The sequence below is a fragment of the Zosterops lateralis genome (assembly GCF_965231275.1).
Source record: "Zosterops lateralis genome assembly, chromosome: 4".
Lineage (NCBI taxonomy): Eukaryota > Metazoa > Chordata > Aves > Passeriformes > Zosteropidae > Zosterops > Zosterops lateralis.
In genome coordinates, this window is record NC_139765.1 from 23,983,503 (window position 1) to 24,044,450 (window position 60,948).

Below are 60,948 nucleotides of genomic sequence, written 5' to 3' on the forward strand. Positions count from 1 at the left end.
TGTCTTCCCACCCGAGTTATTGATTTGTTACAATGTATGTCATTTACCTGCAGAGCCATAACCCCTTGGCCCCTGATTTGTCCCCAGTTAAACCTATCCCTGAGTTCCTCCCCCCAATAAAAGGTGGTGCATTGGGGGATTTCCTGCTTTTTTTCCCTCGCTTTTACCCCTCTGCTGCTTCTGCTGAGGGGTGTCTGCTGGGGCAGATCCCCTGATGAATAAAGCCAGCTGTTAACCCTGAACAGCCTCCCTCTTTCTTTCCTGTTGTTGTTGCTTCACTCCTTCGGGCAAACAAGAACTCACAGAGATCGGTGAGGTTCATCCTGCTACCAAGCTGTGCCCTTTTACTGTCGGGGTGTCAGGGCTGGCCCAGGCAGAAACAAGACACCTCTTCACATATTTGATTGTTGTCAGTGGAAGTCAGGCAGGAAACTACCTTGGTCCCTCATATTCAGTATTATGGTAGTCATTCATGAAGATGTGGTTAAGTTTTTGTTCTTACTGCATTTACACCAGTGGGAAAAGATGACAAATAAAATCACTACCTTCATTTCTGTTGTTTGGGTCCCACAATAAACATGAGACACATCCTTATTTGAAGTATTTAACTGCTAATTCCATCAGTTTGATATTTGTTAGTTAATTACTTGGAAGGTGGGGGAATAGAACAATGATTAAATGAATCTATTAGATATCCATCAGTTCTTCCCTTCTAAGTACATCAGTGTTACTTATAAAATAGGTCTCTGATGATTTCACATTTTCAGAGATCTTGTCTGGCCTGAGCTGGGTGCTTTTATACAGCTTTGCTGCTGGAGAAAGCGGATTTTGCTATGACAGGGATGTTGTCCTGGAAAATGTTCTGCTGAGAAATATTTTTTTAATTACTGGGGGAAGGGGTGATTTTTTTTACACAGATGTTAAATTTCCTGGAATTAATCGGGGAGAAAAATGCCTTTGAGGCATCATTCAGTCCATTAACTTCAATGCCAACAGCCAGTGGATGGAGTTGAATACTAACAGATTTTATAGCTCTTTGCAGTAAGAGACAAAGCCAGACAGATTCACAGCTCAGTTTGGCCCTCCTGTTCTTACCTGCTGCCTGTTTATATCCCCAGTGTCTGCAACCTGTTTCCTTTTTGAATAGGGAGACATTAATATAAGGAACTGTGTTTGTTTGCTCATTTGTGTAAAAATGATACACGCAGCAAACCAGGATCAGGCCCCCCTCCTCCACTTCTAGGTACTACTTTAACATTAATGCTATTGCAGCATTATGTCAGATACATGTGCTTCATAATACATGGAGCAAAACATAAGAGTAGGGAACAGCTGAAAAATTTAAGGATGAAATTTCCTGAGAGAAATCTTTGTTCATAAGACAAATGTGAAAAAAAAGGAGAAAAATTAAAAGATGTTGGTGTTGTTTAATGTATGCACATTGTTGGCTACATGAAAGCTTTTAATAGTTTTTTTCCATACAGAAAACAGACAGTGTTCTGAATCATAATGTCCTTCCTAGGGAAGGCAGGAAGTCCTTGTATATTTCTGCACTGCAGAACTGAGTTAAGCAGAGGTGTATAGCAGTGGGGATATAGGCTGACATTGGCTGTATGTGCACCTATTTTGGATTCTTATCACCATATTTCAGTTAGCCTATTAGGAGGATGCCTTCCTTGTTAGTTCTAAGCTAGGAGTCTCCAAGCTAAATTTTGCTGCAATGGGTTATGACAATTTAGTATGCAGACTACTTCTCTGAGCTTCTACTATACCAACATTCATAGAAGATGCTGATCTTGGAATCAACTATGGATGAGACATAAACCCCAAAATATGTAATAATTTGAGTGGCTAATAATCTCAAATTCAACTTGAAAGAATAGGTGATTAACCTTAGGACCCTGATAATATTACATTATACACAATTAAAAGTTCGTCCCTCAAGTTTCTACAGAATTTATGTTATTTCTTCTCCAAGACTTCCCATGGTGGGTGTTCAGATATGATAATGGACCAGATAGCTAACTATTTAATAGCTTGTTTATCTGTTTGCTATGTGGTATCCTGATACAGTTTAACACATGGCCAGAGTGTTATGAGCCATGTGTAAACGCATCAATCTCTGAAGGTGTCCTGCACTTCTCAGAATGGCTTAAAATAATTGCAAGACAGCTCTTCAGGGGTGTTTTATAAAGTAAAGATTTTAATAAAGACAAAATAACAAATTATACAGAAATAAAACAAAAGCCAAGCACAGGTATCAGAGAAACCTCTGACATCTTGCTAAGACACCCTAAAAAGCCCAGAGCACCTCTGTGCTCATTCTTAAGTACTGAATGACCCAGGAAGGTTCTTTTGGCAAACTGTCAATAGAAACAACTACAGGTTTTGAGAAACATCCCAAAGACCTAACCAGTTCCCCGGTGCTGGCACAGAGCCAATTACAATGAGAAGGCTATGGAAAATTCTACTTTAACTTCCCTACATGTTCAGAGGTAAACCAAAACTTTTTTCCTTATATAGAAGCACCTGCTCAGGTGTGGGGGTGCATTCCTACAGTATCCCTGCAGCAGTCTTATTTCCTTGTTTTAAGTCTTTTATACACATGCATTTTTTTGACACTTGGAAATGTGAGGAGAAAAAGCAGCAAATAAATATGTTTGGAAAGCATATGTTGCACTAAATTGGCAAATGATAAGGAGCTCCAAAAAGGAGAAGGGAAGAAAATAGGCTCCAGCTTAGGAAAGTAATGTAAGAGATGCTGAGTAAAAAAAGAACAGTCATCCAGCTGAGATTTATTAAATAAAAGGTTTTGGGGTTTTTTTTTAAACAAAAGCTGTGGATGACCAGAAATCAAAGATCAATGTATGACCAGCTTTTTTGAAGTTTCTCTTCACTAATATCAGAGTATCTCACAAAGACTAATCAAATGATCTTCAGAATATCCTTATGAGTTTGAGAGATTTAAGCCTTGTTTTATCATTGGAGGAATAAAGAGATTATTTATTTAAAACTACACAGGAAATAATACACATAATAAAGCGGGCCTGCATTCAGTGCAGTGACTTGACCATTAAACCAGCCAATCTTCTTCCAGGGTTACAAGGCACTAAGGGAGGGCTGTTGGTACAATTCATAGCCAAAGGAGAGAAGCTGATGAGAGACTCCTCCCAAATATAGATGGAGAGGGTTATATAATTCTGCTTGTCGGGGAAAATCTACCTTTCTTCTTGTGTTTTGATTAAAGGCAATGCCATAAACAGATTTTCAGCTAGCCCTTTCTGGGGATCTCTGACGGTAGCCAGTCTTAAAAAGCCAAGATCCTTTTAATCAAATCTGGGACTGTTTTGAGCTTTGTCTTCATGTGGTCATTTTATGAAAAGTTACAAAATTTATATGCAGTGAAGATGATAACACCCATGTTGTAGGAAGTTAAAGCCCTTTAGATTGATAAACTACAGATACAGCTAACAGACCAAAGGGGAAAAATATCCTATTTATTATTCCACTTGGAGTTTAAAGCAGAATTACTAATACTTGAAAATGGGACAAAAATCATGTTATTTAAATAAAAATTTCCCATTTTGTGTTTTCCTTCAGCTTTTAACCACACATTGCTAAGGTTGTATACAAGCATTATCTTTGTTAAAACTTTCAGTCATTGGGTTTTCTGGGTGAGCTGACCACGTTTTGTGCATTGCTCTGAAGGAGACAGTTGTCAGGAATTGTGATCTGAGTATATGTCATCATTTATGTTACCTACAGGGAGAATGACCTTGTAACCACATTAAATATGGTTAAGTTAGATTTTTGTGAAGGACTTGTACATCCATATTGAGACTGCTGCAGAACATTGAAGATTGATGCAACTTTTATTAGCACTATTAATTCACTCTAATAAGAGGTTCTCTGTCTTTCATCCATATTTTCAAGGTACATCTACCAATTACATCATCTGCTTCTTTGGGATCTTCTATGGCAAAAGATAGCAACTTAACTGTGCAATCATTAGGACTCCACTGATAAAAAAGTTTAAATTCACTACCTTCTAGGACTTCTAAGTCCTATAATAGAATTGTTATTATCCAGCACATTTTCCATAGAAACAGTTGCTCAGAGGAAGATCTGGATAACTGAAATCAACGGTTCATGTATGTGTTTTTAACACAAGTCTAGCAATGTAAAATATTCTTAGACTTAGACAATGTCATTTATAAACACTTTAAAGTGTCTTGTCAGTGCCAGAGCTGTACAAAAGAGTGCACTTAGCTCTGTAATGCATTTAGCACTACAGCTAAATGTACTCAATGTTATACAGTTGTTGAAGTGGACAATATCACAACTTCTCCTCTCCTCTTCCCCAGCATGGATTCCTGTGCAGCCTTTCACTAGAATTTCAACCATGAGATTGACACCATTGAAAAAAACCCAATTCATTCTTCTAAAGGTTTTTAGGTTCTCCACTGGCAATGCATCAATAGAACCTCCTGCATAGATGCATAGCTGAGGCTGTGCGGAAGGAATGGGATGATTCCCTTCAGAAATTTTAAAATATTTGGATTATTCCACATAGTCATAGTAATCATAATGGGGAAAAAAATAAACCTTTCTTTACTGTGTTGAGAAGAGCATAGATGTATCTTTCAGCATCAATTTGCTTTGGAAAGAAAAATGTCACAGGGGTATGAGTAAGATACACATATTCTTAAAGGCAATGTGGAGCACACACTGGAGGCTCTCTGATTCTTCAGTTTCTTATGGGTTTTTTCCACAGTTAACTGCAAGCAGAATTCAGTGTGAGCAAAAACCTGCTAATAATTTCTAAGATTATGGTGATTCCCAGGCAAGTCTATTTGAAGTTAACATTACAATATGTAACTATTGAAATGCAACAACAACAACAAAAAAGGACATAAGATGTTAGGAATTTCTTTTATATCAGGATGATTTAATCTCCCATGGAAAATACATTTCTGACTTTTCTTCTGTTAGGAGCTACACAGCGTTCCAAATGTTCGAGAAACAGATCAGCTGAAACTACTTGTGTGAAAATGTTTCTTTTCTGAAATAGGGAGAAGGTTACAGCTCATGTCTGGTGAGAAGAAAGCAACTTGGGGAGGCAGAATGCAGAAAACCTGGAGATTATACTGGTTTTCTCTGCCTTGGTTTAAAAAAAAAAAAAAAAAAAAAAAAAAAAAAAAAAAAAAAGAAAAAAAGATTAATAACAAATAGCATTTTTAGTGTTAGTTTCTCATCAGCCAGCAAATAAATTGTGCTGAAACATTTGACTCTACTCTCATGGTGATTATATATTACAGTACATATGGTATGAAAACATTAAGCTGTGTTTGAAGACCTCACAACGCCTAAACACAGCATGCCAGCCAACTGGTGACCATACGCTGCAGCTGACACAAACATGGAGCTGCCTCCTGCTTTCCTGCACCTGGATTTGCTACACAGATAAATCTTAGACGTTACTGCAGAGCAAGGCCCAGCAAGGATTTCATATACTTCTGTTAGCAATAGATGCAGCAAGTACACCATACATCCCCCACCAATAAAAACAGATATAATCTTCTGTTTGAAATGAGTTTGTCACATCACAAAAGATTTGTTTTCACCCTGTCCAAAAATTGCAGCACTTCTGTTTTTCTCTTGATGAAACTAGACAACATTATTATCTTTATGTTCTACTGACTGCATCTAAACTACAAAAATATTTAGGACTGATGGGTCAGGATCAAAAGTGCAGAAACAGACTAAATGCTGTACACAGTGACTTTGGTGGGTTTGGATGGTATGTCAACTTGAATAGTCATGTCCTTTAACTTTGTATTCAATACATGGCATTTCAGTCTTAGAAAATCAAGGCAAAAATTCTGAGCAATTTTTTTCTGATATTAAAGACTGGATTGTTTTGCGAAGTTTCCTAATGCAACTTCAGCTCAAGTGAAATTTGCAGCATCTGAGAAGATTATCCAAACAAAACTAATTCCTGCTAATACTAAGTATTCATAAGCTGCTCCTTCTATTTTATGGTTTAAATGTTATGTAGAATTATTTATTCATTAGTAAATAGCCTTGATGGCTTTTACTTCTTTTGTCCAATATATGCAAAAGCCACACAAAAATAACTGAAAATATACTGCAAGTGGGCAACTTCTCTTCATTTTGTGGTACAGAGCCATACTGATTTAGCTAACACTAGCATCCTATTAACACAGACATCCTATTCTCATGTTACTCCACAGTGAATATTATATGACTTTTTTTTTTTTTTAAAGTAACAACCTACCTGGAAAGTGGATGACTTTTTTGAATCCTGCCCAGAATCCAAAGAATTAATTTCTCCTTTTACCTATATATCCTGTACAGTTTGTGTGAACACCAGTAGTTTAAATTATGTCAGACATCTGTAGCTGGAATTCATAAAGCATAAAGAAAACTGTGTTATAAATCCGCTGCAACCATTCTATTGATCTTGTGATAAATGGGTATGATTTGTGCTGATGGAAATGAAACAGTAACCAATATTTTAAGATAGTAAAACAGTAGTTAAAATGTAACTTTTTTTAGGAAAAAGAGGGAGGAGGGGAAGTCTCCCCCCTTCTCCAGCAGATGTTCAGTAGAGAGGAAGAGACTGAGATAAGGAAGCTATATTTTTATATAAAGTATCTATATATCTCTCTCCATATATATGGAGATGGGAAAATTCTGGGGAAAATCCAGAAAAACTTTAATTAAAATAAATTTATTGCCCTAGTGTACCATGAAATTATTCGGATGTGCAAATATAGTATTTACTGACATAATATAAGCTTAATATGCATGTGTAACCCAAGGGGTCATTAAAAGAATGGTGAGGAAGACTCTGAGCCCTCTTCACAAACACCCCCGAAGGTGAGGAGACCCCTGGAAAGAGGATGGTGGAGCATGTGCAGTAGAGGTGGTGATGGGTGGAGATAAGGCCAGTGAAGTAAATTTTACAAATCGAAAATAGGTGGGAAGGGATGTTAACACACATGATAAGAGTCCAAATTGGTCATTTTGGCTTTGTACGGGGGACAGGAGATCAAGGTCCTGCTCCGTATCTCGTGGTAGGTACCCCGTGGTCCATTTGCTCTTGTATTATTCTTAAGAACCAATATATATTATTTACTATTTGCAAACTATTGTAACTTTTAAGCTGCTAAAATTAAAGTTGCTGCTATAATTTATTTTGTTTGGGTTTTTTTTTTTTTTTAATTGGATAATTAGGCAGCACATCCATTTATAACAATCTTTACCCACCTTTTCAGAGCATTTAATATGGTTTCTACAGTATTTGTGTTCTAGTACTTTTCAGTCCTGTAGATATTTTGGAATTAGATCTGAAATACCCATCCTGGCCCCACACCAAGGCTAACTGTGAAGTCTGTGGTGCAGCTAAAAATTAGATGTTAAGGTGTTAAAGGGGAGATAGTGGGTTTTCCAGGTGTTAATAGGTATAGTTATTAATGTGAACCCTTTAGCCACCTTAAGGAGTAAGTGAAACAATATCTATTTACATTCTTTCTGTGCTGTGTGCCAATGGAAATGTGTCTGCATTTGTCTAGAAGAGTATATAACCTGCAATTTTAGATTAAATAGATGGACTTTGTAGAATTAACCATAGTGGTCATATCTACGTCTGTCTCAGTCCAACCCTCTCTTACTATCGGTATCCCTGGCTTCACAGTCCCAGTGCTATTGCACAGTTCGAACAAGATTCTATGTGTTGGTTTGGCCAGGAAGTGATTTTTCAGCAAGTTATAACTTGACAAACCAATTTAAAAGGGATACGTCTCTGTGAACCTACAGGGTTAAATATCGGAAGATCCTGGGAAACAGCCCTTTCCCTTCCAGCCGGGGAAGCGAGTGACAAGTGGCCCATCGGGTCCGTGGAGCTGCTCAGGCCGCCCAAGCTCCACCGCCCTTCGCCGCTGGGGGAACCGGCCTGGCCTGGCCGTGCCCCGCCCCATCGGCTCCCGGCGGGGGCGGCTGCAGCTCAACATCAGCTAATGTTAAAGCACACCCCGAGCCGGCCAAGCTGGGAGAAATGTCCAGGCCCCTGCTAACACCTACAGGGCTGGTTGGGCCGGGCCTGCCCCAGTTGTCACCGAGGGGTGGAGGGGGAGGCATCCATCAGCCGACTCAACTGTTGGGGTCTCAGAGCCTCCCCATCGGCATGGCGTTGAAATCCCAGCGACTGCAGAGATCACAAGGCCAACACAGGCCCGGGCAAAAGAAAATTAACTCCTTCTTAGCACAAAATGAAACTTCCGGAGCTCTAACCCATCCCTGAGAGAGAGGAAAAGGACAAAGTGATTGAACTATAAGGAGATACAGCATGGAAAGTCCGTGAAGGGAGAGTGAAAAGACTTTTGGGAGAAGAGATTGAGGAGTTTGCCATTTTAGGCTGGACTTCTCTTTTTGAGCCATGGTAATGAAGTCTATATGTAGATTATCCCTTTAAATCATGGGGAAAATATGCATTTGAGAGAGAGTTGTTTAGATTTGTGGATTTTTAATAAAGGTATCTGTGATGGACTGAGTGAAATAGTTGTGATTCTTGTGATCCCATGAAATGCTTGAACAGAGAAATATGAGAAGCCCTTCTGCACCAGTGAAAAAGTGAGAAGATCTCTGTTCCCTGAGATGAAGAATCCTTTGCCTTTGGAGTCGTTCATCTTTAAAAAGTGACATCCCAGTATGCATGAGTCACATAACCCATATGCTTTCCCCAGTTGGGAAAGCTGCTAATGGGAGGGATTTCACAGAAGCAGGTTTTTCCCTGGGCGACTGTTTTTGTGATAATTAAAACCCCCAAGAGAACTGTTCTAGGTTGTCAGTGGGGGAAATTCCATGGTAAACTAAGAGAGACTCCTCTCCCTAAAGAACTGATGAAAGATTATTTTTAAATAGTGAAACTGATTGAAAATCACAGGTTTTGCGTCTTTATGTTGTTTGTGGGAAAGTAAACACTTTGTGGGGGGGAGGAAGAGTGTTTTGAAAGTTTCATTTTAATTTTAATTTTCTTCTTTTAGTGTGTGTTGATAAATTTAACTTTGTACCTTTAAGGTGGGCCTGCTTGCTTTTCTCCTAATCCTATCTCACAGCAGAAAAGACACTTAAACCACTACACTAAATTTGGCAACAGAGACAAGCGAATGTGAAACCACTAACTCCATTACACTGATTACTTGTTATTCCCTACTGATGCTTTCTTCCTAGTTCTGCACAGGCACCTTGGTCTTGACCCAAAGTGAGAGTTTGTCTTCCTAGTGGGATCCCAGAGGACTTTCTGTTAAGCTATTTAAAGACTGACCATCAGTAGGCCTTGCTATCCCAATTTTTAATTAAATCTTTTGGTTAAACCAAGCTTTATCATGTAGGGACTAATACAACAGAAAAACAGTTTGAGAAATATTTGCTAGATTTAAACACCCATAATACAACCCCATCTGTGACAAAAGAGTACTATAACAGACCCATTACTTTATTCCTAAAAACTTCAATTTTCCCCTTTTTTTCTGAAGCCATTGATCTATCATTTTACTTTTTGCATTATGTGGATTTTTAACATTTATTTTAACAAATACCACTTTTCTTAGCATGGAAAGTTTTTCATTTTAAAACAACTAAAAATTTTAGCAAGTATAGTTTTAAAATATAAGCTTTAGTTCTATAGGCTGAAGTTTGTGGAAAGAAAGGCTGGCAGTAGGAAAAAGAAATTCAATGTTGGTGAGCAGCCTTTGATAACAGATCTCCTTGGGGACAGCATAATATTAGAGATCCAATATCTAATTATGTTTCAGTTATCTTCATGCCTATTTGTCATATTACTACTTCTGATACTGTCAAAAACCACTGGAAAAGGAAGATAAGGCAGATTTTTCCTGAGTTTGGCATGCTGAGCAAAGATATTAGCATAAGCAATAAAATGCCTCAAGAGACAGGTTGCAGACACCGAGAGACCTCTGGTTCCCTCCTCTCTTGGAACCGTAAACCTGGCATTCAGTACTAAGATCTCCTTCTCTGTGTAACTTTTCCTTTTCCTCTTTTACTTTCCCTCTCTCATTCCTGGTTTCTGTTGTTAAGTTTCACAAGCCCTGAATCTGACAACACCACACTAATTAAGTCTGGGATGAGCTAAATGCAGTGACACAATGGACAGTTTGTAGATGGTAATTCAGGTTATTACTTCTGTCACTGATGAGTACAGGGGTTTCAAACTCCTTTTCAGAGGGATTTTGAAGTTGGGATATTTTAGTTCACAAATAGAATGGAGTAGGACTGCAAGTATTGTCGGTTAACAAAACTCAGGTGAAGGGCAATAGGAATTTCAGACAGTGACAGCATCTTAGAACTGAGTGACCAAATGTTAGTTGTTCTTTTCTGACTTGTTCTGAAACCATATTAAACCACATACTACTTTCAAGTTAATCAGTGGAGGTGGAAGCACGAACCTTCTTTTGCTGAGAGAGGGGAAAAAAGCCATTGAAATGTGATATATTTAACCCTCTGCCCGCCTCCCGGGGGGCTTTGGCTGGCTCAGTCCTTGGGAGGCTTTGGAGGGAAAATATACCAGAGACAAGACAAAAGATATCAAAAGAGGCTCTCCTCCTGGGACCTTTGTCCAAGGCATTTATTCTTCAAGGAATCCAGGGGAAAAGAGACAGAACAAAGAAGAGCAGGGCATTATGTAGCCTCCTGCTCAGGAAGGAGATAGCTGGACCTCAGCCAATTAGGGAGAGAAAGGAAGGAAGGCAGGAAGGCAGGCAGGAAGGAAGGGTTAAACTATATGGTAAGAGGTTTCAGGGGGTCGGGAGGGGAAAAACCATTCCCCAGAGAAATACAACAGAAATGCAAATTCTTGTGGTACAGTTAGAGTTTTCCTTAACCTCATAACCCCTAGTCTTTTAATATAGTCACTAAACAGTCTTGAATTTATCTCATCAGTATAAAACCAAGAAAATCATTATGTGCAGCTGTACTGTTGAAGCATCACAATGCAATTATTTCATTGCACAGAGCAGATGCATGCTGCTGGCATGTTAGAGCCAATAGGAGCTGCATGGAATTGGTATCAGCGGGAATTCACTTTCACATACATCACTTGAGGACAGGAATGTCAAATGTGACAAGACCATCAGCACTCATAATTCATCTAATTTACTATGGCAAGGAGAATACTTGATTGTGTCTGAAAGTCAACAGGTCAGGGGCTACATGTGGCAGCTCATGCTGTTCCCAGCAGTGCAGTGCTCTTACTAAGAATTTAATCTTGTATTCTACGTTCAGTTCCTATGGTTTATCTCCTTCTTCTCATTTTCTTTCACTTTCATTTAAAAATATAATGCTCCATTTCAGCAAAATTAACTGCAATTTCATGGATCACTACAGCATGAATAAGTTGTATACATAATCCATCTATTTGTTCCCCAGAATGCAAATTGACTTGATAAGCAATTCCATGTCCTACGTAAATAACCCTACTTCTAATTGGGAGTGCTGTATTTTCAGCACGGATGGGGAAGGGAAAAGACGAGGGGCTTTGACTTTATGATAGTTGTTTCAGTGTATTTTGTTTATATTTTTAAAAATCTCTCATATAAAAAATATAGCCAACAGCTGCCTTGATTTCTTTTTTAACAAAAGCTCTGGTGATCTACTGATGCTTCATTCTCCCCTTTCCTTAAAGAAAAGTTTTCTTTAGAAAAAGTTTTCAAAATCTGGTTCTGATATAATATGCCAGATGGCAATATCTAAAATGCACAATTCCTCTAGCTGGTAGATACCAATTACCATAGGATTTTTGTATACAAAAATAGAAATAGAATAGAGGACAGAACATGACTTTTCTTCTTCCAGCAGTGTGTCAGTAATGGGTAAGAAGAAACACTCTACACTAGGATAAACAATAGGAAGTTTACTTTCCATAGCCCCTTTTAGGTTCAGATTCTCTGTGGGGTTTTCCAGCAGCTGGAATAATTTGTATGAACTGGATACCTAATTTTGTAGTGTGAATAGTTTTCTACTATTAATTGATTGGTATTTCCATTTCTTTTCTCTATAAAGATATTAGTAATTATCAAAAACTTCTTTCAGGTTCTGAGTTAAAATCAATCTCTCGATATTATATTGAAAATAAAAACAACAGCTTTTATATGTTCTTACAGATTTCCTCAGCTACCAAGTTTCTCAATCAATTTTTTTCATTATCAAGCAGAAGTTACTTAAATATCAATGGTAAAGATATTTGGGTGGTAAACACTAAGTATTGTCTTTAACTGTAAACTTCATTGGACTACCAACTTGAAGTCCATTAAGTTAGCATAACCTAACTCTTCCCGGAGAAACATACTTATCAAAATTACCAGTCAGAGTTTTTAAACAAAAAGAAGGAAGTGTTCTTACATACCATGCATTAAGTAAATTGCCACATTTATTGCCATGGAATGTAATGAAGGACAAAAACATAGACAAACTTACAGAAAATAAATGGCTTTTTAAAATAATTGTTCAGATACAATCTCTGGCTCAACAAGTTAAGTCAGACTTGTTGCAGTGAAGAATTCCTGGAAGGAATATCAAGAAGGCTTGCTATGTTTCCTTTCTTCCTGCCCATTTTCTGTAAATAGATCATATTGGCAGTTCCAGCTAGAAGACACTGTGCCAAGTGGGCCTTTTGCCTGACTCTGTACACTAATGTAGTGCTCTTTTGTGCATTATGGCATCTTCAGTATGATTCCTTTGCAAAATCACATGTGCTTCAAAACAGCCTTGTTTCTACCTGTGGCATCTGTCAGAACTGCAGAATGAGCAAGCTTGCTGGTTGAAGTGCTTCAGCACTTGCTTCCCAGCTGACAGACACCAGGGGTGCCGATTAGTAAATTAACTGGGCTCTCATTGCATGAGCAGTACTCATATAACTAGGAATTTCTGTACAAAAATTCCTTCTAACTGCCTTTGGTCCAACTCCCTTCATTAATCTAGGAAAATACAGCTATGGGAGAGTAATATAAAGACCAATCTATTTTAATATGTGCTCTACAGTCAGAAAATATTTGTTTGTCTTGCTTATTTTGAAGTCACTAATTTTCAGAAATGCCAAATGGATGCTAATTTCTTTTCAATTTTCAGCTTTTCATCTCATCTGCTTTTATATTCCAAAGTACTTCCATCTATATGTAAACCTAAAACCGACAGTGGTGCCATTTTTCCTAAGTTCTTACTTGTAAAGGTGTTGGTATTTTTAGGTATTTTTTTCTGAGAATAACATGGAAAAGTTGTTTATTCTTACAGTTTTTCTGATATTCAGCTGTGATTACTTGCTAATTTTTCCCTGAGCAATTAGTTTAAATAATCAACTCCAAACTTAATAATTTTAATTGACAAGCCTTCTCAAGTCATCCTTGATTCCTTTCATTGTTATCCATACATTGAAAATTTTGCGGTGTCTCAGTGTTGAAGAAGTCCTGTTTATATTGGTGTCTGACTTTTTCTGATGTGTTATTTATAAAATAGTTCAACCATATAAGGCACTTGAACACAAACCTCCAGGTCTTTCTGCAGCCATTTGTCCAGTGGCATAACTGTGTCCATAAATCCAGAAGGAGAAACTGCACTATCTGTTAGTTCAGTGATCTCCCACATTAATGAACTTAGGAGGCCCCAAGAATTGTTAGTGGCTGCTTTTCTCTTTATTATTATTATTATTATTATTATTATAAAGGTTTTTGCACTTTTTCTAGTTATTTTCTAGTTATATCTAGTTTTAGTCAATAAGCGGTGCCAGACACTTCTCATGGTGCTTATTTTATTTTCCAAATCACAGAACTCAACGCATATCTGCAAATGTAACAACTCAAATTAGGAACTAGGGCTTCTCTCCCAAAAAAGGTGGCAGGATGAATAGTCCAGCCAAAGTGCATCTACACCAATGCACACAACATGGGGAATAAACAGCAGGAGCTGAAAGTCATTGAGTAAGTGGAAGACTGTGACATAGTTGCCATCACAGAAACACGGCGGGATGACTTGCACAACTGGAATGCTGCAAGAGTCTGTAAACTTCAGGAGGGACAGGTGAGGAAGGAGAGGCAGTGGGGGAACCCTGTGTTTTGACTGTCTACAGTTTAACAGTGATGATGATAGGGTTGAGTGGTTATGGGTAGGAACTGGGGAAAGGCCAACAAGATGGGAGTCCATTACAGACCACCCAACCAGGGTGAAGAGGCAGACAAAATATTCCATAGGCAGATGGGATAAATCTTGTAATTGTTCACCCTTTTTCTTGTGGGAGACTTCGATTTACCAAGTGTCTGCTGTAAATACAACATAGCAGAGAGGAAACAGTCCAGGAGGTTCCTGGAGTGTGTGGAAGATAACTCCTGAGACAGCTGGTGAGGGAGACAGCTAGGGAAGGCATCCACTGGATCTGGTGTTTGTGAACAGAGGACAGGTGGCTAATGTGATGGTTAGAAGCCATCTTGGACACAGCAATCATGAAATTATATGAGTTTTCAGAGTCCCTTGGGAGGCCGGTCTGAAGGAAAGAGTCCAGGAAGGCTGGACATTCTTCAGGAAAGAAACCTTGAAGGTGCAGGAGCAAGCTGTCTCCATATGCTGAAAGATGAGCCAAATCTTTCAAGGAGGAAAGATTGGTCAGGCTGAACAGAGAGCTTTGACTGGAATTCAAGAAAAAAAGGAGAGTTTATGATCCATAGAAGAAGGGGCAGTAAACTCAGGAGGATTTCAAGGATGTTGTGAGATTATGCACAAAGAAAATTAGAAGGACCAAAGACCAACTAGAACTTTGTGGAGTCCTCCCGTTTTGAGGAGGCTGAAATCTGATCTTACTCTCCTTGTGTTATCTCTTCCCTCGACCCAAACCCCAAGACTCCTGCCCTGCAATACCTGATAAAACCCCATAACCCTGCCCCTGCAGGCTCTCTTTGTCTTATCCCCGCTCCCCGGCTCAGGGGGAGATAAAAATCCCAGGGGATTCTCACACTTAACAAAACAGAGACTTGCTCTCATCCTTTAATAACAAGACCAGCTCTTTGGGGAGTACTCATACCCCTGAGCTGGAAGACAGGACAGAGAGCAGAATGAAGATCCTGCTTTATCATTTAAGTAAATGATAAAGATATCGTTTACTTAAAATTCTGAGAAAGAAGTAGAGGCAGAAATAATTTCATCCTCCATTTCTCATCTGGAAGGAAGCCAAAATCAGGATTCCATGGTAGCAAAATTAATGAACAGGAGAAGTGGATATTTTTTTCTGCAATAACCTTTTGGTCCCATTCAATTGTCTTTAACCAAAAATGAAGCAACCATAACACACTCAAGGAGAACGCATAGAGACTATGTCTAGCCTCTCCTTTTGGCAAGACTATGTTTTGATACCAAAGTAGAAGGAATGTGACTTGGTTCTACTCTATAATGCATGCCATAATAATTAAGTGCTTTGGTATTTACAGGTTAAAAACACAATGTTCAGGTCTTTCACTATGAGAAGTCAATTAAAAGCATGGAGAGCACCAGCAAGTGAAAGAAGAAACAGATAATTTTAGTGCGCAGTAAGTTTGTTTAAACACAGCCTAACACCTTTAACTGTTTAACCACTGCTTCAGTTGGCTTATGGTGCTAATGTAGTTAGCATTTTGATCACACCTATAACAAGATCCAAATGTCAGAGTCAATGAAAGTTACATTACAGCAAAAGAACAATTTCTGCAACTAGTGAGAAGGGAAGGAAATGTCTCATGTCAGTCTAGTGCAAACCTTCTATTTATGGAATTATTGAAGGGCTCTAAAAAAGAGCACAGAGGTGAAGGAATTAAAACAAGAGCTTCCATTTGTCATTGAATTGCTCTGCTAAATGGTAACACCAGTTATTCCAGACCAATTGGCTTGGATCCATCAGCTTTCCCAGCTCATATACTCAATAGGAGACGCATTTTAGTCAATACAGCAGTAGCATAAAAAGAGAATGCAGCCTCCAAATTATTTAAATTATGCTTGTGAATTGTTATTTCACACCTTTATGAGATGTTCCTGTTCCCATCCTTTCCTTCTATTGGTTAGCATAAGGCTGGGTAGATTTCTGTGCAATTCCCAGCTGAGTCACCAGAGAGGGTCCATTTTCATCAGGTATCAATTTGATTTCAAGCCCTGACAAACACTCAGCCTCAAGAAGGAAGAAAATATGTGATATACTTTATAAATACAAAAAGTAAAAATATTAAAACTCCTAATAAATTTTGTTTTCCATGTGAGTCCCCTTCCCACAGTCCTCCTTATGAACATGTTTCTCCTGTGTGCTACCTACCACAGTCCAGATTGAAGGATATTTTAAATGCAAGGATTGGAATGAATTTCAAGCAAAAGATCAAAATGGTGTCTTTTCAGTTTTCTAAAGAATAGATGTAATTAAATTTTTTATCAAACTACACACATTTTCAAATTACTTAAATGGGAAATATGCTGATTTAAGTAAGTTTTCGCAGGGAGAGAAAGTTGCAAACACTTGGAACAGAGAGAAAGTGGGATGTTTATGAGGAAGGTGCTGTATGCTTTACAACTCCCTGTGTTTTTTCTTGTTTGCACTTCAAATGTCCATTTTTTATCTGTCAATCTCCTGCTGAGAGAATCTGATTTTATCATATGCTTCAATGAAGCTATTAAAAAACTTCAATCATTAAATTCCTCTTTCCCTTTGTACGTTTCTCTCCCCCTCTCTCTCTCTGTCAGAGTGGCACTGTGACATTGGTTATATGGCAGGATACATTGATTTGATTTGCTTTACAAGTTGATTAGCTAATCCTCTTGCAGTCAAGTCTTGCTTTACAAAAACCTTGGTCCCCATGTTTTCCTTAGCTGGCTCCACAGATGGTTTGATTCTTGTAGGTCTAGGATTTTGCTGTGTATGCCACACTTCCTTCTGTTTCTTTGTTTTTAGTAAATGGTGAAAACTTCAAGAGTGACAGTTTGAAAGTTTATACACATACAAAAGGAATAACATGAACAATGCCAGCATACTCTTCTTCCTCACTTCAAGATCTCAGGAATATTTCAGAGGTGTAAAAAGAATGTACTAGCTGATATAACATTACAATATCAGTGTTTTGGTGGCAATATATCAAAATAGTTGAATCATAATTAAAAGAAGTTATTAGCCTAAAGGATCTTCTTCTGAAAATTAAAAAAAAAACCAACAACCAAAACCAAACACAAGCCAACAAACAAACAAAAAAAACCCTACCCTGAAATATAAAATTCAGTAGATGTCTGCATTTAAGTAATATTCAAATTAAGCCATTGAGACTATAAAAGACTGAAGCCTGAATATAGTAATGCATTAACTTCCAGTGTTTTGCTTTTGTTTGTCAGTTAATGTAAGACACACCATGCCATGTAAATGAAGCTGAACACTGTATAGGTCTTACTGCTAGTAGAAGTGCATTTGATTGTTGCATTCTGTGCCTCTGTTCTTGAGCTAGCTCCATGGAACTAATGCTACAATGGTGCATATGTAACTGATTTTTACTTTGGTAAGATTGACATCTCTAATACAAAACGAAAAATTTTTTTGGCTGAACAGCTAAGAGTATTTTATCTTAAGCCAAATAGAAAGCTGTGCTTTGCCCAAAAGCATTTTTTATTGTTTTATGTGTTTTTACCTTTTTATTCAAATCAAAGTAAATTGTGAGTTAGAGAGCTGGTTTCAACAGGAAAAACAGAACATAGCTTATCCAAAGTACTTAAACTATTAAAAATGGCAAGAGTAATTTAACAGCAATTACAAAACACCTTAATTGATCTCTGTAACTTTTTGAAAATTTTGAAGATATAATTAAGAATACTTTTTACAATACTAAATAGTTCAATACAATCAATAAAAATTTGCCCATCTCAGTTCTTAACATCTATGCTCTTTTGAAGAACACAAATGGAACCTCAGCAACCTGACTTCTACAAAGTCAACAGTAATTAGGAGTTAAAGTTTTTGGGTTTTTTTGTACTGCTTTTGAGCAATAGCCTGGAAAAAGCACAGACCATTTGGCCAGGCTCTGAACCATATCCAAGGAAATGGTACAAAGAAAAGTGGCTTCAGCAACTTAAAGCCACGTATCAATTTGAGGCATGTGGATCTCACTGGCTCAGGAACTTGTTAATTTATGAATCTATTTCAGCTGCAGCAAATGGCCCTTTCACAGCTAATAGCTACCCAGCAGAATTTAGATGATGTTTTTACAATTTTAAGAGGTCCTAGACTGGTGGCTGCAGCGGGAAATTTCACTTGATGTCAACTCCTTTTTGTTTTCTCTGAAATGCCTCATATTAATCACTGCAGGCACCACACCAGGCAGGGCCAGGGCAGGGGCTGGCATTGCCTAAGGCAGATTTCTGCTCTCCAGTAGCAATCATTTTTCCAGCCACTGATAGTCCTTCTCCCTCTGGGGCCCCACTGACCCCTGGCAACCCTCAGGCTGCTTTCAAGAGGAGGGACTGGAGCTCAGACAGCAAAGAAGAAAAGATGGGAGGGAAACAGCCATTCAGAGGCCACCCCAATACACTCCTGGTAGCAACCAAACTGATGCAACAACAAAATAAGAAAATATGCCTTTTCTGTGTTCTTGTAAAAATCACATGTTTATAGCTCTTTTTCTCACAGTTTGAAGACAGCCCCCTGGTTCACACTTATTGCAGAATCTGGTAAATCCTGGTTTCTCTCTCATACCAACTTCTCTCGGCCTGTGCCTACACAGGCACAAGATGATCCTTGCACTCACCTGCATTTGCTTATGGGCATCCAAGCTTATGGGTGCACTGTGCATATACACTCATGGACTCTATCACATCACAGAGGATGTGTGGCAGGAGAGGTGTTCCATGAATTCATGTGCTGATGGTTTATGGCCACTACTGTTCCTCCATAACAGAGAAGAGGGTACATTTTAGGACACCTCTGATGGCTTGCTCTTGGGCATCACTACTAATATCTGAAGGGGCCAGTGCTTTCCAGACAGATATATTAAATAACTGAACATTAAGTAAGTTGTGAGGTGCCCCAACACAGCTGTAATGTTCAGAGAAACTGCTCTCAAGCAGTTTCCCTCACAGTAAGAGAGTAAAACCACACTAAGCTGAGCCCCATACCCAGCTCAATAAGCTGCTGTGACTGTGAGTTCCTGCACGGTTTGTGGTTTGCACTCTACCAGCTTGATTGGCTGCACTTCATGAGGAGAGGCTGAGACGCTGGGCTGAAAATTTGTGTGTCCCACGTGGCTCTGCAGACTTTGGTCCTTGCTAAGCATTTGTGCTGCAGACAGTTTTTATGAGATTCATGCCATTCCCCCACCGTTTTGTCCCATCACAGATCCCGAAAGACCAGAGTGTGACTACCTGCCACAAAGGTACAGATCTGCTGGGTGCTTGCTTCTGTTGCTGTGAAGTTTTACGAGTAGATGCACTGGCTAAATTAGCATTGCATTTTCTACAGAGTTAAACAAGTAAGGGCTTATCTGCAAGGCTTGAGATTCAGTGTGTTTTCTTTTCCACTGCAGGTGCATCAGGTTTTCCTCCTTGTCAGTGGGGGATAAAGACTGTGCTCAGGAGGAGTATATTTATAGAAACAGAGCAAAGAAAATAATGAAAGGGGATTTTGTTTTTTATTAGTTACATGCACAAAGCAAAGAAATAACCAGTTTTCCCTGAAAATTTAAGGTTTCTCTAGCAGAGATCAGACTATTGTGTCTCTGAGATACCCACTGTGATCATACTGAAAGGGGCAAGATGCCTAGAAAGAAAAATGCTTCTGGCAACTGAAAATTTGACATGGTTTGCCCTCCTTGTGCTCAAAACTTGGGCTCAGCTGCTCAAGTAAGCTGTTTTTCCTGATCTCTTATATCTTCTGGGAAATGTGGTGGTTTCTCAAGGGATCAGACATGAGTGTAATTTTTCCTCAATTGCTTTTTAATGTAGTTGTAAAGCTTTTTTGATGCATTGTAAGCGTAACTGGCAATATTGTTGAGACAGATCTTTAGATTGGAGTGCTATAGAGCTGTCTGGCAAGGTCTTGCATGTGTTTCATGTGTGTTTGTGTGCATAAAGCTCATAATACTTGTCTTGTCAGAGCAAAAGAACATCAGTCTCCAAGACATGATTTAGTAGCATCCTATCAGTCCAACATTTTTTTAGAAAAAACAATAACCTAAACTCTCTTCAGAAGCAGCAGGAGAGCCAGTCACATTTATAATTGTCCAGTGAAGAAAGGTTTAATAATAATTGAGCTTTCAGTAAATGGTCATGGCAGGAGAAACTGGGCTTTAAGATGAGAAAGAGTTGCCTACCAGTTACGTTTTGGCATGGAGGACCGTAGGTGATGCAGCCAGCAGTGTCAGTCATCCACTTGAAAGTGGAAAAGAAATTCATGTTTTAGCCTCTGCTCACAGGTTTCTGAATAGGACAAAACCTCTGGCTATCATGAGATGGCAAAATGAGTTGTGGAACAGATAGGGAGGAAACCTGTTTCCTTAGCAGTGGCTCAGTGAACAAATGCATTGCTCTTGCAGTGAAGCAATTCCCTTTACTTTCATATTTAGTGACATTTATTTCTATTTTATTCTTGCATTCAAACTTGACAATCCCACAGATAAGAGATTAGGCACAAACAAGCACTGTCATTCCCATTTTTATCAGGAAAGCAAAACAACCTGAAGATGGATGAATATGCACTGTGAAATGCACACAGCTAAATTTAGCTTAGTTTTGTTGTCAAGAGTTTGGATTTACTTTCATCTCTATCACACCCTTCTGCACATATCTCCTAAAATTGTTAAGACTGACAGATCTGCCTGGGCAAAACAGGTAACTTTGAGAAAAGCAGGGCTCTGCTGCTCAAGCAGATCTCTTACGGCTTCTTACTTTAGTTTGCATAAGGAATAGCGGGTCTGCAAGCTTGTCTGATTTCTCTAAGTTATAGCCATTACTCTAGTAAGAGACATCACTTTCCTCTTCAAACTTCATCTTCCTTTACCTGGTTACATGGAATTTTTTTTCCCTGATGATTACACTTACTCTTGCAACTATACAGCAATGCCCTCCATTTTTTTCTGATTCAAGGCCCATCAGTGCAGTTGTAATGTCCTCTGTGTGATGTTACACTTTGCTTTCTCCATCAACGTGCAGTTGACAGCAGCTCTCTTTAGCCACAAGCAATATCTGACAGTTTAGCAGGCAAGAGGTTGCTATTAAGCCACAGAGCTGGAACCACTGCCATAGGCAGTCTCTTTCAGTTTATTTTTATTATCTGATACAATGAAAATTATCTCCGATCTCTTCCCTATGTTTCTTCCCTTAACAATATTTTCACTTGAAATGCTCCTTATTGGAACTGTAAGATATGGATGTGCATGTGTGTGTATGTATTTATTTATTTTATATATATATACACATACTATAAAATACACTCACTGGTAAGTTCATTCTCTGGTATTAGTTAGAAGAACCTACCCGCTGTGGCTGACAAAATGCCACAGGTTCGACAAATAAGGAAGCATTGCTACCAACAGTTGATACGCCTGAGTTTTTGGGGCTCATTTTAGTTTGCTTAGATTTTTATAATATAATAAGGCCCTGATTTTTTCTGCCTTTCTTTCTCATCTCCAAAGGCTGGTTTTGGTCTAATAGGAATATACCAGTTCACTCTTTTTTCAGTTCCTCAAATTGCTATATAGAATCATTAAGGTTGGAGAAGCCTCCTGAATTGAGTCTGACTGTTAACCCGGCACTGCCATGTTCACTGCTAAGCCATGTCCCAAAGTGCCACATGTATATTCAATATAATGATGGCAACACACTTGATCTAAAGCTCAGGGTTGACTACCAGCACAAATGTTATGCCTAAGTCCCTTAATATCTTTCAAAACTCTTTATTTTGTAGTTCCCTTGGAGTTCTTGGCATCTTTTTTACCTTAGCTTTCCACCAGTCTTTGTATATTTGGCCAGCAGGAAAGGACATATATTACCATCAGTAACTTTGTCTTTCCTGCACAAGGCTTTCTTCATGTCTGCACACATTTTTTGCCTATTGATGGGTGTAGCAATGTATCTGTATAACAGGCCATTCTGATGTACCAGCCAAATTGGTTGTGAGTATTATCAAACTACCTGCAGTTTTGTTGTTAGAGCTCTCAGGAATTCATCAAGGTTGCTGAGAAAACAACAAGGTAAAAAATAAGAAGAGAGCCTGAGAAAATGTCCTCAAAAAACGTAAACCCTAGATAGGGGAAGCACAGCGTGAGGAGGGACACTTGACCAATTGGATGTCCTGAAGGATGCGTGCCTGCCTCATGAAGAAGCAGCTTAGCCAACCAAGAGATGTGTGCCCACGTGGACCTAGAATCTATACCTGCCATGTAATGAAAATAAACAGCTTCTGTTGGAATCATATTGGTTCTGTTATTCAGTAGCCCATTTTCCCCCTGCAGATGGGCATTTTGTCCAGCCTTTAAGGCAGGTGAGTGTGAATGTTCTCACTTTACAATCAATACATGAGTGTGATGACATTGAGATGACAGAAGCACTAAAACTGTACCAGCCTAACTTGACAATCTGCAAAAATAAACTGCTGCCTTGAGAAGGCAACATTATGGGCTTTGGCACCCCATTCCATTGAAATATCTCCATGTATGGCTGCGCTGCACTGTTTAGATGTGTCCTACAGTACAGAGAGATGAAGTGACTTGCCCAGGAATGCACAGCAATTCTTTAATTGAGCTAGATTTGGAAAATGGATTCCTATGCTTCTTTTCTCACCACTAAACAAAGCTGACTTGTTTCTGCATTTTATAGTGATAATTTTATTTTAAATATAATTTCAAATAAGTGCTTTTTTAAAGGGGACAGGGAAGAGATGCACAAACATGAGTAGAATTGGTAGAGACATCAGCTAGGCTACCAAATGTGTGTACTATAATTTTCATGGTTCAAGACAGAAACTAATTCTCATGGTACAGCAGTGATATTGTACACAAATGCTTCTGATGTTTGATCACTACTGTCCCAGGGATGCTGAACTTACCATACTGGGAAATTGGGGGGAGAGGAAGGGTGTCTTTCTTTTCTTTTGACTTTTGCCCAAAATGCTCTCTCTGAAGCATAGTTGTTGTCTACTCTTTCTAGAAGGATTTCAGATAGATGAGAATGAAAAAAAATGTTTTGGAAGGGTCTAAATTCTTCCTGTAGCCTTTTTTTTTTTTTTTTTTTAATTGTTCTTCTAATTGGAGAACCATGCTAAAATACCTTTTAAATAATATCTAAGCAGGAGGGACTAATATTTGAGGAATAAGCTTGCTAAGAATGGACACATTATCCTGGCACCAATATCAGAGGTCAGTAATAAAATTAGTTGAATGCCTAAATGAACATCATGTGCTAGAACATGATGAAATTCTTTTTTACCTCTCTTGGAACTCTAAGATCCATCCTTCCTCTCTCTCCCCAACCCAGTCTTTTTTTATAAATGGCTTTATCTTTTTGGAGCAGTGTACAGTACTAATAACATGCCATTTCCCCCTCGAGGCACTGTATACCTTACATTCTCTAGTCTTTCGTTTCCAGTTCCCCGTTTTTTTATTCTTATTATCTCATCATGAAAAATCCACCTGTAACTCATAGAGTATAAACTTAAACCCTTGGGACTCTGGCATTCCTTTTTTATTTTTAAATTCTAGCTACATAAATAACATCGTGTTTCCAGGTCAGAGGCACTACGAGATACAACCAAGTTCTGGCACAGGAGAAACTCTCCAAAACCTTGCAATCTAAACAGGGAATATCTTATGATATAGACCACCTTCTGAAATTGTCTCTGTGCATAATTGGAATCTGGTAATTGTTTTTCATGCAAAGTGTAGAGTGTCTAAAGCCAGGACACTGGAGGCTTCTCTCTCAGTGTTTGTACATGGCACTTGCTGTACCACATCAGGCTGTTTGTCTGTCACATCAGTACACTTCTCTAGAAGTGGTCAAAAACATTGATTCTGAGAAAGGTGGCTGAACCCTCTATGAAATCAGGTGTGCAGAGCTCTACAAGGGGACAGAAGAAATGCTTTCTAATTCTGTCAGGGATATTAGATTACAGTTTCAAGTGGTATTATCAAGTTTCAAGCTGTATTGGACTACACTTTCTTGGTAATTCTAATAGTGTAACAGATCTCTGAGATTAAACCCATCAAAAAAAAAAAAAAAAAAAAAAAAAAAAAAAAAAACCCTCACAATTTCCTCAGCTCTCAAAGAGAACTGAGTCTAGTCTGTAAATACTTTCCGATCTTAGACAGAAGATGAATCTTACTTAATTGAAGCCATCAAGTACTGCTACATTCTTAGCAGAAGAGGATGAACAACAGGCAATATTACATTACAAAAAATTACATCAGCAGTGCCATTATCACGTTATTACCTTCAGCAGGGGCCATGTGCAGCACTTCCATCCTTTGCCAACTGGTTTGACATAGCATATATTGCTGTGTCCTGTAACCCAAGTAATGACACCTGTACTATGTGCCTAAAAGGTTTAATGCTCTCTTCTCCATTTGCTGTAACATGCCCATTCAATAATGAAAATCTCTGAATGTTTGTGTTGTCAAATTAGCTTTAAATGATCTTCAAGAAAATATTTTTCCTTTCCCACAACATCACAGCATGTGGGGCTGAGGCTTCTGCTCACAGAGTTTCTTTATTCCAAGCAGCATCTGCTTCACTCTTTTTCCAGCAGAAATGAAGCCAACTGCTTCTGCTGAAAGATGGTGGAGGTTTTGCTGTCTACTGAGTAACCCAGTGTGAAGTGATGAACATTTTGAAAGGACCATTCTAACTGTGGGCAGTTCAAGTGTCTTGAAAGCTCCGTTTGTAGCATCATCTAATGGAATAAATTGAACTCTGAGGTTTTTTTGAAGGAAAAATTTTTAATTAAAAGTATTGAAAAGGTAAAAAAAACTTGGAAAAATCTTCATGTATTGTCTATATAAGATTTCTGTGACCTTTAAGTAGAATAAAAATCTGGATTATTATTCCATTATTGTGGCTATAAAAACAAATGAAAGATCAAACTCAAAGTGTCAAGTTTCTTAAATAACCCATATTTAAGAATAATTTTACTTAGTAAATTCATAAAAATATTTACGTTTAACATCTTGGGAAATTCATTATGTGCCCATACAGTTAATGCTGTAATTCTTAATGTACGCTCTGCTTCTCATACATAGCAAAACCACTAAATCTGTATTTTAAGTTCAAAACTCAAGTCAGCCGAAGGTACACAGACATGGCAAGTACCTCCATAGTACATATTAATAAATTTTGGGTTTTATTTTCTAACTACTTTTCAACTTCGTTCTGACTGTTCCCTTTGACTGTTGAAGTCACTAGAGCAAACAAGGTTGAAGCAAGCACAAGATGATGTCGATAGAAATTAATCATTCATTAATAACTAATTGTAGAATGGGTTTAGAAATACTTTCTTAAATCTCCAGAGCTTTTGAGAGTCAATTCTTTAAGCATCCTGACTTTATTATTAATTAGTTCTTTTACAGAAAAGCTTCAACTGACTTTCAGACACTCTTGACATTGGAGGTCTATACTCCAAAGATATATAGAGGTTGTATCTTCATTGCCAAAAACAAGCAGTATTTAATAGTCAAGTGATTTACTCTAGGTGTATTGTTATGTATGGAATCTTAGGGAAGAAAAAGCACAGGTGATTTCATGGCATTGTAGCTAGTTGTGGCCAATGCAATATGCCACCTTAGAGGTCTACCTCTAACAGCTAGGTAATAATTCCTTTGGGAATTAAATAAGCAATAGTTGTCTTGATGTAAAAAAGAAAACAGAAAACCAACTAAACACATCAGTTCTTGAGATGCAGATAGAGTCATAGCAGAAGAAAACCCAGGCCTCAGCAAGCCCTTTCTAAAGAGAGGGGTAAAGGAAGAGTGTGAAGTAGAAGGGAAGAAAGATGAAGGGCTTGTTTGGATGAGGAGCTCTCCTAGTGTTATCCCAGGGCAGTTATTTCAGTACTCCAGAAAAAAAATCCTTTTTATGGCTTGATTTCTGTCTCTTTGGTACTGCCTTAAAGCTCCCCACACCGGCTTTTATTTTAAGTGTCTCACTGTAGTGTGTCATCAGGGCACCACCCTCAACTGAAGGATCCTTTCCTCTCCACAACCAGCTAAACAGATTTTACCATTTCTTGCATACCACAGCTTACAGAGACACTGGGAATGGTAGCACACTTATAGCCACTGCTTTGATACTTCTAAGTACTTTTTGATTTCAGCTGGTAATTTCAGGGACATTTCTAAGGAAAACTTCAGTGCTTTAGGAGGTGGTTTTAGTGACTCAGAGTCAAGTCTTTTTCCCTGAGTCAATACTGAATGATGTGCCCAAGTACAGTTTTTGCACTTGAGACCCACATCTGTAGGTTGATTGCCTGTTGTCATCAATTATCCTTCAGTTAATTGCATAAGCGTAAAGGCATCTTGCCCTGATAATCCAGGCAGGTCAGTTTGATAACAGTTTGCCTTTTGCATATCTGACATTTCAATTTTAATTGGGCAATTGTTGCTCCTGCTTGTAACCTGCTGTGCACTGCTGAAAAGCACTGGAGGATGGATTTCATTGTTAGGTGAAGGGATAGAGTCAGGGAAAGCAGCAAGCAAACTAGAGGTGCCCTCCAGGGTAAAGCTGGAGTCAAAGGACACTGTCATCATATTTTAACATTCAAACATACCAGTTCAGCTAACCCATATCAGTCATGTCCAGAGAAGTGTTATTTTCAATGAGGCTGCAGGAAAAAAACACCAGACCTCATAACAAGGCTTTTTAATTAAAGTACTGGGCAGTTTTAGAAAGCGAAGGCAAAGGAACAGCTGTAATTGTTTAAAACACCAGGGAGAAGCTATACAGCAGAGTGTGGTCTTTGTCTAGTATTGCTGCATCCCCACCCCAATGGAGTCTATCAGGATACTAAACATACAAAGTAAATCTGAATATAATTCATTATTTGTGAAATGCATTGGGAGTCTCTTGGAATGAGCAGTGGTTATTTTCATAATGAATTACTGCTGTTTTGAACAGTTTTGTTTGTTTGTTTGTTTAACTTTTTTGCTTGAAATAGTTTTTAACTTTTGAGCAGAGTGTTCTTTTGAAATGTTATTCTTCTTTTCAATCTAAATAATGGCATAATATTTTTAAGAAGTGCTTTTGAATGCATCATCTTCTGCTCTGCAATCTTGGATGTTTCATTGACTTAAGCTTCGGAAGGGCTGAGCATCTACCGCTTTCCTTTCTAAGTTGTAGAGAGGAGCAAAGTCCAACCACCATCAGACAGACCAATAAAACAGTATTCCAAAATTCAGTTAAGGCTTTGTGGATATTTGTGTATTAGCTTCTTTTACAAAGATGATCACTTTATTAAGTATAATAATTTTTGTAAAGCTAAACTAAAAAACAAGGCTCATCTGTCAAGACAAAAGAGACAGCCTACTGTAATCGAATATAGCAAGATATGCAGTAGTAATGAATCTGAACACTGTAGTCCTTAAATGTGAATGCAAGTAATGTAGATACAAGTACAAGAAACTGATAGAGACCAAAGTAGAAGATGGAAGTGCGGGGAACATAATAGAGTTTTGATTTTTTTTCATATGGAAACAGAATTGCAGTGTTGATAAAGTTTTTTGATTAATTCAATTTGGAAAAAAAATCATCTCATTCATCATGGAAGTAATCATATTAATCCCTGTTTTGCTTGGTTAAATCTCCTTGCAGTGGTGCACGGGCCTTGTTTAAGTCTTGCAACGAGTAATTCCTGCCACTGGCAGTTTTCTCACTGCAGAGCCTGTGAGAAAAGCCTTACCATGTTCAAAATGCATCTTGAAAGACCAGAGCTGCACAATTTCTACAGTTTTTGGCTCTCAAAACCTTCTTCTGCAGACTTTCTAGGTATTTAGAAGAGGAACACCTTCTTGAAGGCTGCATGAGGTACATGACATGTAGTGGTTTCCACTGCGCCTAGTAAAGTAACCGTTTTTTCCAGTTTGGAATTTTCCTCTTCTATCCTCTTTGGCATTGTTTCCTGAATTCCATCTACAAACAATCAGATTTTTGAAACCATGTAATGAGAATCTTAAGCACACAGAATTCAGGAAGTAATGATTGTAATGATAGCATCATTTTAGTGTGTGTTTTGATAATATGTGCTTTACATTTGGAGTCTAACACTGCAGTCAGTACCATCTTATGAATGAATATTGAAAGAGAATTTCAAATAATTTAATGCAGGCCTTCTACCTAAGTGATTTCCAGATGTCTTTAATCTAGGCATGTGTATGATTTATATCATTGCCTGGATGAGACTTGTGTTTCAATAGAGTAGTCACTGTAGAAAGATAAGATTACATTCTCATTTTGTGTGATTTCAAAATTAACCCTGCTGTGGGCAGGATCTTGAACTGCGGGATTGCCATAAATCCCTTTTAATCTACTTTTTGTAGGATTCTATAGACAGCTCTGACCCACAGTTTTTTGTTACAGGGCACTGTATGAAAAAATGCCATCTGCTTCAAGTGATTTGCCTTACAGGTAGGAAAGACAGTGAAAGGCTAAGGAGAAAAATGTAACACAATAAGTAGTCTAACAGACTATGTAGGAGAGTTCAGCAGATATCAATTCCCTCCTGGTTTTTGTTTGTTTGTTTGGTTGGTTGGTTGGTTGGTTGGTTTTTTTTGTTTTGTTTTGGTTTGGTTTTTTTCGCCTCATGAGATAATCTGTAGATGACAACACTGATATCAGCAGAGTATTCTGGAGCATGTCTTGTAGGAACTGTGCATAATGCTTTGTTGTGTTGTGGAAAAAATAGCTTATTTTCCTCCCCTCCTAGACCATAATGTGATCTTGACTTAACATCTGGCTTCTTAAAATATGTACACATCCATTTCTCAGTCTTAAAAGAAAACCAAAGTAAAACAATCTTACTCTTATGTTCAAGTGAGCTGGTAGGACCAAAGCCAATTCTCAGGGGATCTGTGAACTGGTTTGTAGCTCTTGTCGATCATGTTGTGCCTCTGCCTGGATTACCTAACCTATGATACCCTCAGCACATCTGGAGTTCCCACTGCTGCTCAAGACCCTCATGGATTTTACAAATGCCTTTGGTGTGGAGTCTCCCCTAATTACATCACAAGTTCCAGTGCTTGCTAGACCTTTTCCTCAAGAAGTGTGCCTTGAAGTGGACTTACTAATAAAAATTGGATTTTCACCTCATTCCATTTTATCTTCTGTACAAAGCCAATACATGCACCTTGGTAAATTGGAATTGCGATATTATGCCTGCAATTGCCAGCCAAACAATCTAAGAGTACATTTTCTCTAAACTATTTGAACTAGAATTGCACTCGCTACTTAATGGGATATAATCTTCAATGACTTGGTCCAACATTTAGGCTTTTAGGTAATGAAGCTTACAAGGCTTAATACAAATACAAGTGTCATGGATGTGCACTTTTGTTTTCATTAAAGCACTTTTACTTGGAGATTTAACTACTGCTCCATAGTGGTTTCTATGCAAAGTGTGTCACTGAGCAAAAATGACTGAAACTGAGAGAGATAATGTCCATTCCATATTCTCTCCCCAAGGTTAATTGAGTGTGCTATCAATAACTTTCAGAATAGTGGGAGGGCATCTACACTGTAATACTTTGAGAGGTTGCCATGTATTCTTTCCATGGAAATCTTTAAGTAGGTTGTTCACCGCTAATGATGTTTGACAAATGTATAAATTCCAGCTTCAGCTAACACCTGCTCATGCTCCTGGGTGCTCCTTGTCACCCACATGCACACAGAACACATACCAATCCTTCAAGTGTACACAGACCAGCTTGTTCAGATTTGTATTTGCCAAAGAAAACGCAACACACATCACCTGAAGTATGCTCATGGGACCTCTATTCCTCTCTTCAGACATACTGCCAATGAACATATTTCCTTTATATTCAGATCCCTAGAGATAACACAGGTTCAAACATAACTTTTGCTGAGATGTGTTCAGGCTTGCATGTAGAATGCCTGCTGCTGTATGATGGTAGAAGAGGCACTTCACACAATGCTGTGTTCACCCACTCATGCATGTAATCTCTTATTCTCACACATGCAGTGTGATGTATTCCATGCATGTGTTGTGGCAAATAATTTAATCTCTTTCTTCCCATCCTGCTTAATATGCAAATGTGGATAGCACATCAAGATTAGAAATAAATGTAGCAGAATGACTTCAGTCAACCTGAAATGTCGAATGACTCATTCACACCCTTTGCACAGTGTTCCCTTTTTGTCACATGCAATCTATTGAGTAGTCTGACGGCTGCGTGGCTCCCTGCTGCAGAGCAGCAATTGATTACTTGCTCACTGAAGGACTGGGACCATGACCATTTTTGCAGGATCTACAAGGATTATGCAGAGAGATTCCAATGAACCTCCTTGCCATGACAGTGCCCATGCTGTGGGAAGGGGAAATGTAGGATGCCAGACATGATCTGCCTCTAAGGAATTTTTGTGCTTAATTAGGTTTCAATCTAAATGTCAGTTCAGTAACCAATATTCTTACATTATGGTATGACCCATTTTTATTCCAGATAATAAGCCATTTCAATTTGATATAATTCGATTTTGGATTATGATAAACAAAAATGAGTTGCACCTAATTCAGAGCAAAAATGTGTACAGGTTAAATCATTCAGGAACTGCTGTGCACTTCAAATTCAGAGGTATCATAATCCAAGTGAACTAAAAAATGCATTGACAAACATGAAATATGTTCCACATTTTTACTAAAAATGGTACTGTGCAGAGAAAACCCCCGGAATAGTAACAAGCTGGCATTCACACATCTTATAATGAGAAGAAAAGTTGGATTGACTGTTGCAGTTGCATCTTTATATGTATGAATTATTGTAATTGATTTCTTTTAAAACTCTTTCAGAATCATTGCCAAATGCAGATGCAATTGGGCTGACTTTATCGAAAAGAGGTTTTGTAGCACTTAGACCTTGTAAAAGAGTTTCTGTGTTTAAATGGAAGTTGAGCTGTGAAGACCCATTAAGCAGAAAAAATTTAGTTTTTCTAAAACTGCTAATGTGGGGTCATTATGCAATGAAGGTATCACAACTGTTCTCATTGCATCACAACACAGATTCCACTAGCAGCATTTCAATTTTTCTGTCCTTATCTAAATGTGAAGCTTTGGATGTGTATCAGTTTGTCAGCTCTTCTCAGAACAAAGGTGGCTGAGCTGCAATTACGTGTAACGTATCCAAGACAAGAGGACGATGAAAACCAGTAATTAGATTCTCTATGTATGTGTTTACAATATCATAGCTAAATGTATGTTGAACTAGACTTTTGTATTTCATTCTTTCATAAAAGCACACAAGGTGAGGAAAGCTATACAAAGGAAAGAGAAAAATTTTGCAGTCAGATTAAGTTTTGTACAACAATGAATTTATGTTTAAAAGGACAAAGGAACTTTACTTTTTCTTACTGAGCTAACTGTAGTTTAACCTTTGTACAAAATAATATCTGCTGGCACACAATCACACAATTTAATTTTTGTACTAGAGTTCCAGATTTTGCACAGTAATCTGTGATGGCAAGACTAATCTTACACACCTTACACACACACACACATTAAAAAGGAAAAAAAAAAAAAAAAGAGAAAAAAAAAAAGAAAAAAAAAAAAAAAAAAGAAAATAGCAGTTTAATCACTGATCTTGCTCTTCTTCCAATTTTACACAATTTTTTATCAGCTGGCCTTATCAAAGAAACATGCAGTAGTTCTTTGAAAACACAGTATTTTGTACCCAGCTATACATACTAGCAGATTTTCATAGCATTTTCTTCCCACATCCCACTCAAATGTATTGCTCCAATACAGAGTCCAATATAAGTTTAAAAACTATTTTTACTAGATTGGATTAATACCTTAATGTATGAATTCTCTAGGCTGTGCTACACCCAGAAATAAAGACACTATAGCCTTCTGTTGCATCTTCCATTCTTTTACATAGAAAAGAGGAGTTTCGTAAATGCTGTGGAAATGAACCAATGACATAAGGTGAACTTACTCCTATTTTAGCACAAATATTTACAGGTTTTTCCCTAGATTTTAATTTCATGTTGCAAAGTGCCTGCTTGCTTATAGACGAAGAGAATTTAACATCTACATGCACATCCAGTGTGTATTCATATGCAGACCTACCTGAACACCAGAATTCTTCAGCTCTTAGTTACAGTGCAAGAGCTCAGATTTACAGAACAGCATGCTGAAAACTATGCTTTTTGGCATTGTCTCTGACAGTCAATGTTGGAAATAATTAATCTTGAGTATTCTTTCCCATATTTTGAAACCCAAATACAAGGAAAGCACCTTGGAATATCTGTGTCTAGTTGTAGGTAGGTGTTATTGCCTATGGTTGGTTGCTTTTAATCCAATCTGATAGTACCAGATTCTTGTTTTCTGTTTTTACTCTTTTGCTTTTGAAGCAATTTTTAAGAAGTCCTCCCTGATAGGATAAATGTGTGAAATATATCATCACTCTTCATCCCGGTCTCTTCTATGATCGATTTGAGAAGTATAATTCTCCATCTGACTTGCAGCTAGCATAATTCCCCGGAGCTGGTCACAGCTGGTGTGATTCAGAGAAGTTTTGAAGGTACTTGAAATTATACCAAAGACAAGTTTTAGGATAAGTAGTCACTGGATTTAACAGAGCTCAGACGTGCCCTGATGCCCACTTGACCCTTCTTGACTGCAGTCTTTTACTGGAAGTAGATCACAGAGGATAAAGATTGTAAAGGGCTGCACCCACATAAAAGCAGATGTATGTACATGTTCATAGATACCTGAACAAATTCAGAGATGTACATTTGGCTCTTTTTCTGCCATGTATCCATTTATTCTTCAATGAACCTTCAATATTAGTGCAAATATGTTGTACAAAGGCAGTTCACTGGTGTATTGATATGGTGTATTGATCATAATGTGTTGCAGTGTGGATTTTGAGATTTCTAAAAGTTCTGTATGTTTTTGTTATTAAGTTTCTGTAATGGTTCATCCCTACCACCTCCCTTTCTCAAATCCGTGTATTTTCCCCTTACAATAGCCTCTCCCAGTTCATTGTAATTCTTCACTGGTAAGACCTATTGCCACACCCTTAGGCTTGAGTGCTCTGGCAAAAGCTGGTGACTCAGCCAGGCTTCAGATATCCGCACTCCCCTTTTGCCCCAAAACAGCCATGCCAATGCCCCCTGTTCCCAAGTCACTCCCCTTCATTCCCAAAGGTAACACTCCCTGTACTTAAGGGCAGGTAAGCCCCAGAATCGACACTTGCACCTGGGCTTTGGGCCTGAATAAAACCTCCTGTGCTCCTCAAATGTGAGTCCACTCCTTCTTCCAGCCGGGAACACGTCTCTGTCTGGGGTTTGGACCCACAGATTATAACTCGTTTATATGGCTATATGAAGAGCAGGGCTGGCCGGGGAACAGCTCGGAAGAAACCATAATAATCGTCTGTTGCAGCCCTAAATTTTATGAATTCATGAAGTACAAGCTCCACCTGTACACAGAAGCAGATCCCTTGCTTGCATGCACACAGGCACAATGGGAACAGGGTTCGTTTTCTGATAAACACACTTGCAGTACACCATATATCAGTCAGTGCTGAAGTTTACCAAGAAAAGATGAGAAAAATGGAGAGGCAGTTAGCAAGATAAGGTATGAGGAGATTTAAAAGAAAGTAGCATAGAAGGAAGTGGCTACATTTTTCATACTTCAGTTGTTTGTCTGGAGGGCTTGAGAAGGAGCTGCTCAACAGCTGTGCTAAAAGAAACGATTCAAAGCAACTTCCCATCAGGCAGCATTCCTCAAGTGTCTGCTCTTTAGGAGCAGTCGGGGAAAATTCATTCTGTAGGAAGCAGTTAATGGGGCTGCATTACCGGCCGCTTATTGCTCTGTCTGATAGAGAGACAGCAGGTACCTTTTGGCAGCTCCAGAGCCCTGATCAGTTCAGATTAGGAACCCATCATCTGTCTGGCTTAATCAGGCATGTTTAGATATATTAATCATGATTAGAGGGGTGTAGTGCAAGGAGGGGGAAGAAATAAAGAGTGAGATTACTTTCTTTAGCTTCAAATGGAAGCTTTGCAAATCCCACTGAATCAAAAGGTTCTCACCAAAGGAAAATTTAAATCCTGGAAAGGAGGGTTTTTTGAACACTCCAGCATTGGATTCAAACCACTGAAATAAAGTGTCTTTTTCTTTCTCTCCCTTCTTTTCTCTGTCTGCTGTCTTTACATGCAGCAAAGAAGAAAATCAGCAGCTCACGCAACCCATATTGATTTGGCTTGATATCACCTGCTTAGCTTATCTGTAGCTCAAATTTTAAGTAGTATTTCAAAATTAGCCATCATCATAATAGCCTAGACCTCTGACTCCTGTGTTCTTCTCGTGTTTATCTTTCAGGCATGCACAGGGTACCATTGAAACAGTTTCTAGGACTTACTTAGGTACTTGTTAGTGCTCAGAAGGGGTGGTAATAAATTGCAAAGACTGGGAAGATGTTCTTTTTTTTGATCAGTAGTAGTTATTCTGTGTTTTAAGGTTTAGAATAGGAAAGTAGAGGGTCATAGCCACAAACTTCCAAAGTTCCTCAGCTGAAATGGTAGGGGGTATCTTTGGAGATCAATTTGCAGAATGATGAGAAGTATTGTATGAATTAAATAGCAAATTAACACTGTTGTTCAGGCTTAGAGCCACATCTCCTTGCAGTAGAAGGTGCTCCATGGATAGAACCAGGCAGTTAACTCATACACTCTCCTGGTGGATCCACAACCATAGAATTAGAGCAATACTCTTATAGGTAAAGCTTATTTGTGTAAGAGAACTGGCTTCACACCTTTAATTGAAATAATTGTACCACTTGTGAAAGCACAGTAGGCTGTAGTCACATCAGCTAAACTGAATATGGTTTGTGAGGGTGATGGTGACGGTGACAAGATCAGCGCTAGAACGGCAATAGCTTTGTAACTGATGCTGATGACTGAGCTTTTTGAAAATCCTGGGACGTGATCAAAGAGGACTGTTGCAGGTGAGCAACAGGACACAGAGCTTTCAAGACGATTTTTGCTAACAGGAAGCACAGCAAATTTGGAAAGAGCTCTTCCCAGATTAGTTCATGGAGCTCTGCAGGGAAGCTTTTACAGCACTGCCACTTCTGTGCATTCAGTCCTGAAAAAACCACTGCCCACTAATGACCTGTCACTGTAGACAGCCTGAGCAGCTGTTTGCAGACAGCAAAGCTGTGAGAGGAATGAATTGCTCTGTGTGCAGTGTATCTGAATGTGGGAACAGGAATAGATGGGAGATTGGGAAAGACTAGACAGCTTCCATTCATAACATTCAGCTTTATGTGGATTTAGAGTCCTGATGCTCTGAATTCCACAGTTGCTGAGTTATCACTTACAATTACTTACAACAATTGAAATCTCCCTTCTTTCCACACTTTGACTTCTGTTTCCCTTGTTGATGGTGTTACTTTCTGGAGGTGAACTAAGAACATGGGGAGGCAGTTTATCTTGAGGTAACAAAACCTGGTCACTTAATTCTTCATATATTATCAACTCAGTTCAGAGTAGACAAAACATTTGATGTATATGTTTTGTTGGAATTTACCTTTTTTCCTTTTTCTTTGCTTTTTTCTTTTCCCTTTGTTTTTCTTTCTGGCTACTCACATGCTTCCCAGATAGAAACTAAAGTGAATAAAATGTCTTAGGAAAAGATTCTTCTCTAGAAAATTTCAGGCCAGCAAGAAATTACTAAGATTTTTGTGAGACAGCATGTTCTTAGGCAGTTTTCAGACATGTGTGCAGATGCATCTATTTTGGGTCACTCACGTAAGTGCAAAAGCAGGTGTAAGTTTATCTGCATCACGCTCTTTAAATCCAGGTCTTCTCAGACTGTATAATAGCCATAGTCTGGCCATCCTGTCTGGATTGTGTAGTAAGTAATGACAAAGAAGTTTGTAGCAGGAAGTTGTGGAATAACCTGTCTGGCTGGGCTGGGTTTTACCCAGTTGTCTAATAGAGATTGGCTAAAACACGGATGCATGGAGTTGGATGTTCTTCCCATTAAGCTTGTTCCCATTACTTAAGGCTAAAGTATCTGGATGTTTCTTCATATTTTTCAGCATAGCTGTGATGGATGTATTCCGCAAGGTGAAGAGGTTAATGTGTTACCGTAACTGTGACAGAGGAGAAATATATAGAAATGGAGAAGAAAGAAAAAATAGTTATTTCCTATTCTATCCTATTTCCTATCCTTTCTCAGTGTTGGATGCTTGCCAGTATTGAGTATTTTGTTTATAGTATAGAAAGCCACATCTCTTATGGCTTGACATTTAATACATTTAATATTATAATGCAATATTTCTGGATACATAACAGGAATCCATGCAGTGTTTTGTGACATTGTTAGGCAGCAAGCATGAGTGACAAGTCACCAGCAACATGCTTGCCAGGGGGCCCATTAGGTCACATCATGGTAGAAAACAGAGAAATTAGATCATTCCAGTATGTAACATAATGCAATCTGTCATGCCATTCACAGACCTCGAAAAGGCACAGAGCTTCAGCCCAGGAAGACTGTGAAGATTGGTCCCACCTTCCTGTACAGAAATTTATGTTTCTCATTTATTGATTGCCACATGTAAAACTTTTCACAAGATGGCAAGAGTTATTTGCTGTACTCTTCCTTTAGCCTCCTGCCTTTTAAACCTGTATATTTTTTCAGCAAATATATTCATGATTATCCCATTCAGAGTTTCCATTTTATCTACCCCAACTGGTCTGAGTGCTTCCTAATTTTCACACTACCCTGTTTTAACTTACAGATATTCCAGTGAGATTACTGCCTCCCCAAAAGGCAGTGTGTGTAGGTAGGAACTACCACCTACCAGCCTGCTGCTGGATCCGTCCTCTTGAACTAGTACATTGTGGTGTTTTTTGGTGAAGTACCACAGTTCCTAAGGATTAGTTGGGTCAGGTTAAAGTTACTCACGGTCCATGATGCTGTACCCAGCATGAGGTATTTGGGGAAGGAGAATGCGAACAGTACAACACAGCTTCTTTCCCTATGGCCTCCCAGATTCTGTCACTCTTGGAATGAACTCCTAGTGCTTATGTTATGAGAAACGATGAATAAAATTTTTCTGTTTACCTTTTCCATGATTTTCGTAATTGCCAACATTATTTGCATTTAGCCCTCTGACAACTTTTTTTACGGGTGAAGGATACCAGTCTTTGATTTGGTCCTTCCTTGTCCAAAAACTTCCCATTCCTTTGGTCATCTTTAGTTGCTTTCTAGCTGCTATTTCTAGTGCTTCTGTCTCTGTGTTTGAGATTAAACGATGAGAACTGGCTGCTGTATCCAAGTGACAAATATTCGAGCAGGCGCCCCAGGGACTTGTACAGTGACATCATGTTGCCTTCTGTTTTTTCTATCACTTTCCAGACACTTCCCAACCTGCCTTTTTGACTTCCATTCAGCTGACACTTTGGTAGGACTCAAACACTATCTCAAAGGTGTCTTTCCTGAGTGGTAATTGCTAATTTAAATTCATTGCTGTGGTCACATAGTTAATGTTTGTTTTGTCCCATGTCCATTGCTTTTGCAGCCATCAGCACTGAGATTCCTCTTGGACTTCAACAGTATTTTTTAAACCATCTGCAAAGCTTTGTGATCAGATATAATTTGTATTACCCTGGATTTTTTTCTCATCAGTAAGTTTTGTCACTGTGTTTTCTAGATCATTTATGAATATTTTGAGCAGCACATTCAAATTGTTTCCTAACTTTTAATCAGTTGTTAATCCTCTATAGGACCTTCTCCCCTATTCTTTGAAAACTTAGGAGGCTTTTTAAAGAGTCTTTGGTGGGAGACTTCATCAAATTATGTAGAAATGTAAGTTTTATATCAAGTGATCACCTATGTCCACACGTTCATCAGCTCCTTAGAAGAACTCAGATTTGTGCCATATTACTTCCTTCTACAAAAGCTATGTGAGGAGCTATATGTATGTTATTTCTCTCTTAAGGCCAGTAATTCTTTTTGTCTTTAATCTGTTTACCCATTTCAAGCACACAGAAGTCAGACCCGCACCTTGCATCCCCTCAAAACACATGTCAAACATTGGTATTGTGGTTTGCTGCTTTTTTCCAAGTTCCAAGGCTTCGTTTAGTCTAGTATTGTATGCCACAGTTTAATTGCTCAGCCTTTATTATTTCATGTTCAGTTTGGATTTTATTCAGGATTTCTAAAATATCAAATCCTTGAATTTACTCTTGTTCATTTAATGTTTTTCCCTAAAATCTTCGATTCCAGTTCTTCATCTTGAAATAGTTCTCCTGGCTTTCCTCTGCAAAGAAAACTCCATTGTGGAGACCTCCTTATATCCCTATGGAAGATGAATGGATGCAGAGAATTAATTTAGCTTTTGTGCTTCTTCCTTATCTTCTTTGAGCATTCTTTTTACACTTCAATCATCTGTCAGCCCTACAGACAGGGCTCTCTACTACTACTCTACTACTCTGGCAGGCTTCCTGCTTCTGTTGTCTTTGAAAATTATTTTATTACATGTTTTCAAGTCTTTAGTTTCTTGTTCCTCAAGATATGCTTTTCAGTGGAGTGATGGCTTCTTAGTTAACTTAGCAGGCCTGTGCTCATTTCTGTTTTCCTTAGTTGCGCATTTTTTGAGGGACCCTTCTTTATCCATCTGTTAAACCACCCCGGGGTGAAGCAGCAGCCAGAGGCAGCTCCTTTTGAACCGGCACCACCATTTTAAATATGCAGAGTACCAAATATCGCTGACATTAGAGACTGGAAACTGTCCACGCCCCGCTCTGTCCTGTGACAGACACAGTTCCGTTCCCCTGCCTCCCATGCCCACTCTTGACACCCCTGTCCACACACGGGGGCCCGGCACCGATGTGTTACACTGGCGCTGCAGGGAGTTCAGGGAGGGGCCTGAGCTCTCCGTCTCTTCCGTGCCTTAGGTGGTAACGCACCTCCTGCTTTTGAGCAAAGTGCTAGCAGAGAGGAGAGCTGCTGCAAGGTATGGGCTGAGCATAGCTGGAGTAAGGGGAGCCGGGTGGGACAAGGTACAGGGGAGGAAGCGGGGGGTTTTGGAAGGAAAGGTGAACTACTGCGCAGTAGGGGCAGAGCATGAGATCCCAAAACCATCTTGTTTATAAGCTTTCACAACAGGGCAGAGCTTTTGCAGGACAAATCCCTCTGCCTCTGCGAACTCTGACCAGCTGGAATCTGAGGGAGGAAGTAGGCAAACAGAAGGAGGTGTTTCCCCGTCACCCCAGTCCCCCACCACCAACCCTCCCAGCACAGCAAAGATTTGGAGTTTTTATATTGTCACAGTATCATGCAGTACTGGATCATGTGCTCCTCTCTTTGGGCCTACTGTTGCACCAGCTTCCCATGTTGATGCACAATTCTACTCTGTCGTGATGGGAAGTAGCACAGAAGACTTGCATTCCCTAGGGAGATTAAATATCCTACTGTGGGGGATTTCTTACCAACTGCTATTGGTTATAGAGTCCTGAAAGTTTGCTTGTTCTATGAATCCTGTTCCTAGGAGGCTTATTTTGTTTGCACACAGGCTCAGCCAAAATGCTATGCATTGCTCTGAGTGGCAGAATAGCCAAGTCTTAAATGCATCATTTCTGAGTGTTTTAGTGACTTGTTCTCCCTTATAAATTTTACCCTCTTATCACGGATAGTCAGTGAAGCTCACTGTTAACTCCGTAGCCAGAGGTTTGTGGTTTTGGAGCTAAATATCCCCATGCCACTAGTATGTGACTTAGCTGGTGAAAACAAAGCTGTTATTTGGCACAGCTCTTCTAGATTGCAGGTCCCTTTTCCATTGTTTCGAGCTTCTGTACAGATGTTCAGGGTTGAATTCTGTCCGCAGTTGCTCATCAGTCCAATAGGTTGTTCTTGCAGAGCCAAACAAAGACAGTAGCTCATATTGTATATCTTGATGTAAAACCTCACTGGATGAAGCTTCAGACTGGTGATGTATGCAATTTTCTAGGCTACAGGCATACAAATATAAACTCTTTCCATATGCTTCTATTAAGCAAGTGCATTGTTTTAATTTTGCTCCACTTCTGATGTAAGTAGGTGAGACTGGGGAAGGCTGAGGAGGGGCAGTCCCCAAGTGATAAACTTTTCATAGGTGGTGACTTTCCCTGGCATTGTTACTGCTGAATTTGGAACCAACAGGGTGTAGAGTAATGGTGTTAAACTCTTGGGGACTGTGCTGTATTGCTTTTGACATTTTCCATCAACAGAGATGCTGATGTTCTTGCTCAGGGAATGGCATTCCACCCAACCAGAATGCCTGCCTTGTGTTCTGAAAGCCACGCTGCTTTTCACCTTTCATTTTGTGAATCTTCTGTTGCACCTCTCCCACATAGCTGCTGTAGCCTTATGCCTCGTGGATCCACTCTGTTACAAAAGTGAACCACAGAGAAAATTCACCTGCGTGCAAAAAGCCAGGACGAAATGAAGGGTCCTGGTCAACTCATACTCGGAACTGAAAAATTTCTCTTTAAGCATTGCATATGTTTCATGCTAAACTTTCTACAAAGGTGATTTTCACAGAGAACATTATGCACAGTCTAAAATTGTCCTTGGCTTTCAAAAGCTGAAAGGAGTTGCACCATGGAGTTAAAAGCAGAATTTGGGATAAAAGGTGCTTGAGAAATGTAAGTTATGATAATAGTGAAAAATTTCCTGTATGTCTGTGTTGTAGGATGGTGCTCAGAGTCACTTGCATGCAGAGAGGGAAGAATGGGTTCCTGGCAGAGGAGTTTTCATGAGGGCTCAGCACTGACATGTGGAGTGGGGATTCTCAAGTAACAGATGGAGGGAAGAATAGGATCAGAAAAACAGAACTGGTTTGAAGTTCAGATGCTGAAAAGTGATAGGCTGGAGTTCAAAGGCAAGATTATTGGCTAGTGTTCCTTTAGTAGTTGGTCGCTACTAAAGGAAGAGCTTAAGACCAGAGCATTACTGCATTGTGGATTTATCAACACAGCCAACACTGTCAATGGTGTTTGAGCCACTTCTAAATCCAGCTGCTGACAATGAAAGGCACAGTTAATCCATGGGTAAGATTGTTTGAAGAGGTATCTGTCTCCTGGTCTCTCCCTGAGGCTGGGATTGCTGAAATTGAAAAGTAAGTAAGAGGGAAGATTTTAACTGTTTCACAAACTCTTCTTCTTTGAAGGGGGCCACATTACAATAGCACCTTTAACATTTGGGTTATTGAAAAATTAAAGGTTTTCTACTCTTGCCCCCTGTAGAGACAATCCCCATTGCTTCTGTGGAGGCCCTTGAGCCTGTCAGGGAAACTTCTAGGCCAATGCCTTGGAAGAATCTACCATAGGCTTCGGGAAAGCCTCATAGCTTAGGGTGAGGAAAAAGGCTTCCCCCATGTGTTCTACAATGTTATGTTAATCTACCTCAGTTTTGCTCTTCCCATTGGTCCATGGGCCTTGCCCACCTCTTTTATTCATATATGTCCCTGGTTCTCAAGATTTCTCCTTTCCCTGTTTCCCCATTGGTTGTGGCATCACTGATGCTCCATAGTTATGTCCCTTATATGTCACTGCCCTTTGCCCTGCCCTCATACCGCCCCTTGCCCTCAGACCATTGGCTCCTGACCCAATACTTAACCCTGGACACTCCTTTGATCTTGGTCTTTCTGTCCCTAAAACCCTTCAGCATGTGTCTCCAAAATAAACTGCACTGGAACTTTATACAGGAGACCTTTCCTGCCTTTCTTTGCTGAGCTAGCCATGGTGTGTGTGGTGTGTGGACTTGAGTGCCTTGCCTGTGTGCTCACCTGAGCAGCTTCTCCAGAAGAGATGCTTTTTGGAGGAAGGTAGCAGATATCACCACCCATCTCCATGCTGCTACATACTTCTTCTATATCTAAGGGGCAGAATCAAAGACAGGATTTGTATTTAAATAGTTTATTGTTTTTAAGTGTGTTCTTTTCCTTAAGCTGGGATTAATGGTCTGCGCTTAGGAGTTCCAGGATCAATGTGCACTGTTGGCTCTGATCTCTCTGCAGCAGGCCACCACTGCAAGATAAGACACTGAAAAACAGCCCTTATTAAAGTAATTCTCCTTTAGTCTTTTACTTCAACTGTCTAATTGTTTAACCAGTCCCCTTAAGGGTTAATTCCCCTCCAATTTAATACCCCTATGCTCTGTTAGCACAAAACAGGGCTGACGCTGCCTGTGCAGGGTTACAGACCAAAGGTCCAAAAATGTCTATGCAAGAATTAAGGACAGTTCTCAAATCAGGCCCAAGCTGCACCTGCAGGATAACACCAATGTCTTGGAATAAGAGTAAGACAGAGGATGACTCTAATCTGTAAAAGATATCAAAAGTAAGAACTCTGTGGACTGCCAAAAATTTGCCTTGGTGCTTCAAAGCTCTCATCAGTCACATGGATATAAATTCACCTATGAGCAGCAAAAAAGGAGGTGCTAACAGAATCCACTAGGAATCGTATAAACTTTTTTTTTTTTTTAAGTTAGAAGTGATCATAACAAATATGAGAACTAATAGCCAGTGATGTTATGGCCCCTCATGTGGATGACTTTATTCAGGGATTTTTAGTCAAGAGCAAAGGGACTCTGCAACCAGGAAACAGAAAATTTAGCCAATAAATAACTGCTTTATACAGTTAACACACACAGAACCAAGTTAGGTTTTCATGAAATATTAGGCTATATGCTAGCATACTTCTCACCCGTGTAAAGGCACCTAAGGATTCTTTGCGGGCATCAACCAGAAATGAAGAGTCAACCTCCATGGTTGCCATCTGCCACCAGATAGGTCAGGACTGATGGCAATGACAACTCAACTCAATGACCCAAATGATTCATGACAGGTACTCAGCTAGACTGACTATCCCAACTAAACTATGGTTTTGTTTTTCCTCTGAGATTTTGTATCATCCCATGTTGGTTTTCCTCTGGAGTCTCTGGGATAATGCTGATGCAGTCCTAGAGCTTTTGCCCTGCAGCCTTTCTCCCAGCTCATTCTCAGCAGTTGAAGTTGAGCTGTATCAGAGCTGGGCCCTGGATCCTTGTTACACAGGTAGGTAAACCCCTGGGTTGTGTGTCAAAGAAGGAACATTACAGCATATATTGTTGAAAAGGAGGGTTACAGCAGCCTTTTGATTTTAAAGTGGCAAAGTTCTGGAGCTCAGTATCAACAATTCGTATTTTGGGGATCATGTGTCGGTTCTAATAGATAGGAAATATCTAACCCAAATTAGGGTTGTTCACTTGTTTGTACAGTGTCTTTCTCAAGCTTTTTGGTTATGAATGTTTTGGATCAGGCAAGTTGGCATTTCCTCTCAAGCCATAAAAACTGGGTGTTTTTGTGCGAATTGAGATTAGGTAGTGGAACCTGTCACTTCAGGATCTTCGTTCCCAGACGAACCTATCTTAGAAATCATAAAAATTACTTCTATATTGGAGTTGTCTGATGGTCTTCAGGAGCTGTGCTGCAAGAGCATCTGCCAGCAGTGCACTTGCTTAATGTGTCACTGCCTGGCTATTTCTTCGCTTGTCACTGGCAGCCTCACCACTGTGGGGTACATGACCCAGCCATGGGAAATCAGTAACTCTTGATTATAAAAATGGTCCTGCTGGGGTACATCCGAGTTACATGAGCAGGAAGTGGTGAAGAAGCAAAGCTCATCTTGCCACTTCCCCTGCCAAATTGTTCTGGTGCTGAAAAGCAGGCTTTGGTTTGCAGGCTGTCTGATACGTTTCAGGCTCCCAGGTTACCAGCACTGAGGTAGGCTAACTCTCTGCCTGCTTCAAAATAGGGAATGCAGCCTTCCTGCAAACAGGTTTTTCCTGCCTAGAAATTGTGGTCACACATGTTAAGCCATCACAAAGAAAAGACTCTTTCAACTTTCTGTATTGTGGCCCTTGTCCAAGAAAAAGATATATATTTATTGCAGCCCTGTTCAATTGTTTGTTCAATTTGACTCACTCTTGAGGTAAAAAGCAAATGGATTTTTCTGTTGCAGGACAGAGGCACTTGCCTTATTTGGAACTGTGACAGAGTTGGTCTATACATGTTTTTCCCATAAGATTTCTCTTGAGAAAAATACCTGTTAGAATAAGCATACACTACTGGTTATTTGTACTTCTCACTTCAGCTAATTATAGGCTTCAGCCATGCCCTCTCTTCTGCCTACTTGTCTTTCCATGTCTAGTAACTAATGGCTGACCATAGTCCGTACATGCTTCTCCACATGCAAATCACAGCACTGCCTATCAGCTTTCCAGAGGCTGAACTCCACAATCCCAGTAGCTCATAGATGCTGACAAGTATCTGACATTACTTCTTCCAGCTTTGCTCTGCCCCCAAGACACAGGATGGAAGCCATTGCCAAGTTTGATTTCACTGCTTCTGGGGAAGATGAGTTGAGCTTTCAGGCTGGAGATATGTTGAAGGTAAGTACAGCCTCCAGCTTGACTAAACAGTGTTTCTGAAACTACTTCCAGATCTTTCTTGTGCTCCCATTTGCCTTAACAAAACAGATGAAGTCATATCTATAAACTAATACAAATGCAAGATACTCCTCTCCCATAGGGTTTGCAATAGGACAACAATTCCCAGTTTACTTGAGTCTATGTCCACTTTTCTTGATTTTATGTCCATAAATTGTAGCTGCCCTCTGGTAGTCAGCAGGAAGGGTAAGTACCTTTGCTGGGGCACAGATCAAGATCTTTGGTGACAGGTTTTGAGGGTCCTGTCTGTTTTAATTGACCAGATAGATCATCCACAGTGACTACATTATGATGACTATGTCTAAATGCAGGTAGGATCAGTTCTGTGCAGAGGGATTGCTGTCTTCCTTATTTCCAGCCCTTAAACTGTTTAAACAATAACTCTTATCCATCATAGAATCTATATCTAACTTTTCACTGTTAGTAATTATTGTTAGATGCTGCAGGGATTTTTGGCAATTGCAAATAGAAGAGGAAAAGTCCATGAGACAGACTGTTATGCACATAATGGAATAATTTAAGAGGCCCTGGTCTAATAATGTTATATACACCCTTGCAGGAATTTAACTATGGGGCAATAGCAGAAGTAGAGTTGATCATATACAATACAGAGCTTCTGGAAGTCTACTTAAAGTTGATTTGTATGTGTTATGATAGAACAGTTGTTGTTAACATTACCAAAGTCCCACAGATAAAGTCACTTAAGTTTCACCCTAATTATTTATCTACTTCTCAGCCCCAGATGTTCTGCTTCCATTGAAAATGCCTGAATATTACTCCTTCCTAAGGTCTTAACTCCTTTACTGTCCAAAGGGATGATGTACAACAATCAGATATAAACCCTTGTTTAGCAAGGAGCCTTTGCAGCCAAAATCTAAAGAGTCACAGATATTCCAGTTAATAGTCAGATATTGAGTCTCAGCCTTGCCTTTTCCATCACCACTATTTTTTATTTTATTGGCTTTTAATTCTTGGAACTTAGACAAAGTTGATAGCATCCAGAGCTCATTAGTACCAAATCTTTCCAAAGAGCTGTGAGAAGGTTCTGGAAAAATCACTGCCTCTCTTCAGCACAGATAAACACTCTTATTCTTCCCCAATCAATCCCTACTATTACATGACCTTTACAGATGTCTTTTTTTCTTAGGAGACTCCCATCAAGTCCCTGGCTGGGGTGATGGTGTTGGCCAGGTCACTTTTCTTTCTGTTCCTCAGTTTCCCTTCCCACAAAATTATTACAAGCTAGAGCTCCCTTTCAAAGTGTGCTGGAAGCTTCTGATAAGAAGTGTCAACATTACACACCAGTTTTACTATTATTAGTTGTCGTAGAGAATTCACTACCAGAAAATCAAACTCCTTCTTGCTTTAATGTCCATGAGGTAGACAAAACACCTTAACCACTCGAGCCGTAGTAGCAGTAAATCAGCCTGAGTAGCTACTCTGTTCTGGCACAGGCACACATACATTCGTACTCCATCATAAGCACCCTGGTGCTGGCTGCAACAACCTGCTGATTTATAAAGGAGATAAGATGAAGTATTGATGTAGAGATTACAAAACAGGAAACATGAGGCCCTCAACCAGTAGTGACAGGAGGAAATCCACCCTCTTACCCCCCACCACCACATCCTTCTCTGAGAGGATGACACACTGAGAGAAACCTGTCAGCTCTGCAGTGGCAAACAGCAGGTGGGTCTTTCTGGAAACCTCACTTCCAACAGAGCAAGGCCCGAGCATGAACAGGAAGTAACTATCATCTTCTATGTTTGACCACAGCAGTGAAAAAACTTCCTTAACCCAGCACCCAGGCATGAGGACAGCAGTGACTGTACAAGTAGGAATTCCACAGCTTTCTATTCCTTACCTTTTCCGAATCCAAATGTTTAAAAAAGGCCTACGTGGCAGGCAAAGCAATGAGGATTTGGCTCCAGAGACAGTAACATCCTGTTGCCAATACAGAGCAGTTAAAATGTGCCTTAGGCTCCCAAAACCACAAGACTGGCTCACAAAGTAAGTATTATTACTGTTAACAATAGATTTTCAATGAAGTCTTTTCCACTTGCTTTTTCCTTTTAAAACTGTCATGGTTCATGCTTTTAGGCACCTCTCCAAAACCAGAAAGAGCAGAAATATGGTCTATTTCATACAGCAAAATCCTGTCCCAGGGGTTGGAATGTCAAACAAAACACCAAGAACAACAACATTTGCAGTAAAATCCCAATGTGGTTGTATTCTTATCCTCTCTCCTCTAGCTTAGGGCTGTATCGTGAGCCATCAACCAGGGTGTCATGAATTTGGACCTCCCTGGTCAGCAGTAATGTTTCTAAGAACCATTACAGTTAACATTATTGTGAGCACACTTGAAACTGCTCCAGTGTGGGATGTGGACTCACTTCCAGCTATCCTACAATCTCCTATGTATAATAGTATCTTGAAAATACTTTTTGCCTCCTTCTTTTATCTACCTTGGCAAAGCTGAGGGCATCTGAAGACTTAACCCATTGAAGAATCTCTTGTGAAATAACAGGTGAGAGCACATGTTAATATCTGTAATGCACACAGATATAGCTGCATAGCCCACCATACCCATATGGCAGAGGAGTTTTCACAGGTATTTCCTTCTTCCCTTGTGAATCTGAGATGCTCCATTACCAACTATAGAAGGCAGCACAGAGAATAACTTAAGCCCCTATTAAGTCTTTCAAAGCTGAATTTCTCTATTTCTTAGGCACCAGAGACACACAGACAGGCAGTCAGACAAAGGGGTAAAGTTAACAAGCAATCTCTCTAATTCTGCTTGGGCTTTTTTATTGCTTGCTTGCTCTGAAGTGGTCATCAGCCACTAACCTTGTTGGTTGGAGAGTAGAGAACGTGTACCATTTTCTTTTATTCTTACAAGACAGTCTAGGTTTCTGCATGAATTTTGGTTACTTTTGCCTTTCTCAGGAGACACATTTATTCCATTTCTCCATTGCAGATTTTGAGCTCCCAGGAAGAGTGGTACAAGGCTGAGCTCAGAAGTCACGAGGGCTACGTTCCTAAGAACTTCATTGATTTCTGTGTTCCCCAGTAAGTGTGACAGAAATGGTGTCACCACCATGGCACATTTCCAGCAAGTGTTGTCAGGAGCACATTTGCATGCGCACACAGAGGACAGGACAATGGAAGTGCTGGGCATAACATCCTACACTTTGGGGCTGGCAAGGATTGCCGTAATGCTACACGCAGTTCTGCCAGCACAGTGTATTTCCACTCCAAAGCATCCTCTGTTCTTTCGGAGCTAAATGGACCTCAATGATCGCTGTCAGTCCCAAGTGATCCTTTTGTTACTCCTGCTCAGAGGGATGCTGGGATGTGGCAGGAATTGCATTTAGATATCCTCGGAAAGAAGAATAGTGATGGTATGAAGTCTTGGGAACAGAGAGGCTAAGCACCAAAGGAAGAGCAAGAGATATTTCTGAAAACAAATCATTAAAAATTTATTCCTCCTTCGACTCTTAACGACACTGACTCCCTTTTTCCTACCCTGCCACCGCATTCCCTCCCCCCGCCAAGTGCTTGTGAGTTTCTGTCGGTGCACTAGAGGTCAGTGCAATGCTACTCGACTGTGACAGCTGGTGTTACTCCTGGATCGGCAGAGTTGATAGACCAGACATGCCGCCTTGCTCTCTCTCTTACACACACGCACACACAGAAACAGATCTGTCAGAGACAGACGTACCTGCATTTCTTTCTTCCCACTGAGGAGATGGCACTGCGCTTTCAGAAAGGACTGGTCCATGTCGGAATGCATGTTAAATGTGCTCTCCAGCCCTATGCCATAAATATGACAGTGCATGGGATTTTTACAACCTTTCAGTTAGCAGAAATGCTCCCAGAAGCACCTCTCATTGTCCTCTTCTTTCAAAAATGCTGCAGCATTTCAGGGGTGAACAAGAGCATGCAACAAGCCCAGTACTTGTGGTTGTAATGTGCTGGTTCCCTGAGCAGTCATACTGGGAGCACACAGGGATTTTGAAGTCACAAATAAGTGCCTCTGTCCCCTTTGGAGGTGGCACTTTACTTTTTGGACATAAGCCAACCTGCTTGGCTGAGCTGAAGGATATTATTAGTTTGCTGTGCAAATATGGCCTTGTACTTTGGGCTTCAGGGGGATGAGATCTTCCAGTCAGTTGTTCTTGCTTGCTCTTTCACAGGGCTGTGCCAACACTCAAGAGCACTGGCAGCTTCTTTTTTCACACACATTTTTCTTGTTTTACTTTCTCTGTGCAAGAGATTTGAACAAATACTTCCACTTTGACACTTTTCTAAGTGCCAGGCCTCTACTTTGAAGCAGTTCAGGCCAGATGACAGAACTAGACTTAGAGAAAAAAGCTGCCTCCTTTTTTTGATGGATTGTTTTTGCCCATCTTTTTCTTGTTAAATAATCATTGAGACTGGTTATCAAAGCTCATTGAAGTCTGATTTTTCTTTGCTACTGATACATAGGTAAGCTGTGATGATAATAAAAAACTCCAAAGTGGAAATGACAGGCGTTAGGAAGTTAAGAGTCCTTAATTTTAATGCAATACAGGCAATTAAGTATTAGGTAAAGTCAAAGACTGCAGATTGTAGATCTGATTAGCTATGGAGTGGACATATGCAAATGTATATGATTTTTTGTTTTTCTACTGAAAAATTTCTACTGACATCATATTCTTTTACTATTTATGGTGATTTTCTCATTATTAGTCCAGTGGCTTATGCTGTTGTTTGTTATGCCTGGCTAAATTCGTGTAAGTATGCTTGTGTATTCTGGGCTTCTGCAATTTTGTGGTATTGTAACTCTTGCAGGAACCAATTTATTAGTACTAAAACTTTCATGGCTTGCTTCTGCTAAAAATTTATGTGTGTTCCATGCAATATATTCATCATAGCCCAATAATTTTCAAACAGTTCACCAAAAAGCAATTTGATGTGTATGTCTGAGAATTATGTGTGTATATATGTATACATACACATTTGTAATTTAAAATTTCTTTGGCTAACACCTTATTGTACTGTGTCTGTAATTACAGTTTCAACTGAGTGTTGCTTCTTAGCAGACCAAAGCTTACATTGTTTCCTTTGCATGTACATGCTTTTACTACTCCAAAAAAATGGTCTGCATCCATCAAACCCCTGTACCTAAGCATATACATGGCCACTAGGAGTAGCCATGTGGGCTGCTCTGATCCTTTTGTTTTCTTCCCTCCACCCTGCTTACTCCATTTTCCCTATCCTCAACTTCTTTATTCCTCACATTAATTCACATCTTTATTCACATCTCCATGATTTTTCCCACTTGACAGCTGGTTTGATGAGAAGATATCCCGCCATGAAGCAGAGAACCTTCTCATGAGCAAAGGAGTTGGCTGCTTCATTGTCCGAGCCAGTCAGAACTCTTATGGTGACTTTTCCATCTCTGTCAGGTATCTGCTTCTCACAGCATATTCTTGCTTCTTTTCCTGTTTAATGGTGCCCCTCACCATTAAACCCATGAGCCTCCTCTCACAAGGATTCCTAATGTGATGTAGCCTCTTGAGAAGTTTGTGTGCTGCCAGTCACTGGTAGTGCTGCTGTGTTTTGAATGAGAACAAATTAGGCATCTGATTCCCAAATGTTTCTGCCTCTTTTCAGGTGACACAGTGAATGCCCCATTCCAAAGCTGCATCCCCTGGTGACCTCCTTCTCTGAAAGAGCTACAGCAAAGCAGAGCAGTACAGGAAAAGTCTCCCACAGTGCTTAACAAGTCAATTTGTTTTGATTCCCTGACAGCCCTGGTTACCGAATCCAAGAATTCAACTGCTACCTATTAAGAGATTACTATTACATTGTTAACTTATTTCCCACAGGTCACTAAACAGCCATTGGACAAGGAATGGTTTTTCACTGCTTGCAGCCCAGCTGCATTTCAGCAACTTGATGTAGCCCAGCACTTCTCAGTGCATTTCCTTCTAAGCAGAGCTCTTAAATAATGTTTGGTTTCCCAATTTTCAAAGAGTTGATAACCAGCTTTAAATTAGAGTCATTATTAACAATGTCTTTTCCAAGTGGTATGTGCTTATTGATTCAAGCAGCTCAAAAAGTATCCAGGAGGAACACAGGAAAACATTCTTGCTACATTTGCAAATCAAGTACAGTAAGGCTCTTTCTCTGGCCCTGAAGCCAAGCAGTGTGGCAGATGTCAGATATGTATGGCTATGCCCTCTTCACCCCACCAAGCAGAAGAGGTGTATTCAGGCAGCTTCTAGTGAACAGTTCCTGGCCTGTTGTTTGTAACCATGGCCCAGCACTATCTAAGGGAGAGCTTTTCCTTTTAACCCACAACCATGCTAACACTTCAACAGCTTGGGACTGTAGCAGTCAAGGATAGCATTCAGTCCCTGCCATTGAGTTTATTTGTGCAGATGTAGCCTCTGAGAAGAGTGTTTTGAGTGCCTGGAGTTGCACAGAGCAAGGAGGTCGGTATCAAAACCAGATCACATCTGGTGAAAAGAGGAATTGTACACATCAGACAGGAGGTGAGAGGAGGTGCAGGGGGAATAAGGGGCAGAAGGTTGAGATTATTAATTTGGCTTGTAACAGCATTGGAAAAATCCTATTTATTTTTTTCTTTTTGAATAGAGAGAATGACCTGTAGTAATCATGTTACACTAGATTTTATACTATTTTAAAGCTTAGTCTGTGGCTTCACGTGACTGTGTCTGCATGTAGTGGTGATCCCCATGGTGTGTAAAGGTGTAATGCAGGTCTTATAGTCAATCCAGACTGGATGTTGATAGGACCTACAAAGGCTGTTGGGTAGACTATAACTGCACTTTTTCCACCCTGGAAGCTCCTGTGGCCTTTATTTCAAAAGAGAGGGTTTAAAACCTGTGCTTTGTTCTGATAGTTCTCTTCGTGACTGGGCAGTCCTGGGGCACTCTGCATTTGCAAATCGATGAGTCTTTTGAAATAGAGCCACATCTGGGTCCAGTATGAACAAGGACTGCCATCGCATGACTTTCCAGAAGTCTAGATTTGGCCAAGCAAGAAGTTTTGGTACCCTTCTGGAAAAGACTTTTTCAAACAAGGTAAAAGTGCAATCTGTTTGATGATCTCTTTTCCTTTGGGATCCAGGCATGAAGATGATGTGCAACACTTCAAAGTGATGAGGGATTCAAAGGGTAGCTATTACTTGTGGACAGAGAAATTCTACTCGCTAAACAAGCTGGTGGACTACTACAAGACAGCTTCCATCTCCAGGCAGAAGCAGATCTTCCTAAGGGACAACAGCCAAGAAGAAAAGGTAAACACAAACTGTCCTTAGGAGTTTCTCAATCAGAAACCTTTCTGTGGAAGGATTGTTCATGAGAATGTCTCCGGATGGGGAGGAGGACAGTCTGTCCCTGGAAACCCAGCCACATCAATACACTGGTGGGACCTGAGACACAAATTTTTAGTTGATTCAGTGGTATGTAGAGTTGTATAAATGAGCAGAATTTTTTGGTTCTTCAAATCTGAATAGAGATGCTTTGCTAAAGTTGTGCTAAGACCTCAGAGCTGAAATTCTAAGATGCCAAGGGAAGCAGGACTTACCTTATTGAAATGCCTGTATTTCCTAAGGGAGATACAGAGCTGACTCTGGTGGGTTGTGACTGAGAAAAATTTGAGTCTAGTTTCTTAGTATCCTCGCACACACCCAGAGTGCAACTACAACTGCAAGTTTGTCTGCTCAGAAGAATTGTCCATCTTCTGCTACCAAGCAAAGACAGTAAAAGGAATGTGGAAGAACAGAGTGCAGAACCTGGAGCAGTTAACTTGGCTGTTAGGAACTGGAAAGTACTACCAAGAAGAACATAGCAGACCTGGGAACAAGATGTGCCTTCAGGGAGGGTATAGTCGATGTTTGAGAAGGCAGAGAAATCCCAGTCCAGTGAATGCCTGGTTTTGTGCCAGGGGAACAAGCAAATGACATAGCAGAGGCTGTCATATGTTGCACTACCTGTACTGGGAGTGAACATGCCTAGTCACTGCAGCAACCAAAGTCCTACTTTACTGGGAAATGGACTTTGGTATTAAATTATCAGGATGTGCAAGTAGAGGCAAGGCAGAAAGTATGTGACCTGCTGACTACAGCAGTAAAGTTTTATAGGCTGCATGTGGGTCATTCTTGCTGGCTCAAAATGAGAGATGATACATTTTTCAGTCTGAAGAACGGGCCTGGAATGTTGTCTCTTTCTAGACCACTTATACAGAGCTTTAAAAATGCACTAGTAAGGTACTAAAAGAGAGGCTCTGGGATCTGTAATAGAGAGATCACAGCAATGAATCTCTGTCTGGGGAAGGAAAGACTGTATGCATGTATATCAGTGTAACAACCTGTTTGGGCTGACTGTGAGTAGGAAGGGAAAGAGATGCATTTGCTCCAATATGCAAACAGGCAAATCAAAGAACAGAACTCAAATTTGCTTTGGCAAACTTTCTGTACATCCATTGTGGTGATGGACACAGCAAGGTATGTTTAGCACTCATCACAGTGAGGTTTCTGTTCACAATTCAAATTTTTAGAGTCTACGGCTATATGATGAAATGATTGTAATAAATAGATTTCAGTGCAGAGACAAATGAAGTCTAAGGGCAGTATTTCAAGAAAGAGTTTGACTCCTGTGCTGATCCTCAATTCAATAACCATATTTTCAACCCAGCATCTCCCAGTACTAACCTGACTTCAGATGGAGAATGGCTATGACAAAGATCTAAAATACAGGATTCCTGATTTGTTCTTCTGTTCAGAGGGGCAGGGTCTGTTATTTGAAAGAGCCTCCAGAGTAGTGGGTAGTGGTAGTGCTCTGTGTGCAATGATTGCAGTTTTAGTCAAGAATGTGGCAGGAAGCAAAACTTGACCTCACTTGTGTGATCTTTCTTTCATCAGGAGAGGTGGGGTGGGAGCCTGGAACTGATAGGTCCGGAAGGATTCCACACGGGAGGAGCAGCTGGAGAAGATCATTCTTCTGTATCCAAGAGATATGTAGAGCATCCTATTCCCATACTGCAGCAGCAACAGGTACTGCCAGGAACAAGGGGCTGGGACATCAAGCCCAGGCATATGAATCATTGGCTTTTATTCTTTGGTAGTGAGCGAAGAGTTATTTTGTCAAAAATCTACATCTCTCAGCTGTGCACACAAAAGAGAACTTGCTTCCTAGATGTTTCCTACTTCTTCCCTCCATCTGCCTGAGACAATTTGTGTTCATATGACTGAGATGTGTGGTCATATGGCTACTTTTCTTTGAATTTGCCTTCGACTCATTCTTCTTTGGCTTATTTGGCTACTAAATTTATAGGGTTGTTTGCTGTCCTTTACACTATGGAGCAGCCCAAAAAAAAGGTGAAGTAGTGAGTCCTCAGATACAGTCAGCTGCATCAGCACCACTGATGTTCCCACAGCATATGGGACAGAGGAAGAGCAAGGAGTGGGCAGGACTGGGTCATAATAACTCCAAATTGGCTAAAGTCTCCTTGGCAAGCATGGCTTTTTATCTGTGAGTTAGAACAACCTTAGTTTTTCTCCAAAAGTCTCAGAGACCAAAAAAGCCCCTCTCTGACCATTTGTCCCAGCAGCTGTGAAATACAGCTGAGGACATTCAACTGTCAACTCCTAAGAAGTAAAATCCAGAATAGAACAGTCTAAGCTGACCTCTTTCATGAAGGTCATTTCTTGCAGAACTGGAGCACAAGGACTTTATTGGAAGCAGACATCTAAAATTATTTATGTGGGGACTTGTCCCTGACTCCTTGCCCACTAACACCCTCATTTATGTATCTCAGAATATGTATATGTCATGGTTTAATCTCAGCTGGCAACTAAGTACCATGCAGCCGCTCAGTCCCTCCTCCTCCTGCTGATGGGAGTAGGGAAAGAATCAGGAAAAAGGTAAACTCGTGGGTTGAGATAAGAACAGATTAATAATTGAAACATAAGTAACAGAGTAAATAGTAGTAATAATGATAATAGTAATAATAATAGTTATTATTTTCTGTTTATTTAAAAGAAAAAAAAAGAGAGAGAGGAATAAAATCCAAGAAAAAGAATTGATGCACAATACATTTGCTCATCACCCACAGACTGATACCAGTCCCTGACCAGTTATTGGCCTCTTCTAGCAAAGTGCCTCCACTTTATATACTGGGTATGATGTTCAAAGTGTGGAATATCCCTTTGGCCAGACACTGAAAAGTCCTTGATTTAGAGTGAGCCAATTCTTAGCAACAACTGAAACATTACTGTATTATCAGCAGTATTCACATACTAAATCCAAAACACGGCACTCTACCAGCTACTACAAAGAAAATTCACTCTATTCCAGCCAAAACCATGACAACATGACTTTTCTGCTGTTTTCTTTCTAGGAAAGATATGGTGGGAGTCTGGACAGGAAAGATGTGATACATAGACTAAGGGATCATGGCCAAGGAGGTGCAGGAGCTATGCAGCGGCGACACACAGACCCACTGCACCAGCAGACACCGGTAGGTGATGCACCTGGAAGGCCTCATCTGCCCAAGTCAGTGGGTCCCTTAGCAATGGCCAAGCAGTCTAGACAATGTCACCTACATGGAGGTTGCATGAGAAGTAGTGCATTTTGCCTGCCAGGCCATGTCTTACAGGACATTTCTGAGTCTCAGAACTCTATTCCAGCCACTTGAATCTGCTTCTGAGGCAGTCTGAGGGTAGGACTGTAGTATTATGTGAGCACAGTTCTGGTAACAGCTCTCAAGGTCAGTCTTATGCAGCCTCAATGGAAGAGGGAACTTAGCATGAACTCAGCAAAATAGGCATCTGGGACACTGGAAATGAGTGCAGGCTCACTCAAGGATTTTGATCAAGCACGAGTCCAGCAGAAGACATTTCTGAAAGCCTAATGATCTCTTCTAGGAGAACTTCATGTCCATTAATGCATGGGGCTTTGAATTATCTTTGCTACCACAGCTAGGTGGTGACTCATGTCAGTAGCTAAATGTGCAGTACATTTTTTAAGTTCTATGGAGGGCAGCCTCATGATTCTGTACCATGCTACAGTGCTCCTCCTGTCTTGCAGTGCACTTGTAATGACATTGTCTCTTTGTCTTAGTTTGAAAAAACAGGTGTCTGTTAAGAAAGGCAGGAGCCTCCCTTGAAATAGAAAATGTAAACTCCCTCCCTCTGAATTATTATAATTTTGAAATTAAGAGGCTCTCAGGCAAAGATATGGGAATAGGAATAACAGTCCTTTACTAGGAAAATTAAAATAAAAATGCAGTAGTACAAAAAACCACTGACAGAGTCAGAATACAACCTGACACCCTGTTGGTCAGGGTGTTGGTAGCAGTCCAGTTAAAAGATGGCTGCAGCCCTCCTCGAGTGACAGATGTGGTTCCGTTGAAGCAATGATCCTGCAGAAGGGTGTAGTTTTCCTCTGAAGGTCCAGTGGTGGTGTGGATGAGTCTGGTCTTCCTCTGGGAATCTAATGGAAAAAGGCTCTTGGGATGTTCCAAATCTCAGACTTTTATCCAGACAGGAATTCTTGGCTCCTCCCACTGGGTGGAGCATCTCACAATGGGTTGATACAGTTTTATCAGTCATGCAGTGAGACTCAATGGGCCATTAACAGAAGATATCCCCCTGGAAGGAGGATGGGTGGTGGAAGAGATAAAGAAAACTACCCCACCCAGTTTTAAAAGCTAGCCCATCAACACAGAATATCCTCCCCCATCCCTGCCTCCTGCCCCTCCACCCTGCCCCAGAGTTATGAGGGATGGGTCATGGAAGAGATAAAGAACACTGCTCCAGCTGGTTTCAACAAATAGTGAGAGAATACATACCTCTGGTTACATCTTGCATTGCAACCCAAGACACTCTTCCATTAATTTTTGCTGCAGTCCTGAAAAGGCCTGAGATCAGCCAGCTCTACTTGTCTGTGCCTGGCACATCTCGCAGATCTCCTTTGCTGTCAAAGCGGGACTCACCCACCTGACACTCTTGGCTGTCAGAGCCTCTTAGCACAGTGGATGTGGGCGTGATCCAGATGTGTCTCTGCAGACAGCCCAGACAACTCCCCTACTGGATCCATACCTGGCGCTTTACCTTCTACCTAACTACCTGCTCTGCAAATTCCCACTATGTGAATGGCCACATAGAATGGTGTCTTTCTCTGCCTCAGCCTGTGATTCCACTGCCAGCTACAAAGTATTTTCCCATCAGCTCAGTGGCACCTAAGGCATATTCCTCTTCTTGAGGAAATGTCCAGCTTAGTCCACAACCAGAGAACCTAGATCCAAGGAGAGAAGGGAAGGACAGCAGACCTTTCTCAAGTATGAATGAAAAAGAACAGATTAGATTAGGAGATTAGGAACATATTAAAAAATAGGGGCATGCCCCTTTTTTGGCAAAAGCCCTTGATCTTTATTGTAGATCATCTTAAAATACAATGTTTTTTATCTATCAGAGTCTGTGGCAATAAATAACAACATGCTTTTGCCTGCCACATCTCATCAGTGACGTAGAAGCCACAAATCCAATTACAGGAAGGTCTGTATGTCCAACCAAATAACTAGGGGCCACGTGTAAGCAGTGCCCTGAATGGAAGATTTATCGAAAGTTAGTCTGCCTTCAAACAGATCTCTCCCTGCCAGATATACCTCCTAAATTATCCATGCCCTGTTGTGTGGATGCCAACAATTTCCCAGAAAGACACCCAAGCTATGTCTTTTAAAATATGATTTCTGGCCAAAGTGGGAGATTGACTGCAAAGTCTTTAAAAAAAATCTAACCATAGTGCACATTACAGTGTACACCCCAAATAAACTGATATACCCAAACAGATGCTAAATCCTTTGGATCTCAGAGGCCTGACCTTGGGGAGAGTCTGAAGGAGGTTTAAGACCCTCCCCTATGCCCCAGAAGTGCCTGAAAGAGCAAGTATCCTTCTTTATGCTTCTTTACAATGTTCCCTAGTCTCGTCTGTGTGCTGGCTCTCTCAGTCCTCAACTGGTTGAGGACCTATTTGGATATCTGTACCAGCACCAGGCCAGCTCTCTAGAGCTATTCCCTAATAGTTACAGCCCAGCAGGTTTCAGGCAGGAGTCGTGTGCTCCCATAACTGCCTTCAGACATAGCTGTCCTGGTTGCCCTTACAGGGCAGAGGCAGCAGAGCTGTGAGAACACAATTTCCTAAGGACCTGCTCTCAGTCTGACTTTTGCCTTATGGTTCAAATACCCACAAATACACTGAGGCTGCTGAGAAACAAAACACCACCCCTTGGGAGCCCCAGTAAATTGGTCCCTCCTTCCTGGCATCTTGGCCACTTCCTGGTTTAATTGCAAGTTGGTCTAAAATTCAGCACTGCTTGTCCTTGCTTAGTGAATGTATTTGCTGAGTCTTAAGAGGGATGACAGGAAGATGATCTTTAAAAGTCCTGGCTCCTTTTTCCCTGCCTGTATCCTCTCTCTTTTCCAGCGAACACTGTGGGTCCGTGCCTTGTACGACTTTGATGCTATGGAGCATGATGAGCTGGGCTTCCGCAGTGGAGACATCTTAGAAGTCCTGGATAGCTCCAACCCATCCTGGTGGAAAGGTCGCCTGCGTGGGGAACTGGGTCTCTTCCCTGCCAACTACGTCACACCAGTGCTGCTGTGAAAGCACAATATGGCCTAGAGGGCTGCACTGGAGCTGCTCTTCTGACATGAGAAGGACAGAGAAGGAGCACATCTTCCCTTGCCACCAGGACATATATTGTTTTTTGCTTTGTCTTAATTTATTGGCAGTTGATCTTTTAAAATGTTGGTATGAAAGAGAACCCTTTGAAGAAGAATTTTTTCCCCTATTTTTCACAGTCATGAAGGGGCAAAAATCTTGGACTGTTCACTGAGAATTTGCTGCGTCCTCCCTGCCCTGTCACCTCTTTGGCTAACTATTGATAACCTCCTGCAATTAGGTTTATTCTGTGGAAATGCCCCTCAGGAAAGTCAGGCTTCAGGTTAATTTCAGGTTCAGTATTTAGGTAGCCCTACCCCTTCATTTTGGATCTGGTAGCAGTCATAGTCTCTTCAGGCTCCTTTCCACCTTTCTTTCAGAGGCAGGTGGGTCACCCACGTGAATTAAATGATCCTTGGCAACCACATTCATCCTTCAGTTAGGGAAGGAAACTAAAGAGGCTTTGGGTTGAGGTTGAAACAATATAGACTTTCCTTAATAGTTTCTGGCTTAGCCATCTCATACTGTGTGTACGGACTGTATGGAAATACCAGATGAAGGGAAGAAACCCTGTAAGCTTTTGTACCAACACACAGCTGGTGAAGGTATGGGAGGGCAAGAAGCAAGCTTCTTCTCATTTTCTTTCTGCTCCTCTTTCTGCACCCTGTAACAACTTAGCCATTTTCAAGCTGCTCTTTTAGGTACCTACCCTTCAGCTGAGAGAGCCTGATCAGAGTTTATCAGACCCTTCAGCTAAATTAGTATCCACTGGATTGGATAACAATGAATATCCCTCACTCATTCCTTTTGTAGAACTGAACTGGGGAGGGATTGGAGAGGTTTCCCTGGTTTGGTAGCAGAAGTTCTTTCCCTGAGAATTTGCTGTGTTGAAGATCACCATGTACACAATTCTGGCTTACTAGAGAAATGTCTCATCCAATGAGATGAGCTGTTATTTTACAGTATGCAGAGAATAAAGCTGTAGCCATCAAATAGTCTGTTCTCTGTTCCAGTTTCTTTTGGATAAAATAAGGTAAATCAATAGGTTTTCAAATATCTGCTGATTGAATGCCCAGATGTGATAGAAATTTATTGCAAAAGCACATTACCTGTCCCCTTCACAAACCCTGTAAAGGGGACTCTACTGCACAACCACTGCTTAGGCATCTTGATATTAAACAAGCTGCCTGAATTCTTCAGGTGTGGGATCTCAGCAGTCAGTAGGGAGAAGTGATGATTAGTCATTAAAAAAAATAATAATAAAAAAATAACAATAATAATTTAAAAAAAAAAATAAAATAAAAATAAAAAAACCCCACTTCTTAGCTTTTGTTAGTCCCAGTGTAAGAAAAAGAACCCAAGAAATAGGTTCTTTGGTGAAGTCCAATTCAATGTAGCTGGCCTGAATAAAGCTGCCAGCTAGACAGAGTATTAGCACAAAGAACCCATTTTGAGAGAACTCCCCCAAAAGCAGATTGTTAATGGCTGAAGTAAAATGAGCATATTTTAAAAGGTATATAAGCTCTAAAGAGAATAGAAAACTTCAAAAGACACATTAAGAACTTACTGTCTAGCACAGTGGTCCAGGAAATATGACTGCCTGGACTGGACATGGCCGGTTCTCTTGCAGGAGCTCTGTTCTGGCCCTTTAGTGCCTTCTTCTGAAGGGAAACCCATGAGGCTTCTTTTGGAACAAGATCCTTTACCATTTGTATGAGGGTGTAACTCCAGTGACTCCAGTTTGAAGAGTGTTTTGGTTTGATTTGCCCTTTTTTAACCTTTTTGTGTATTGGTTGGTTTTCTGCTAAGGTAGTAACAAATTTGGAAGAGAGAGAGTTAATACTTAATGAGAGAGCGGGAGAGTATTAAGGCCAGGAGGAGATGGAACCAAGAAAATAGAGACTAACAAAGGCAAAGGAGGGATAAAAAAGATTAATCTTTCATATTCAGCTCTGGCTGAAACAAAAGAAATTGTCTATTCACAATTATTCCCATCATGTCAAATCATCTTTCAATTAATTCCTTTTTTCTGTATTAGTTACTTTTAAAATTGGAAGCAATGTCTCCTTTTCCTTTCCTTAGAACTCTGAAGACCCTCTTGGTAGTGAAGATGCGCAAAATTAATTGAAGATAATGCACTTAGCAGTTCGATAGCTCTTTGCATATTTGAAACTCCTTTACAGAGATTAACTAATTAAGCAAGTCTAAGTAGTGCATTATAAGTACCCCCGGTTAATTCATGATTCATTTGAGGAAGAGGTAAATTTTCACATGATTTTTTTAAATTAATGTTTAGGGAACTAATACCTAAGGTAATTAGTATTAAAGGACTGCATGCTAATTGTGGACAACATACCAGAACCACAGTAAAATCAGGATTTCTCATTAGAGCAGCACCTAATGACAGCAAAATTACCAGGAGGTGACAGCACCACAGCATCTGTG

The 60,948-nt window shown here is 40.0% G+C and overlaps 1 protein-coding gene across 2 annotated transcripts; it reads left to right on the forward strand.

The window, feature by feature from the left end:
• The first annotated feature begins 19,340 nt into the window (after positions 1-19,340).
• On the forward strand, positions 19,341-59,482 carry GRAP2 (GRB2 related adaptor protein 2). Of its 2 annotated transcripts, none has more exons than XM_083860466.1 (8): positions 19,341-19,448; positions 44,608-44,710; positions 47,745-47,836; positions 50,098-50,217; positions 51,908-52,076; positions 53,703-53,834; positions 55,181-55,300; positions 58,267-59,482. In XM_083860466.1, the coding sequence occupies exons 2-8, from the start codon at positions 44,633-44,635 to the stop codon at positions 58,444-58,446; spliced, it is 891 nt and encodes a 296-aa protein (XP_083716592.1). In that variant the 5' UTR covers positions 19,341-19,448; positions 44,608-44,632; the 3' UTR covers positions 58,447-59,482. The 2 variants fall into 2 exon arrangements, with proteins under 2 accessions (XP_083716592.1, XP_083716593.1); XM_083860467.1 differs by lacking the exon at positions 19,341-19,448 and adding an exon at positions 39,200-39,254.
• Positions 59,483-60,948: the final 1,466 nt, after the last annotated feature.

What these genes read in the sequence shown, in the direction of transcription:
- GRAP2 (XM_083860466.1), top strand. Translation starts at nt 44,633, where the DNA reads ATGGAAGCCATTGCCAAGTTTGATTTCACTGCTTCTGGGGAAGATGAG. An exon ending in ACAACAGCCAAGAAGAAAAG is followed by an intron (nt 52,077 to 53,702) that starts GTAAACACAAAC and finishes TTCTTTCATCAG; the next exon opens with GAGAGGTGGGGTGGGAGCCT. An exon ending in CACTGCACCAGCAGACACCG is followed by an intron (nt 55,301 to 58,266) that starts GTAGGTGATGCA and finishes TCTCTTTTCCAG; the next exon opens with CGAACACTGTGGGTCCGTGC.